We start from the raw sequence: 72,089 nt of genomic DNA, 5'->3' as shown, positions 1-72,089 counted from the left end.
AAGTTAAATAAGCAGGGTGACAATATACAGCCTTGACGTACTCCTTTCCTATTTGGAACCAGTCTGTTGTTCCATGTCCAGTTCTAACTGTTGCTTCCTGACCTGCACACAGGTTTCTCAAACCTGACCAATTTTCCAGTGGTCATGCATGGACTGTGAAGAAAGCTGAGGGCCAAAGAATTAATGCTTTTGAACTGTGGTGTTGGATAAGACTCTTGAGAACCCCTTGGACTGCAAGGAGATCCAACCAGTCCATTCTAAAGGAGATCAGTCCTGGGTGTTCATTGGAAGGACTGATGCTAAAGCTGAAACTCCAATACTTTGGCTGCCTCATGTGAAGAGTTGACTCATTGGAAAAGACTGATGCTGGGATGGATTGGGGGCGGGAGGAGAAGGGGACGACAGTGAGATGGCTGGATAGCATCACCAACTCGATGGAGGTGAGTTTGTGTGAACTCTGGGAGTTGGTGATGTGCAGGGAGGGCTGGCGTGCTGTGATTCATGGGGTCACAAAGAGTCGGACATGACTGAGCGACTGAACTGATTGCATTTTTCATTGTATATTGACTTTTTTATTTCTTCTAGATCCTTGTTAAGCCTTTCTTGCATCTTCTCAATCTTTGTTTCTAGGTTATTTATCTGTAAATCTAATTTGTTTTCAAGATTTTGGATTATTTTCACTGTCATTATTTGGAATTCTTTATCAGGTAAATTCCTTATCTCTTCCTCTTTTGTTTGGATTGGTGGACATTTATCATGTTTCTTTACTCGCTGGTTATTTCTCTGCCTCTTCATCTTGCTTATATTGCTGTATTTGGGATGGCCTTTCTGTCTTCTGGAAGTTTGTGGAGGTCTCTTTATTGTGGAGTTTCCTCGCTGTGGGTGGGGTTGGACGGGTGACTTGTCAAGGTTTCCTGGTTAGGGAAGCTTGTGTCCGTGTTCTGGTGGGTGGAGATGGAATTCTTCTCTCTGGAGTACAGTGAAATGTCCAGTAATGAGTTATGAGATGTCAATAGTTTTGGAGTGACTTTGGGTAGCCTTTATATTGAAGCTCAGGTCTATTTTCCTGTGTTACTAGAGAATTTGCATGGCATGTCTTGCTCTGGAACTTGTTGGCCCTTGGGTGGTGCTTCGTTTCAGTGTAGGTATGGAGACATTTGATGATCTCCTATCAATTAATGTTCCCTGGAGTCAGGAGTTCTCTAGTGTTCTCAGGATTTGCACTCAAGCCTCTGTCTCTGGTTTTCAGTTTTATTCTTGCAGTAGCCTCAAGACTTCTCCATCTATCAATTCCAAGGTGGTTCCCACTTTTTCAGCTTCTTCTGTTTGCTGGTCTCTTCAGTGTCCAATTTCTGCCCTGACACAAGGGAGCAGTGGTGGACACTTTTTTAGGCTCCCTTGTTCAGTTGTGCTGTGGGGAGGGAGGAACGCTGCAAACAAATATCACTCGCATTTGTGGGGAGTGATCGCAGTGTCTAGGCCACACTGGGTTTGCCCCCGCTCACCGGCTCACGGTGTGTGTGCTTTCCCAGTCTATACTGCTTAGGCTCTAGGTTGCTCTGTCGGGAACTGTCTGAGGCAGGCCCTGGGTTGCATGCACTTCCCAGGTCTAAGCCGCTCAGGTTCAGGTACTCGGGTACTCCACAAAGGTGAAGACTTGGTTGGGTCTGCATTTTGTGCCCTTCCCTGGCCCGAGCAGCTCAGGTGACCAGGTGTTTGGCGAGCACAGTCACTGCGATTTATCACCTCCCCATCCCTGCCGCTCGGTTTTCTGGGTGTACAAGCGGCACACCTTCTCAAGCGATGTCAACCGGCCAGAACGAAGCCTGCTTGCAGTTCGGTATCGGATGCCTCTTTGGAGCCGCGATTGCCCTCTTCTGGCTCTGGCTGCCCTCCCCTGCCTGTTTCAGCGGGGGATGGGGGATGGGCCGTCTGCAACCGGCTAGCCCTGCTCAGTCCCCCGCTCTGTGAACGGGTCCAGCGGTGTCCCAGGTCAGGGCTTTTCGCCTTTTCCTGTGCTATTTATTTTTAACAACTAAGGAAATTCTGACATGTGTTGCAAAGTGAGTAAAGTTTGAAGTCATATGCCAAATGAATCAAGCTAAACAGAAATGGACAAATAATCTATGATTCCACTGTGAGATGCGCAGATAAGTCCACAGCAAACACAAAGTAGAATAAGGCTGCCAGGGGATAAGGGGCGTTGGACCTGTTTTACTTGGACAAGGGCCAGTGACCCTGCATGATGATGGCGGTGATCAGTCTGTCAGTCAGTTCAGTCACTGTGTTTTGTCCGATTCTTTGTGACAAAGGCCTCCCTGTCCATCACCAACTCCCAGAGTTTACCCAAACTCATGTCCATTGAGTCGGTGATGTCATCTAACCATCTCATCCTCTGTCGTCCCCTTCTCCTCCTGCCTTCAATCTTTCCCAACATCAGGGTCTTTTCAAATGAGTCATCTCTTTGCATCAGGTGGCCAAAAGATTGGAGTTTCAGCTTCAACATCAGTCCTTCCAATGAACAACCAGGACTGACTTCCTTTAGGATGGACTGGTTAGATCTCCCTGCAGTCCAAGGGACTCTCAAGAGTCTTTTCCAACACCACAGTTCAAAAGCATCAGTTTTTCTGCGCTCAGCATGAGGCGCAGGACACAGCCAGCAGCAACACCTTCTCACACAGATTTCCAGTCAGTGCCTGTCAACTTTCTGCACCCTTGGTTTTTCTCCTTTGGGTCTGAGAGCTCAAGGCCTCATGAAATTGAGGTGTTCTCCTTCTCAGAAAATAGAACCCAGCACTCAACCTCATGCCTCATTCTGCCAGCCAAGGCTATCAGCTCCTCTTACTGAAGAGCCATGTGTCACACGTGTTCTATATAAGTCCTCAAATTAACAACAACAATGCCAACGAGAAGGCCTTGGGTGGGGGAGGGCTGAGCTTATATCACCAGATGCACCAGACTGCCGGCTGCTAAGGTGTGTGGCATCAAGTTCCCACTGGCCTGACATCTTGGAGGTCATGTCCTCAAACTGGTGACAAACACCTATCAGGGACACTCTGGCAACATGATCAGCAGGTAGTGAGACCTGGAGGGAAAAGTGGAAGTGGACAGAAGGTGGATCCTGCAGCAAGAGCAGATTCTCCGAGTCGCTGTGCTTGGCACGTGCTATGCTTAGTTGCTCAGTTATGTCCGACTCTTTGCGACCTCAGGAACTATAGCCATCCAGGCTCATTATCCATGGGGATTCTCCAGGCAAGAATACTGTACTGGGGGATCTTTCCAACCAAGGGATCGAACCCACATCTCCTGCATTGCAGGCAGATTCTTTTACTGTCTGAGCCTCCCCAGAAGAGAAATTGTAAATGGAACTGAGTAAAGGTCAGGTTATTTGACCAGAGACCAAGCCCTTGGCCTCTGAAAGCTCTTGAATTTTTATTTGCTTTGCTCTCACTACTGTTTCTTGACTTTTGAAGAACTTCAGAAGGTTAGGGGTTAGGGAGAGAAAGGAGTGAATGATCAAGGAGAATTGGAGTCCTACATCTAAACTATGATCCTAAGATATTGTAAGTTATAAAAAGACATCCACCTCCAAGAACCCAACTCAGGAGATATTCTGAGTTTGAATGTCGCCAAAGAAATTTTCATTTGTTTCTTCCATATTGCATAATGCACCCTCCTTAATTTTCAGTCTCTAAAATCTAAATTAATGTGGATATCTGCTTCCAGCAAATGCAGTCAGTGTTGTCTTGCCACCACCAGTATGCATAAAACCAAAGGAAGAAACAGAAGAGTAAAAAAGGACAACACAGTACAGCTTCCAGAAACCAGACCCTTTCCCAAATCACCACCTTTCCACAGCCATCCTGCTTCCTCCCACTTGTCTCAATCTGCTGTTATAATTCAACTGCAAATACACATGTGTGCTCAGTCACTTCAGTCATGTCCGACTCAGTGCGTCCCCATGGACTGTAGCCCTCCAGGCTTCTCTGTCTATGGGATTCTCTAGGCAAGAATACTGGAGTGGGTTGTCTTGCCCTCTTCCAGGAGATCTTCCTGACCTAGGGATCAAACTTTTATCCCTAGTCTTCTGTGTGTCCTAAATTGGCAGATGGGTTCTATACCACCAGAGTCACCCAGGAAGCACCCTGCTAAAGATACACTTAACAGGAAATGCGCTCCAGGCTTGTTTGGTCTGTCATCAATCAAAAACCACCAAGATTTGGTAAAAACTGAAAAATTCAAACAATAAAAACTTTGTAAAGACAAACCACACTCAAGGAATCTGTATGCCCATGACCAGTGCAGCCACAAACGACTCCACAATGGAAGGTCTAACTCTTTCTGGGGAGAGAGGTGCCCCACTCTCAGCCTGATGGTCGTTAGGTCCCCCAACATGGCTTTTGCTCTAGGCCAAAGCTGTCCAGTGAGGTGTACTCTGGACTACAAATTCAAGCTCCATATAAAAACTTAAATTTTCTAGTAACCACGTTTAAAAACAAAAAGAAGCAGATGAAATTAATTTTCAAATTATATTTTAATCCAGTAAACAAAAAATATTATCATTTCAACATATGATCAATATGTCACAAGTCATGGCTGGCATGCAGATAAGTCTGACCTTATTTTGATGACTAAATACATTTCTTTCTAAGACAAAGTGCCACTCTTAGGATGGGAAGCTAAAATGGGAACCCCTTTACCTTGGGAGTAAGCTTGTCAGGTAAAATACAAGACATCTACTTAAATTTGGTTTTCAGTGAATAATTTTTCAGTATAAGTACATCCCAAGTATTGCAGGAGATGGACTTCTACTAAAAAAAAAAAGCTTTCATAGTTTCCCTAAAATTCAAATTTAACTGGGATTCCTCTATTTCTGCTTGGTAAATCCAGCCACCTAAAAAGCATGATTAGAACGGATTCCTTCTTTAGCTAAAAGAGGGTACATCAGTGGTGAGTGAACACAGCTCTCTCCCATCAGGGCCAGAGTTATGATCACGGGAGGATGACGTGTCATCAGGTGGCCAGTAGAGCAGTAAAGTTCGGAAGTGTAAAGGTGTGTCTTCTTTGGCCTGGCACAGACCACAAGGTACTTGCAACCCCACAAAAGAGGAGGAGATAAAGGCAGGAGAGATGAAGGCAGAGGGAGAAAACGTGGCCAGCTCAGGAAGCAGCAGCAGGTGATGGTGCCCAGGAGGCCACAGGCCAGCCTGCTGGGGAGCCTCACAGTTCCAGGTGTGAAGCACTCTTCCCAGGGTCCAGTGGTGATCACACCTGCAGAAAAGGGCACAGCTAAGCAGTAGGGGGTCACTGAAGCCCAGTGGCTACTCTGCTCCACCCTTGTTTCTTTTTCATGAAGTTACAAAATATCCATACATCCTGTACTCCCGTGAACCTTGTGCAAGACCTTGATCTTATTGTGGCATCTTCACCTTTCCAACCTGCTGTAGGATTCTCTTCACGAATAAAATTGTCCTTTATTTTTACTTTATGTACTAAGAACTCTCACAATGGGTGACGAGAGAGAAGAATCGTGTCCAACTTAATAGATACTCCTTAGTGTCTTCCAAGTGAGAGCAGTGACACATGTCCCCCAAATTCCTAAAAGTCCTAAAAATTCCAAAACAGTAGTACCTGGTTAAAGCTAAGGGGCACAGTGGTCCCAGAACCTTGGGGAAGATGTGTTTCAGGTTGATTTAGTGTTGAGCAGGTGTAAGGCTTGGAGGAATGATTCAGAGTGTCTCATACAGTAGATTAGGGTGGACCTTGAGAATCTCCATTTTTAACCACTTCCCAGGTGATGCTAACACTGCTGGTCCAGTTATGACCCATTGAGAACCACTGACTTACACAAGGAGAGAGCTTCCACAGAAACTGAAACGGCACTTTTGGAGACACTTACTCTATTCTATTCTGAGAGCTTCCTCACACGGAAAATCCAGATGCCAACCTGAAAATTAGCAGAGTAGCTCTTCCACAACTAAGGATGTAAAGAAAAAAACCACATGGAGATGCATTGGAAGGGCAGAGATGCAGTCTAGTCAGGACCCATACTCCTGATGGGTGACCCAGAATTAGGAAGGGGCATTTCCAAATTGGTATCTTCCTGGGGAGGACATGCTGAGCACCTGAGCCCTGGTAACCTGAATGAGAAAGATGAGCTCCCATAATATCTTGATTTGAAACCAGCAGAACTAAGTTTGGGAGAGAGCTTGGGGCTGTGGTAAGCAAAGACCCCATGCTTAATAGGTTAGTGCCAAACTTACTGACACTGAATGTTGGCACAGGTCACATGGGAAGAATGATGTACTAATTTTAGGACACGTGCCAAAGGGGCAAGGATTTCTTGAAACTTTCTCCAGGGATGAAGTCACTGATTGATGACATTTTAAAAAATCCTCCCTGTACCCAGCTGGCCCAGTGCTAGCAGGAGACATTTCTGACATTCCCCACTTAGCTTGTTAGCACTGCTTGCCTTGCTAGTCTCTGTGTTCCCTGTGGAACAGACATATCCAACCTAGCAATGTCCGCAATGCTCCTCCAAAATGGCTTCGCCCCCAAGGGCCTGGATTCCCCCAAAATAGCTTCCTTTCCTACCACTCACAGTGGGTGGACTCAGCCGTGACTTGCATCCCCTCAAGGTGATTCCCACTCCTGGTCACCTCCAGCCAGAAGTACATCTGCAACTGTTGATGTGGGGCTCACATTCAGCTCCACTGGGGGCCAGCCAGACCCACCAGCATGCCCAAAGCAACGTGGGTACATCTAACAGGACACCACACTCAACCTACAGAGCAGACACCCTGGATTTCCTGTCTCTGGTGACCTGGTGGAACTCTTCCTTTGGGCCGCACAGGAGACACTCTACATAAATCCATTTATTCAACATGGAGACATAGTTCATCTCAGTTCAGTTCAGTTCAGTCGCTCAGTCGTGTCCGACTCTTTGCAACCCCAAGAGTCACAGCACGCCAGGCCTCCCTGTCCATCACCAGCTCCCGGAGTTCACTCAAACTCATGCCCATCGAGTCGGTGATGCCATTCAGCCATCTCATTTTCTGTCGTCCCCTTCTTCTGCCCCCAATCCTTCCCAGCATCAGTCTTTTCCAGTGAGTCAACTCATCACATGAGGTGGCCAAAGTATTGGAGCTTCAGCTCTAGAATCAGTCTTTCCAATCAACACCCTACCTAATATTAATGCGTAGAAACAAAAAGGCAAAATAAAGAGACAAAGAATCTATGCTAAGTGAACAGCTATGACATAAAGTCAGAAAAAGAACTAAACAAGATGGAGATAAATAACCTACGTCAGATGACTGCAAAGTAAGGATCATACCTGGGTCTTCCCCGCTGGTTCATTTGCTAAGGTTTTCCTGACAATGTAGGCGACAAGGGTTCAACCTTTGCTCTGGAAACTAAGATCCCAGGCTGCTGGGCAAGTAAAGCTGCATGTCACAGCTATTGAACTCATGCACCCTAGAGCCTGTGCTCCACAACAAGAGAAGACAGAACAATGGGAAGCCCACGCACCAAAGCTAGAGTGTAGCCCCCAACTCCATGCAAATAGAGAAAGCCAATGACACAGCGAGACCCAGTGGTCCCATTAAATCAATGAATAAAAGATGTTTATTTCTATCAGGGAAAGCATGAAAGAACGGAGTGAGAACCTCCACAGACAGGCAATAAGTATAAAAAAGAACTGATTATAATCGAAGAATACAATAACGGACATGAAAAATACAGCAGATGAGTCAGCAGATTAGATGATTCAGAGGACAGATCAGTAAGCTGAAACACACAATAGTGGAAATCACCCAGTTTGAGCATCAAAAAGAAAAAAATAAGTCAGAAAACTGAGGATAGTTTAAGGCATTTGGTGGATAATATCAAGCATACTAATATTCATATTATAGGGATTCAAGGAGAAGAGAGAGAGAAAGATAAAATCTCACTTGAAGAAACAATGGCCGAAAATTTCCCTCTATTGTTGAAAGAAACATGCCCAGGTCCAAGAAGCACAGAGAGTCCAACACAGAGTAAACCAAAGTAGAAACATGCCAAGGCATATATTAATCAAAGTAAAAAGCAGAGACATTACTTTGCCAACTAAGGTCCACCTAGTCAAGGCTATGGTTTTTCCAGTGGTCGTGTATGGATGTGAGAGTTGGCCTGTGAAGAAAGCTGATCGCCAAAGAATTGATGCTTTTGAACTGTGGTGTTGGAGAAGACTCTTGAGAACCCCTTGGGCTGCAAGGAGATCTAACCAGTCCATTCTAAAGGCGATCAGTCCTGGGTGTTCATTGGAAGGACTGATGCTGAAGCTGAAGCTCCAATACTTTGGCCACCTCATGCGACGAGTTGACTCAACGGAAAAGACTCTGATGCTGGGAGCGATTGAGGGCAGGAGGAGAAGGGGACGACAAAGAATGAGATGGCTGGATGGCATCACCAACTCGATGGATGTGAGTTTGAGTGAACTCCGGGAGTTGGGGATGGACAGGGAGGCCTGGCGTGCTGTGATTCATGGGATTGCAAAGAGTCGGACACGACTGAGCAACTGAACTGAACTGAACTCATCTACCTTCAGAGGAGTTATAACGGATGAGAAGTCAGAAATTCCTGATTCAACAATATCATCTCACTTTTTTTTCAGTGTTCTTGTGCCAATAGTACCCCTTTTTAAAAAATTTAGCAAGGTGATAAATGATAGGAAAGCTTGATGTGACATTTATTATATACATATAATATATATATCGTAATGTATAGATATCCTGCTTTTCACACATCCATATTTACATCATGCAAATGGTTTAAAAAGTTAAAATTATGATCATAAGATACATGAAGCATGTAGACAATTATCATCTTAAGACCAGTGTCAGAACTATTTGAAACCAAGGAGGAAGATTAGTTAAAAGTTACATCTTGTTTAATAAAGAGAGCTGTATTCCTCAAGACTTACGCTTAGACATATTATTATTTTAGCTATATTTTGCCTATCTCATTACATGAAAAAAAAATTTAATCTAGTTACTTTGTTTTCTTTATCCAGCTCTTCTTCCCCAGTTCTCCTTCAAAGCATTAAAAACAAAATATTTAAGCTGATTTTGTCCAGGACTTTTCACCAAGTGTGTAGAATATCCTGCTCGTGGCCTCGCTGTGTGGTGTTTATTCCCTGGCACTTTACTGACAGGTTTCTCTGAACCTTAATATCTAAAACCCATGACCCAAAGTGCTAAGAGATCTCTCCCTTCAATTCAGTTGCTCAACTGTGTCCAGCCCTTTGTGACCCCATGGACTCTAGCACTCCAGGCCTCCCTGTCCATCACCAACTCCCAGAGTTTACTCAAACTCATGTCCGTTGAGACGGTGATGCCATTCAACCATCTCATCCTCTGTCATCTCCTCCTCCTACCTTCAATCTTTCCCAGCATCAGGGTCTTTTCAAATGAGTCAGCTCTTCGCATCAGGTGGCAAAAGTATTGGAGTTTCAGCTTCAGCATCAGTGTCCTTCCAATGAATATTCAGGACTGATTTCCTTTGGGATGGACTGGTTGAATCTCCTCGCAGTCCAAGGGACTCTCAAGAGTTTTCTTCAACACCACAACTTGAAAGCATCAATTCCCTGGCGCTCAGCTTTCTTTATACTCCAACTCTTACATCCATACATGCCTACTGGAAAAACCATAGCTTTGACTATACAGACCTTTGTTGGCAAAGTAATGTCTCTGCTTTTTAATAGGCTGTTTATGTTGGTCATAACTTTTCTTCCAAGAAGCAGCGTCTTTTGATTTCATGGTTGCAGTCACTATCTGCAGAGATTTTGTAGCCCCACAAAATAAAGTCTGTCACTGTTTCCACTCTCCCCACATCTATTTGCCATGAAGTGATGGGACCAGATGTCATGATCTTAGTTTTCTGAATGTTGAGTTTTAAGCCAACGAAAATTTTTCACTCTCCTCTTTCACTTTCATCAAGAGACTCTTTAGTTCTTCTTCGCTTTCTGCCATAAGGATGTGTCATGACCATATGTGTCATATGCAGATGGTGTCATCTGCATATCTGAGGTTATTGATATTTCTTCCAGCAATCTTGATTCCAGCTTGGACTTCATCCAACCCAGCATTTCTCACGATGCACTCTGCATATAAGTTCAATAAGCAGGATGAAAACCTACAGCCTTTCCCTGTGCTCCTTTCCCTGTAGGGAAACCATTTGATTTCTGCTCCCCTTGTCTTCCCATAAAAGGAAGTTTGGGAGGATAATTTTCCAGGAAAGCTTCAGTGGTTTTAAGATCAAAGATTGCTTTTGACTCTTTATCTCATTCCTTCCAGCTGTTTTGAGTTCTGTTTTCCTCAGTTAGCAAAAGCTTTTAAAAATGCATTGGTTATTTTGCAGCTTCACAGGTGAGAGCAGAGGCTTCCTGAGGGCCAAGTCAGTTCCAGTTGAGTCTGGACCAGTCACCCATGTAGGGGTCTCTCGCTTTCATCAGCTGTCTTGTTCTGTGTAGAGTGAAGACGGTGTGCAGAGTGAAGGTACAGGCAGGCACACTTCACTGTTCATGTGTTCCAAGAACAGAGATGCTCCACCAGCTCACTTTCCAACCTTGTTTCCTGGACTCATTTGTTTGAGTTCTGGGCTGCTGTCAGAGTGGAGAGTCTGATTGGATGTCCATGTTAACCAAAACGTTCAGCACTGGTTCATAGAGTGTTGACTGATTTCTAGCTTTACGTCCTGGAGTCTTCCTGGAGGAAAGGCTAGCAGGGACTTGTTCTTGTGTATTGTCAGTGGTGGTGTCTTAGATCAAATGCCTGCGATGTTCCAAAATGTGACCCGAGTCAGGTGACCCAGCCCTCTTTCCTGTGTAGTGAACAGCTTCAGGGACGTCTCTCCCCAGCGGTGGTACTTGAACAGTGTATTCTCATCTTCATCATGATAGTGTAGCCAACTCTTCGTGCTTGGCAATGAAAAGATGATTATAATCCATATGGCTCTGGATGGAATAAAGACAGTTATATCATGAGACACAGTCTCTTTCTCATACGCATACACCACACTCATATATGTTTGATTTTAATTGTACTCTGCATCTATTATACTCCTCTCTTGACTTGGCCCACACCGTCATGGATCGTGGGGTCCAGAAAGACAGCTAGGGAGGCACCAAACTGACCCTCCACTGGTGGTTATTTGACAGCTGATCATAAGGCTTCAAGTTCATGGCTGCAGTGGGTGCTGCCCCTGCATCAGTAGCACAAAAACCTTCCTGTTGTACCAGAACGTCCATCTAAAAACAGGTAATATCATTAGGATGTTAGGAAGGCTGGGGCAGAGGGTAACACTGCCCTAGCAGGTTAGCAGTCCTTGAAAACCAACCAATCTCAGGTCCCCTGGAAACTAGAGAGGCCTGTAATTGTCATGAACAGGTCAGACCATGTATGAACCCACAAGAGACTCAGTCTGGAGCTATGGGGACCAGAGCAGGTGATTTAAAGTCTCTTTCTATATAACTGTGTGCTCTTTGGGAGAAAAGATTGGGGAGGGGGAGCAAAGTGATTTCAAAAATTCTATGCTAAAGAATGTCAAACAGCTTTCTTTAGCCTTTAATACTCTGGTTTAATTGCAAAACTCTAAGAGGGAAAAATAAAAGGGAGATTTTCCCAAATGTTTTTCAACTGGGATTTCTTCTTCACTGGGAATCACTCACATTTCAACGTGCACAAATGCTGCCCCCCCTACCCCCACCCCAACCCAGTTGGAGAATGGCAACTGGAGAGGTCAGGGAATCCCCAGCTGTTCAGGGTTGCCAGCTCTGCTGAGACTCAGCTCCCAGACAGTCCAAGTTGGGTAGCCTTCACAATCGGACCCCCACATGCTTGCTAAGGTACAGCAATACGTGGATTAAAAAAAAAAATGAAATCCACAGCCTCCCTGTGCACCCTTTCCAAATATTGCTCTGCTGAGGGCTGAGCAGCAGTAAGCAGTCCCTGGTGGGCAGAGGGTTTTGCTTTCTACAAAGACCTCTCCATAGAGGTGAGACCTGCCTCTCTCCCTATGCTTACTATGATGAGTTTCTCCAGGGCCCACAAATCTCTTGAGTGCCAGACAAAATAGTGTCTTTTGAGAAAGTGAAAGAGTCTATTGATTTTGTATTAAATCTTTTTGCAACTCAGATGATTTCTAATACTTTGCTTTCATGAAAATTGAGGGAAGACCTAATTGAGCTCTGTCAGAAGTTAGATCATTAAAAATCATTTTGGTGATAGATCACCCAATCAGAGGGAGCTCGGTAATGGACATTGCTATGATAAAATTCCTTTAATTTTCGTGAAAAATGTTTCATAGTGTGTACAATTACTGTAACAACAATAATTGTACAATGAGATTAATGTTGGTGAGAATTGTCATCTATTTTAGGAAACTTGGTTGGATGTCAAAACACCAGTCATTTAAAGACACTGACTTTTAGAAACCAAGAGAAATACTAAACCTATTTCAACTTACCTCCAAGTGCTCAAATTATATATATATATATATATATATACACATATATACATATATACATATATATATATATGACTGTATCAATTTGCTATACACCTGAAACAAACACAACACTGTAAATAAAATATAGTACAATATAAAATAAAAATAAGTAACAGATCTTTGGGGCTTTACACTGTTAGAGTTCCTATTAGAGGGATAACAGCACCACAGCCGCACTGAATCCTCATGAAGGAGGCACACGAATGACTGGGTTACAAGAGTTACAGGTATGAGAGCTGCTCATTTCCCAGAAAGTACAGCTCACAGAAAACCAACAAAGGCACGAGATACAGACCATTCACTTATGAATGTGTAAAACTCAAGAAAGTCCACATCACTCCTACAACATGTCAAAAGTGCCTCATAATTCACACAATACCAATTTTCTCATGGTTCTGGTTAAATTACATATACCAGTTTATGACAAATGGCAAAATCTGTAACTCTGTTCAAAGTTTTAAAAAATTACTCAATAATAGTTTCTTGTATTTCTATGCCACCTTTATAGTTCTGGTTTCTCAATTCTTAATTAGTAAATTCAGCATGCAGGTTCTATCCCAGGCTAATTTATACACTTCCAGAAGAAACGGCCTCTTAAATCCACAGAGTGTTGAGGTGGGGAGCCCCCAACCACGTCAGATTCATTTCACATATGATAATATACATGTTTCAATCCATTCTCCCAAATTATCCCACCCTCGCCCTCTCCCATAGAGTCCAAAAGACTGCTCCACACATCCATGTCTCTGCTGTTGTCTCGTATACAGGGTTATCATTATCCTCTTGCTATATTACATATATATGTGTTCAGTTCAGTCGCTCAGTCGTCTCTGACTCTCCGCGACCCCATGAATTACAGCACGCCAGGCCTCCCTGTCCATCACCAACTCCCGGAGTACACTCAAACTCATGTCCACACAGCCGGTGATGCCATCCAGCCATCTCATCCTCCGTCGTCCCCTTCTCCTCCCGCCCCCAACCTTTCGCAGCATCAGAGTCTTTTCCAGTGAGTCAACTCGTCGCATGAGGTGGCCAAAGTATTGCAGTTTCAGCTTCAGCATCAGTCCTTCCAATGAACACCCAGGATTGATCTCCTTTAGAATTGACTGGTTAGATCTCCTTGCAGTATAAGGGACTCTCAAGAGTCTTCTCCAACACCACAGGTCAAAAGCATCGATTCTTCGGCGATCAGCTTTCTTCACAGTCCAACTCTCACATCCATACATGACCACGGGAAAAACCATTGCCTTGACTAGACGGACCTTGGTTGGCAATGTAATGTCTCTGCTTTTTAAGATACTATCAAGGTTGGTCATAACTTTCCTTCCAAGGAGCAAGCGTCTTTTAATTTCATGGCTGCAATCAGCATCTGCAGTGATTTTGGAGCCCAAAAAAATAAAGTCTGACACTGTTTCCACTGTTTTTCCATCTCTTTCCCATGAAGTGATGGGACCAGATGCCATGATCGTTGTTTTCTAAATGTTGAGCTTCAAGCCAACCTTTTCACTCTCCTCTTTCACTTTCATCAAGAGGCTTTTAAGTTCCTCTTCACTTTCTGCCATAAGGGTACTGTCATCTGCATATCTGAGGTTATTGATATTTCTCCAAGCAATCTTGATTCCAGCTTGTGCTTCTTCCAGCCCAGCGTTCCTCATGATATACTCTGCATAGAAGTTAAATAAGCAAGGTGACAATATACAACCTTGACGTACATCTTTTCCTATTTGGAACCTGTCTGTTGTTCCATGTCCAGTTCTAACTGTTGCTTCCTGACATGCATACAGGTTTCTCAAGAGGCAGGTCAGGTGGTCTGGGATTCCTATCTCTTTCAGAATGTTCCAAAGTTTACTGTGATCGACACAGTCAAAGGCTTTTGCATAGTCAATGAAGCAAAAATAGATTTTTTTCTGAAACTCTCTTGCTTTCTCCATGATCCAGTGGATGTTGGCAATTTGATCTCTGGTTCCTCTGCCTTTTCTAAAACCTTCTTGAACATCTGGGGGTTCACGGTTTACATACTGCTGAAGCTTGGCTTGGAGAATTTTGAGCATGACTTTACTAGCGTGTGAGATGAGTGCAATTGTGCGGTAGTTTGAGCATTTTTTGGCATTGCCTTTCTTTGGGATTGGAATGAAGACTGACTTCTTCCAGTCCTGTGGCCAGCGCTGAGTTTTCCAAATCTGCTGGCATATTGAGTGCAGCACTTTCATAGCATCATCTTTCAAGACTTGAAATAGCTCAATTGGAATTCCATCACCTCCACTAGCTTTGTTCGTAGTGATGCTTTCTAAGGCCCACTTGACTTCACATTCCAAGATGTCTGGCTCTAGGTCAGTGATCACGTTATCGTGACTATCTTGGTCATGAAGATCTTTTTTGTGCAGTTCTTCTGTGTACTCCTGCCACCTCTTCTTAATATCTTCTGCTTCTGTTAGGTCCATACCATTTCTGTCCTTTATCGAGCCCATCTTTGCATGAAATATTCCCTTGGAATCTCTAATGTTCTTGAAGAGGTCTCTTGTTTTTCCTATTCTGTTGTTTTCCTCTATTTCTTTGCATTGATCACTGAGGAAGTCTTTCTTATCTCTCCTTGCTATTCTTTGGAACTCTGCATTCAGATGCTTATATCTTTCCTTTTCTCCTTTGCTTTTCGCCTCTCTTCTTTTCACAGCTATTTGGAAGGCCTCCTCAGACAGCCATTTCGCTCTTTTGCATTTCTTTTCCATGGGGATGGTCTTGGTCCCTGTCTCCTGTACAATGTCACGAACCTCCGTCCAGAGTTCATCAGGCACTCTATCAATCAGATCTAGTCCCTTAAATCTATTTCTCACTTCCACTGTATAATCATAAGGGATTTGATTGAGGTCATATCTGAATGGTCTAGTGGTTTTCCCTACTTTCTTCAATTTAAGTCTGAATTTCGCAATAAGGAGTTCATGATCTGAGACACAGCCAGCTCCTGGTCTTGTTTTCGCTAACTTTATACAGCTTCTCCATCTTTGGTTGCAAAGTGTATAATCAATCTGATTTCAGTGTTGACCATCTGGTGATGTCCACGTGTAGAGTCTTCTCTTGTGTTGTTGGAAGAGGGTGTTTGCTATGACCAGTGCATTCTCTTGACAAAACTCTATTAGCCTTTGCCCTGCTTCATTCCGTGCTCCAAGGCCAAATTTGCCAGTTACTCCAGGTGTTTCTTGACTTCCTACTTTTGCATTCCAGTCCCCTATAATGAAAAGGACATCTTTTTTGGGTGTTAGTTCTAAAAGGTCTTGTAGGTCTTCATAGAACCGATTAACTTCGGCTTCTTCAGCATATATGTGTTAATATACTGTATTTTTTTTTTCTGGCTTACTTCACTTTGTATAATAGGCTCCAGTTTCGTCCACCTCATTGGAACTAATTCAAATGTATTCTTTTTAATCGCTGAGTAGTACTCCATGGTATAAATGTACCACAGCTTTCTTATCCATTCATTTTCGGATGGACATCTAGGTTGCTTCCATATCCTGGCTATTATAAACAGTGCTGTGATGAACATTGGGGTACATGTGTCTCTTTCAATTCTGGCTTCCTCGGTGTGTATATCCATGAGTGGGATTGCTGGGTCATATGGCAGTTCTTTTACCAGTATTTTAAGGAATCTCCACACTGTTCACCATCGTGGCTGTACTAGTTTGCATTCCCACCAACAGTGTAAGAGGGTTCCCTTTTCTCCACACTCTCTCCAGCATTTATTGCCTGTAGACTTTTGGATAGCAGCCATTCTGACTGGCGAGAAATGATACCACATTGTGGTTTTAATTTGCATTTCTCTAATTATGAGTGATGTTGAGCATCTTTTCATGTGTTTGTTAGCCATCTTTATGTCTTCTTTGGAGAAATATCTGTTTAGTTCTTTAGCCCATTTTTTGATTGGTTCATTTATTTTTCTGGAATTGAGCTGCAGGAATTGCTTGTATATTTTGGAGATTAATCCTTTATCAGTTGATTCACTTGCTATTATTTTCTCCCATTCTGAAGGCTGTCTTTTCACCTTGCTTATAGTTTCCTTTGCTGTGCAGAAGCTTTTAGTTTTAATTAGGTCCCATTTGTTTATTTTTGCTTTTATTTCCAATATTCTGGGAGGTGGGTCATGGAGGATCCTGCTGTGATTTATGTCGGAGAGTGTTTTGCCTACATTCTCCTCTAGGAGTTTTATAGTTTCTGGTTTTACATTTAGATCTTTAATCCATTTTGAGTTAATTTTTGTGTATGGTGATCGGAAGTGTTCTAGTTTCATTCTTTTACAAGTGGTTGACCAGTTTTCCCAGTACCACTTGTTAAAGAGATTGTCTTTTCTCCATTGAATATTCTTGCCTCCCTTATCAAATATAAGGTGTCCATAGGTGCATGGATTTATCTCTGGGCTTTCTATTTGGTTCCATTGATCTACATTTCTGTCTTTATGCCACTACCATACTGTATGGTGACTGTGGCTTTGTAGTAGAGCCTGAAGTCTGGCAGCTTGATTCCCCCAGTTCCAATTTTCTTTCTCAGGATTGCTTTGGCTATGCAAGGTTTTTTGTATTTCCATACAAATTGTGAAATTATTTGTTCCAGCTCTGTGAAAAACACCGTTAGTAGCTTGATAGGGATTGCATTGAATTTTTAAATTACTTTGGGTAGTATACTCATTTTTACAGTATGTATTCTTCCAATCCATGAACATGGTATATTTCTCCATCTATTAGTGTCTTCTCTCATTTCTTTCACCAATGTTTTATAGTTTTCTATATATAGGTCTTTTGTTTCTTTATGTAGATATATTCCTAAGTATTTTATTCTTTTCGTTGCAATGGTGAATGGAATTGTTTCCTTAATTTCTCTTTCTATTTTCTCATTATTATTGTATAGGAATGCAAGGGATTTCTGTGTGTTGATTTTGTATCCTGCAACTTTACTATATTCATTGATTAGCTCTAGTAATTTTCTGGTAGAGTATTTAGGGTTTTCTGTGTAGAGGATCATGTCCTCTGCAAACAGTGAGAGTTTTACTTCTTTTCCAATTTGAACTCCTTTTATGTCTTTTTCTGCTCTGATTGCTGTGGCCAAAACTTCCAAAACTATGTTGAATAGTAGTGGTGAGAGTGGGCACCCTTGTCTTGTTTCTGACTTTAGGTGAAACGCTTTCAGTTTTTCACCGTTGATGATAATGTTTGCTGTGGGTTTGTCATATATAGCTTTTACTACATTGAGGAGTGTTCCTTCTATTCCCGCCTTCTGGAGGGTTTTGATCATAAATGGGTGTTGAATTTTGTTAAAGGCTTTCTCTGCATCTATTGAAATAATCATATGGTTTTTATTTTTCAATTTGTTAATGTTTTGTATCACATTAAAATGCACAAATTAATAGTTGTTTCTGGCTAAGTTGACTTCACCTATGCTTTTGTGTTATTTTGGGGATACCTTTTTATTTTGGTGTATTCAGACATACAGTTTAAAAAATAATAACTCCGACTTTGGAGCTTGATACTTCATTCTTCAATGTGTGAGGTATTTCATTTGAGACAGCCCTTAAGATCGTCATAAAGTTAGTTGGAATTTAGGGTCACAAAAATTCAGACACAACTTAGCGACTAAAGAATAACTGAACAAAAGAATGATTGATTCAATAGGACTTAAAGGAGTTGATCTGTAAGTCAGATACACAGTGAATACTTTTAGTTCGCTTAGCACACACACACACACACACATGATTTACTAAAAGACTATGGCATTATAACCAGCCGAAGGTTGCTCTCCAAGACCACCTGGAAGTTCAAGTGTGCAGATGGCCAGGAGTTCAGCAACCTGAACTTATTCTACCTGTCCTCGTGGATTGGTTCCAGCTGTTTCCTTCTGAGCACAACTCAACTTGCTGAGTAGTGAAGCTCACTGTCAGTGACCGACGTGCATAGATTGGCCAGCAGGGAAGGGTGAAAGAGACCGGTATAAATGACCTCTCCTGACAGTCGGGGCAGGAAAATCTATTTCTGTGAAACTTTGCTGTACAGGAGAAACAGCATCCAGACCCCTGGTGTCTACATATCAATAATGCTTCTGCTACTATTATGAGATGAATAAAAGTCACCTCTCCCAGAGTTTCAAACACTGAGGATCATTTTACTTTCAGCTGCCAGCGTTGCATGCAGGGAGGACACAGGGCTCCAGGGAGGTGGAGGGGCCTGCCTGAGATCATAATGCAAGTTATTAATGGTAAGTCAAAATTTTTTCCTGATATCTCTTGACTCTAAACACCCATCTACTACTCTCCATCTGTGAATTTTGAATCCATTTACAGATCAATTTACTACTCATGGCCAGTGTTTGTGAAGTGTTGTAATGTCCTCTGCAAAAGATACTTGTGTGCATGCTCAGTCGCTAAGTTTTGTCCAACTCTGAGACCCCATGGACTGTGGCCTGCCAGGTTCCTCTGCCCGTGGGATTTACCAGGCAAGAATACTGGAGTGGGTTGCCATTTCTTCCTCCAGCGCATCTTTCTGAGCTCTCCTGCATCCCCTGCATTGTCAGGCAGATTCCTTACCACTCCACCACCTGGAAAGCCTTCAAAGATGCTGCTGCTGCTGCTAAGTCGCTTCAGTCGTGTCTGACTCTGTGTGACCCCATAGACGGCAACCCACCAGGCTCCCTCATCCCTGGGATTCTCCAGGTAAGAATACTGGAGTGGGTTGCCATTACCTTCTCCAATGCATGAAAGTGAAAAGTGAAAGTGAAGTCGCTCAGTCGTGTCTGACTCTTTGCGACCGCATGGACTGGAGCCTACCAGGCTCCTCCGCCCATGGGATTTTTCCAGGCAAGAGTACTAGAGTTGGGTGCCATTGCCTTCTCCGTCAAAGATGTTAATAGTATTTTATTAGTATGATTTGATATTTACTTACAGTGGAAGGCAGTAGCAACAGAGTATAAGCTATAGAAGATAAGTTGAAATCCATTCTGAAAGTACTTGAAAAAAAAAAAAAAAAAGATCAGGGATGGATAGAACACAACTGTGCCCCGACCAGCAGCTTTGGGAGGAGTGGGATATTCCAGTCTGGAGTAGTCTGGAATATTATCCATATGCCCCAGTGCTGAGCAGCAAGCCTGGCTCAACGGTGACAGCCAGCCAGCGTGTGTTCATTCAGAGTGAAGCACGTGCGTGTTTGCGTTTGCGCTGCTCTCTCATTTCCTCAATAGGAGCATCTTAAGAGTTTTTCATTTCTGATTCCTCCAGGGGTTCCTATCAGGCTCCCCTGGGCTGTAGAAAGGAAATCGGACCCTGAAAGTAGCCCAGGTAAGTGGGAACTCAGAAGGCATGAGTTCTTGCCTTGAAGTTCAGAATCTTGAAGCAGCCATTCAAGATGTGGCCAGGACGAGCTGCCAGTGCTGCTGGGCTGGTGTGTAGAAGAGGCCCTCTGGCCAGCTCATAAATCCCCCTGCCCAGGAGCTCTAGCATCCAGAGCAAGGTGCTGGTTTCCAGATGCTCCGAGCTCTGGGAGCTTCATCTATATCACTGTTTCTATCCTGCTGATGCAGGCTGCGTGTGAGTACAAGGAAAGGAGCGACTTGGGCTCACATGCAAATCCACCTGAGCACTCCAGCCTGCTGCTTGCTGCCTGCCTTCCAAGAGAGATGCGGTAGCTCTGCTGCTGAGCCTCAACAAGTCCTCTACATGTGTTTGTGATAGGAGCTTCCTCTTCTGGAACACAGATACTGCTAGCTGTTTGTTTTTCTGAAACAATCTACTTTTGTTCTTTCCCAGCGGAGCGGCTACAACAGCCTTAGGCTTCTGTTTCTCTGGACTGTGGAAACACTACTCTCCTTTTCAGTGCTCCTTGGAAAAACGTTAGGGACCTCCTAGAGAGGAAAGCTATTGCTTGGGGTTCTAAGTGGATCAGAGGAGGAGTAGGGTGGTGTGGGCACAGATGATACACGCACCAGTTTCGCCAAATGAGACAATGCAGAGTGTCCGCAATATCAAATGATACACATCTGGAAATCACAGCTGGCCAGGAGGTTCACAGTTTAAGAAATGACTTTGCAACATATTCAGAGTGTGGCAAGTTTTGCAGGACTCTGAGCCCAGTATTTTCTAGCTACTCAATGACATGAGGAAGCAGGGGGAAATGTTCTAATGTGAAAGAAATGTAAAAGAGACCTAAGTCACATGATAATAACCTTACATAGTGTCTCAAAGAAGCCTACGGTAAGAAAGAGTTTTTGAGGAATTTTTGGATATTTGAGGACAAATAGAAATTTGTCCACATCTGCTAGGTTATCAGATTTTTTGGTATATAGTTGTTCATCAAAGTCTCTAATGATCCTTTGTTCTTGTATCTTATCATTTGTAATGTCTTCTCCTTCATTTAGAATTTTATTTCAGTCCTTTCTTTTTCTTGATGAGTGTAGCTAAAGATTTGTTTGTATTTTTAAAAAACAGAGTTTATTAGTTTCATTGATTTTATGTTATTTTTTTGCTTTCTATTTCATTTATTTCCATTCTGTTCTTTGCCTTCCTTATATTAACTTTGGGCTTGGTGTGTTCTTATTTTTCTTGTTCCTTATTAGGTTGCTTATCTGAGAGCATTCTTTAAATTCAATAAATGAATACACATTTATTGGTATAAACTTTCCTCTGAGAACTTCTTTTGCCCCATCCCTTAAATTTTGGTGGTATTTGTTTTCTTTCTCTCTCTCTTTTTAAAATTTAAATTTCTAAACAATATCTTGCTGAGCAATTGTAGAATGTTTCTAAATTTGTAGTTAAATTAAATATTTAAAAATTGTAAATGAAGCTGACTTTTGTCTCTGTCTTGACATCACCTGGATGAATGATGACTGAGATAGCAATGATAGGGAGTCTTTAAATTGCAACTAGTTTTCGTTGTGTAATCATTGTGATTAAAATATCCATTTCAGTCAGTGCACATGGGTTTATGGTTTGATAGTGTTTCCATGATGTTTATGGCACAGAGAAAAGTAGCCCTTGTTAAATGCAGTCTCAACCCATTTTCTCATTTGACCTCTCTCCATCATAGAAGAGCAATCTAATGTTTCTTCCACAGCACTGTGGCTATGTTGGGTCTTAGTATTGAGAGCCGTGAACCTGGAGGATGTGCTTTAGCTGTGCAGTCACAGTTGGCCTCTGAACACTTCATCCTAAGTCAGACACGTCATCCCAAGTCAGACACTTCCCCATGCAGGCCTAAGAGGTGGAAGCAAATGCTTGACCCCCATCCCAGACACAGGCTGCCTACTGCACACCCAAGTTCACGCTGCTGTGGGCACATACATCTTTTCAAAGAAGAGATTTGGAACCAAGCAAGCACTTCCTAGTTCCTTGTCCAAACTCACCCATTAGGTAAATCTCACTTCTCATGAGGAGGGTAGTAGTATAAGTCCTCCCCTTGAAACTTCAGGCTGAGGAAATGAAGTTCAACTGTAATTTCTGACCAGATTTAGATTATAGTTGAGATCACACTCATACTTTTTGTATATGTTGACACATGATGAGAGCTTTGGATAGAAGTATGCTAGACAGTAAAGAGAGATCTGTTGTGTGTTTTAATGCTTTTCCTAAATAAACCAAAATGTGGATGATTCATTTGTTGACTCATTTTAATAAAACACGTTTTTATCTGGAGGAAATCCTGGAAACATCCTTTTAAGGACCAAGGTCTTCACTTTTGGCCTGCTTGATTCAAATAAAGATTTTCTCCTTCAAGTTCCCTTTCCTGTGTTTAAAAAAAATTCATGTTTTATAAATTAAATAGATCAACTTCTCCAAATAGGAGTTTGATATTAATTTATTTTTGCACATGTCTTTATTTTTTTTTCTTTTTAAGTAAAGTTTTTTATTTCAGAACAGTTTTAAATTTACAGGATGATTGTGAAAATAGTGCAGAATTCCCATATAGCCCATGCCCCCGGTTTCCCGTTTTTAACATCTTATGTTAGTATGATACATTTGTCATAATTTGTGAACCAAAATTGAAGTTGATCCATGCTTTTTTTTTTTTACCTAAAATGGCATTAATTTTATTTTTTTTCCTTTTTTTTATCTTTATTTTTTTATTTTTTTCAAAAACAATTTTAGGAATATTTACTTAAAAACAACCTTATCTTAAAATGGAGTAACTTTGGTTTTACGAGCAGCAAGCAAAGTACAGAAGCAAAAATGCATTACAGGAGCATTAAGTTCTACATTAGGTCACAGCGTCTAATCTGAAATCACACACATAATATCATTTTTCAGGATATCTGGGAAATAGTTATTTCCCAGGATGTCTGAACCATAGCTACTCTATTTTTACTTTTAATTGTAAAAAAAAAAAAAAAAAATTTTTAATAGCCAAAGCAGATTGCACCATTAACGACATCAGTGTTTTTCTAGGTATGAGAAGATGCAAGAATTGGAACTCATAAAACCTTTTTCTGAAAAGATCTAACTATCTGAGGGCCTGTTCTGCCAGTTTTTTTTTTTTTTTTTTTTTAAGAGCACAGAGTGCCTCATTCCTGATTTTCACCCTGAACTTCTTTCAGGGGGTGTTGAAGGTCAGCAGCTTGCAATGGTCATGATGTAATCTTTGTAGAGGCAGCTGGCAAGTACCAACTTCCAGTCAGCAGGGTCCCTTCATAGCCACATATCTGACCACGTGACACCATTTCATGGCTATTGTGTCCCGCGGTGCTGGGAAGGCTCATTCCCAGGTCTAGGGAAGTGATGGGCCACTCAGTGTGCTAAAATTGGACCAGGCCTTGCAAGTAGCAAAAGTCTCTGGACCACTGTCTTACTAGCCTCCTGGTCCAGGAAAATATTTCCTCTTGTTGCTTTTTCCCATACCCAGAGTCACATTATTACAATTATTGATCTCATATGGAACTGTCAGTTCAGCATTATATCACAGGCTCAGTGAAACAAGTTACATAGAAAATAATATAGCCATAGCTAGCAGTTATTAGTAAAATAAGAATTATAAGTCAAGAACTTTCATTAGATAAAGCCTGGTATACCCCAAGTCACCTGATTTCATTCGTTAAATGTTTATAGTCTTAGTTAGAAAGCTACTACATCATGTTATGCCACAAGCATTATTGAACGATAAAGAAGGTTTCACATATTCATTTTCTCTATGTTATAGTTAAAATTTATGTGTTTTTTCTTAATCTGAGGAAGTAGCTGGCATAGGGCTCTGGACTCAGAAGGCCACTGACTTTGTTACTTCTTTTGTTGAATTAGGAAATTTGACTAAATCAATGAGTCTCATACCTTAAAAAAAAGTTTTTTTTTCCCCCAAAGAAAGCAACTTTTATTTCAAAGACAAAAAAAAAAAAAAAACAAACTTTTCCATGGAACCATATTATATAAAATGGAGACAAGTATAGAGCCCTTTAACTAAAGGAGAGGCCAGAGAAGCTGCAGCTGTGATTTCTCTGCTTTTCAATTCTGCAGTGACTTCTGTGGGACCTTCCACTTTTATGGAACATAGTTCAGAAACTAACAGTTATGAGAGAATTCTTCTCACTAAACATCTTTAGAATTAAAACTTGCTGGTATGTTGTTTTCTTGTGTATCATTTTCTCACCTTTCTGTGTTTTTGTTAAATGGAAAAGTTTAAAGAAAATCACAGATGTGTTCTTATTAACAGTTTGATTTCAAACTACTTCCTCCATTTGAACTTGATCCTCACCAAGAAATCAAACTATAGATCTCAGAAGTATGCATTTAGGCCAAGAGCTTTTGGGGGAGAAGATAGTCATCTTGTGGGTCATTCCTAGGACTATGCATGATTCCCTCCTTCTCTGAGGGAGAATGTGTGTTCTCGATAGACTGGTATTTATTGTATTTTTTATCAGCTTAATCTAAATAGCATTCCATATATATGTTCTCCGTTATCTAAAAGCAGAATAAGTGGGAATTCATTTTCTTTTATTTCTGTGATTATTTTTCTATTTAAGTAATCTTCAAGTTAAGTTTAGTCTCTAAAAGTATTATTTAAATGTCACATTTAGTCAGTTCTGTGTCATTCCTATGATAATATATCTTGCTTAACTTAAATAATATTTAATATTTGACTTATTTCAGATTCAGCGGGAGTTGGCCAGGAGTATAACTAGAGACCTAACAAAGGTATGTTGCCAAAACGTATGAATTAAATTTATACATTGATTTCTGAAATACACTGAGAATGGTAAATGGCATCTTTTCCTATTGTTTGGATAACAGATGCTATGTTAAATAATGTTTCTTATACATAGCTAATGAAAAATGTGAAAGCGTGAACAGTCATAGTAAAAAATATCCTTCTTCCTCATTTATTCATCGTATTCCATAGCTTTACAAAAAATCTCAACAGGTCTATGTAGTTCTTGTTTTTCTCAATTTTGGTTTTTTTTTTTTTAATTTATTTTAATTGGAGGCTAATTACAGTACTGAGGTGGTGGTTTTTGCCATACATCGACATGAATCAGCCATGGCTGTTCATGTGTCTGCCCGTCCTGTACCCACCCCGCCCCCCAACTTCCAAAGAACTCTCAAGAGTCTTCTCTAGCATCATAATTTGAAAACATCCTTCCAATTTGAGGAACCTCAGTCTTTGCTCTGACAGCCGTTAACTGATGATGCCCCTGGACATTATGGAGGGTAATCAGTTTTATTCAAAGTTACTGATTTAAGTACTAATCACATCTAAAATATACCTTCACAGAAACATCTAAACTGGTGTTTGACCATACCGCTGGGATCATATTCTAGCCAAGTCTACAGATTAATTAACCATCACACTGGGCAGATATTTAAACTATCAGTTTTAAGGAGAATATTGAAATTGTCTAGTATTTCTCCAAATCTAGGCTAGGTTTTATGGAGAACCTATAACACAAGCTATTTATTCCTTCCTGTCCTCCTGCAGAAGTTTGTTATTGATTTTGTTACCCAACCAGACTTGGGTCCACTTGCCCAATATAAAGTCAAACCAATCTACTGAAACCAGGTCGTCATGAAGGAAACCGTGGTGTTTCTTGCAAGGTGCCCAATGTGGGGCCAGGCAAGGAGAACAGAGGGTTCCTTCTCAAAAGACCCAAAGTCTCTGACAGCTTCCAGGGAAGGGTTTTATTGTCGGTGGTTTTTTTTCTTTAATGTCAGTGATTTATTGTTAAGCAAGGCAAGCTTCAAAATACTACACAGCATACTTCCAGTATGGAGAAATAGCTAGATATAGACACACATAAACACACACACAGGAGTAGATATAGAAATAGTGGTATAGAAATATATGTTCCCAAGTTTTGCATTAAACTGTTAATCTTTTCTTTCCAAGGAGGACAGGCTAGTTTATGAGAGAATTAACAAAATTTTAAACATTTCCCAATAGTTAGAATACTTGGAAAAAAATGAATGCACCTTTTGGTAAACTAGAATAAAGAAAAATATGTGGCTTAGGTTTCATAAAGATGAAAACAATTTTTAAAAAATACTTATTTTATATTGGAGTATAGCCAACGAACAATGTGGTGATAGTTTCAGGGGCACAGTAGAGTGACTCCGCCACACGTATACATGTATCCATTCTCCCCCAAATTCAGGGAAGGGTTGTTGATGGCAGAGTTCTGGGTGAAAGTGTGAGGTGCCCAATAGCTTGTGTACATCCTTCTGAACTGGTTGGTGGTGAGGTAACTGGGTGACTTTAGGAGTCAGTATCATCAACCATCAGATTTCAATTGTTCTGGGGTGTACATAGGTTTAGTCAACATGCAGTTAACTTCTTCCACCTGGCGGGCATTTCAGTATCTGCAGAAGAATTCAAGGATATGGTTCAGAACATTATCTACAGCCCTTGAGGAGGAATTAAAGGTTCTTGACTTTGTTTGAAGGTTTAACTATTGCTATTTTGTCTTGCTCAACTGTTTTTATTTGTTTCAGCATTTTCTTACTTCTCTGATTACATTTGCTCTTTGGGCAAAACCTCAGAGGCTAAAGCTTTTCTACAAACAGAAGGCAGGATCTGTGGGCAAGTCCTCACAGGCTCCTACTCCGTTTCTATTGGTCTTTCTTTTTAGTGTGTTCTCCTTTTTTTTAAATAGATTTAAGAGACGGAGAGAGGGTTCCGAGTTAGGAGTTTTCCATTCATAGCCCACCTAGGCTGGAACATTTAGAAAAATCTCTCTTCTTAAAATCATCTGTGTGTCATATTCCTCCACCTCATATATTAAATACTCATCATGTCCTTCAAAAGCCACACACCCTTCTTTCGCGTCTTCGCATCTGTTGCCGCCGCCTCTTCCTGCCTCCTCCCGGCTTCTGCCTCTGCTGCTCAAGCCGCATCCCAGCCCCGGGACCAAGTGTCTCCCTATTTATTTCCTTTTTTTGCCACTACAGCCTCCTGACACGGTGATCCGGGAGGGCCCCGCAGGAATTTTATCCCCACAGGGGCCTCACACTAGTATCGCATGTCCACTATCCAGAACCTCCAATCTTTCGACCCCTTTGCTGATGCAACTAAGGGTGACGACTTACTCCTGGCAGGGACTGAGGATTACATTCATATAAGAATTCAGCAACGGAACGGCAGGAAGACACTGACTACTGTGCAGGGCATTGCGGATGATTATGACAAAAGAAATTTGTGAAAGCTTTCAAAAAGAAATTTGCCTGTAATGGTACTGTGATTAAACATCCGTAATACGGAGAGGTTATTCAGCTTCAAGGTGACCAAAGAAAAAACATTTGCCAATTTCTCTTGGAGGTTGGCATTATCAAGGAGGAACAGCTTAGGGTTCATGGATTCTAAAATGAACCAAAATACGTGGAGGATGACTTGAATATTTTTGTTCTCTGACCCAGTTTGGCTGCCTTATGAAATGATTCTCTGCAGTAAATGGACTTTTCATTTATTTAATAGTTCAAACTTCCATTCACATCTGCATGATTACAGAAAACATGGGGTATGTAGGCTAGTAACACATAAGCCTTTGACTGTGTCGATCACAATAAACTGTGGAACATTCTGAAAGAGATGGGAATCCCAGACCACCTGACTTGCCTCTTGAGAAACCTGTATGCAGGTCAGGAAGCAACAGTTAGAACTGGACATGGAACAACAGACTGGTTCCAAATAGGAAAAGGTGTACGTCAAGGTTGTATATTGTCACCTTGCTTATTTAACTTCTATGCAGAGTATATCATGAGGAACGCTGGGCTGGAAGAAGCACAAGCTGGAATCAAGACTGCTGGGAGAAATATCAATAACCTCAGATATGCAGATGACACTACCCTTATGGCAGAAAGTGAAGAGGAACTCAAAAGCCTCTTGATGAAAGTGAAAGAGGAGAGTGAAAAGGTTGGCTTGAAGCTCAACATTCAGAAAACGAAGATCATGGCATCTGGTCCCATCACTTCATGGGAAAGAGATGGAAAAACAGTGGAAACAGTGTCAGACTTTATTTTTTTGGGCTCCAAAATCACTGCAGATGCTGATTGCAGCCATGAAATTAAAAGACGCTTGCTCCTTGGAAGGAAAGTTATGACCAATCTTGATAGTATCTTAAAAAGCAGAGACATTACTTTGCCAACCAAGGTCCGTCTAGTCAAGGCAATGGTTTTTCCCGTGGTCATGTATGGATGTGAGAGTTGGACTGTGAGGAAAGCTGATCGCCGAAGAATCGATGCTTTTGACCTGTGGTGTTGGAGAAGACTCTTGAGAGTCCCTTATACTGCAAGGAGATCCAACCAGTCCATTCTAAAGGAGATCAATCCTGGGTGTTCATTGGAAGGACTGATGCTGAAGCTGAAACTGCAATACTTTGGCCACCTCATGCGACGAGTTGACTCACTGGAAAAGACTCTGATGCTGGGAAAGGTTGGGGGCGGGAGGAGAAGGGGACGACGGAGGATGAGATGGCTGGATGGCATCACCGACTGTGTGGACATGAGTTTGAGTGTACTCCGGGAGTTGGTGATGGACAGGGAGGCCTGGCATGCTGTGATTCATGGGGTCGCGGAGAGTCAGGCACGACTGAGCAACTGAACTGAACTGAACTGATCACATAAGAAAATTGCGGTAAGATGGTAACAAAGCCCCGTATTCATCCTAACATGTTTCCAATGGAAAATGTTTTGTTTTGAGTGTTTATTTGTTTATTGTTCAGTTTATTACTTTTCACTCGATTAAATGTTTTTCTGTTGTATTAAACCATGTATGTTGCAGCTAATAATAATAAAAAAAAAAAGCCACACACCCAAAACCAACCAATTCCAGAGTTCAGTCTCTGCTGGATGCTAGAGATTCAAAAACAAACAAAATGTGGCTTCTTCTCTCACGTTGGTTGTTACTGGTTGCCACTGGGCCCCTCAATGTTCATGACACTTTGGACTGAATAAAGATCCTTTATGAAACTGCAAAGACAATGGAAGGAAGACATAGGAAAGAACCCTTAGCTCCTGAGATATTTATTGGGAGTTGGAGAGATTTGTTCTGAAGGGATGTAAAGCCTTGTCCCAGCAGGAAATAATTGTTAAAAGATTTTTATTGGAGTATATATGACTTACAGTGTTGTGCTAGTTTCAGGTGTATAGCAAAGGGAATCAGTTTAATATACATATATATATATGTGTGTGTGTGTGTATATATATATATATATATATATATATATATATATATATAACTGATATATCTATATGTGTGATTCACACATATATATCCCTTCTTTTCAACTTCTTTCCCCATATAGGTTATTGAGTAAATTCCCTGTAATATATTGTTGCTCCTTATTAGTTTTCTCTTTGTATCCCTTCTGGAGAAGAAAATGGCAACCCACTCCAATATTCTTGCCTGGAAAACCCCATGGACAGAGGAGTCTGGCAGGTTCCAGTTCATAGGGTCACAAAGAGTCGGACACGACTGAAGTGACTTAGCAGCAGCAGTGTATATATATCAAGTCCAGTCTCCTAATTTATCCCTCCCCCCATGTTTCCCGTTTGGTAACTATAAGTTTGATTTTGAGATCTATGAGTTGGTTCCTATTTTGTAAATAAGCTTATTTTTATTAGATTCCACCTTTAAGTGTTATCATGTGGTATTTTTCTCTCTCTCTCTGAGTTACTTCGTTTGGTATGGAAATCTCTAGATCTGTCCATGTTGCTGCAAAAGGCATTTTTTCATTCTTTCTGTGGCTGAGTAATACTCCATCGTGTGTGTGTGTGTGTGTGTGTGTGTGTGTGTGTGTACTGCATCTTCTTTATCCATTCCTCTGTTGATGGACACTTAGGCTGCTTCCATGTATTGGCTATTGTAAATATTGCTGCAATGAACATTGGGGTGCATGTATCTTTTTAAATTATATTTTTCTCTGGATAATTGACCAGGAGTGGGATTGCTGAATCATACGGAAACTCTATATTTAGTTTTTCAAGAAACTTTCATACTGTTCTCCACAGTGGGTGTACCTAGATACATTCCATAAGCAGTGTAGGAGGGTTCCCTTTTCTCCACACCCTCCCCAGCATTTATTGTTTGTAGATTTTTTATGGTGGCCATTCTGACTGGTGTGGAATGATACCCCATTGTAGTATTTCTGCACTTCTCTAATAATTAGGGATGTTGAGCATCCTTTCATGTGCCTTTTGGTCTATGATGCATACGTCCTGAGTTGCTTTACAGATGCTAAAACCGCTACCAAACAGAAGAAGTTAACTACCTGGTGATAATGAACACATCGCCCCAGAGCTACTGGGGCCTAAAAATTTATGTCAACTGTCTGCTCCTTTACCATCATCCGAGAATTGTGCACCAGCTGATCATGTACCCTGTGTCAACTATAGACAGACACTTGCCATGGGCACTTTCCATCTACCTTTACCAGGATTAAATTATGTGCTGCTGTAGTTGTTGACCTTCAACACCCCCTAAAAGGAGCGCAGGGTGGAGAGCAGAAATAAGGCACTCTGTGCTCTGGGGAAGCAGGGAACTGGCCATATTCTCAGGAGGTGATTTTATAAACTCACTTCCTGTATCTCGTCATATAGAAAAGCACTCAAATCCTTCATGGTGACGATGGTTTCTCATGGCTAGCAGAAGCTTCATGAGACTGGCAGAAACTTTCTATGGAAAAAAAAAAGTGCTTGATTGCACATATTCCTCCTTTATCAAAATCAAATCTATACTGTCCTTCCCCGGTGACTCTTTGGAGCAATTTCACTGTCTCCCAGGCCACAGTCTTCATTTTGTCCAAATATAACTTAACTAGCAACTCTCACACTGTGCATTTTTTTAGTTGACACCTGTGACCCCCTCACCCCCCACTTGTCCTTTGCAATTGCTTTGCTGAAACCCTTCAGAGATTTGGGATTTTAAAGCACAAAGCATCTGTCCTCTACATGTTGCTGCTTTTACAATGAACATTTCACTTACCTTCACCACAGCCTGGTGTCAGAAGACTGGCTTTATTGCACTTGGGCGTGTGGACACAAGTTGGGTCTGGTAACACTGGGCCTCCCAGGCTCCCACTTCCATGTTCCCGAGTGACTGTCAGTCCCTCCTCCAGAATCTATGACAAGTCTCCATACTAATTCCCCGTGACACCCACAGCCCTGGCCCAAGCCCAATACCCACATCAGGCCCTGACAATGCAACATGTCCCCATGGTGCATCTCACATGCCACCCCAACACGGTATTTTGGAAACACAAACAAGACCCATGATGCTCTCCTCCCTGTGATTTCCCCCTCCCCTGATGAAGCCAAGCCTTGATCCATTCCAAGTGATTCCAGCGGCCTCATTATTCTGAGAACCCACCCACAAGGCTGTTTGTGCCAGTCTATATGTGACCTTAGTAATCTCCTAAAATGAGGGCTACATTATACACAGAAAATGGATTGAATGGTGGCCCTAAACGATGTGTCCCCCCAGAACATGTGACCAGGACTACATCTGGGAAAGTGTCTCCATAGATGTGTTTATGGATCTCGAGGTGAGAAGATCTTGGGTGAGAGTGGCCCTCAATCCAGCTAACAGCATCCTCACAAGAGACAAAAGAGGGGAGACACAACACGGAAGAGAAGCCACATGAAGATGAAGGCAGAGACAGGGATGCAGCTGTAAGCCTGGGGACGCCTGGAACCCCAGAAGCTGGCAAAGAGAGAACTCTATGCTGGAATCTCTGGAGGTACTCCAGCCCTGCAATACGTTGATCTCAGATGTTTGGTCTCTACCTATCAGTTGATGGGCACTTGAAATATTTTTACTTGTCAATTCAGTTCAGTCGCTCAGTCGTTTCTGAGTCTTTGCGACCCCATGAACCACAGCACGCCAGGACTCCCAGTCCATCACCAACTCCTGGAGTTTACCCAAACTCATGTCAGTGATGCAATCCAACCATCTCATCCTCTGTCATCACCTTCTCTTCCTGCCCTCAATTTTTCCCAGCATCAGGGTCTTTTCCAATGAGTCAGCTCTTTACATTAGGTGGCCAAAGTATTGGAGTTTCAGCTTCAATATCAGTCCTTCCAATGCACACCCAGGACTGAACTCCTTCAGGATGGACTGGTTGGATATCCTTGAAGTCCAAGGGACTCTTTAGAGTCTTCTCCAACATCACAGTTCAAAAGCATCAATTCTTCTACACTCAGCTTTCTTTATAGTCCAACTCTAACATCCATACATGACTACTGGAAAAACAATAGCCTTGACGAGACAGACGTTTGTTGACAAAGTAACATCTCTGCTTTTTAATATGCTGTCTAGGTTGGTCATAACCTTCCTTCCAAGGGGTAAGCGTCTTTTAATTCTATGGCTGCAATCCCCATCTTCAGTGATTTTGGAGCCCCCAAAAATAAAGTCAGCCCCTGTTTCCACTGTTTTCCCATCTATTTGCCATGAACTGGTGGGATCGGATGCCATAATCTTAGTTTTCTGAATGTTGAGTTTTAAGCCAACTTTTTCACTCTCCTCTTTCACTTTCATCAAGAGGCTTTTTAGTTCCTCTTCACTTTCTGCCATAAAGGTGGTGTCATCTGCATATCTGAGGTTATTGATATTTCTCCCAGCTATCTTGATTCCATCCTGTGCTTCTTCCAGCCCAGAATGCCTCGTGATGCACTCTGCATATAAGTTCAATAAGCAGTGTGACAATATACAGCCTTGACGTACTCCTTTTCCTATTTGGAACCAGTCTGTTCTTTAATGTCCAGTTCTAACTGTTGCTTCCTGACCTGCATACAGGTTTCTCAAGAGGCAGGTCAGTTGGTCTGGTATTCCCATCTCTTTCAGAATGTTCCACAGTTTGTTGTGATCCACACAGTAAAGGCTTTTGCATAGTCAATAAAGCAGAAATAGATATTTTTCTGGAATTTTCTTGCTTTTTTGATGATCCAGCTGATGTTGGCAATTCGATCTCTGGTTCCTCTGCCTTTTCTAAAACCTACTTGAACATCTGGAAGTTCACGGTTCACGTATTGCTGAAGCCTGGCTTGGAGGATTTTGAGCATGACTTTACTAGAGTGTGAGATGAGTGCAATTGTGTGGTAGTTTGAGCATTCTTTGGCATTGCCTTTCTTTGGGATTGGAATGAAAACTGACATTTTCCAGTCCCGTGGCCACTGCTGAGTTTTCCAAATCTGCTGGCATATTGAGTGCAGCACTTTCACAGCATCATCTTTCAGGATTTGAAATAGCTCAACTGGAATTCCATCACCTCCACTAGCTTTGTTTGTAGTGATGTTTTGGAGGGCCCACTTGACTTCATATTCCAGGATGTCTGGCTCTAGAGGAGTGACCACACCATCGTGATTATCTGGGTCATAAAGATCTTTTTTGTACAGTTCTTCTGTGTATCCTTGCCACCTCTTCTTAATATCTTCTGCTTCTGTTAGGTCCATACCATTTCTGTCCTTTATCGAGCCCATCTTTGCATGAAATGTTCCCTTGGTATCTCTAATTTTCTTGAAAAGATCTCTAGTCTTTCCCCTTCTGTTGTTTCCTCTATTTCTTTGCATTGATTGCTGAGGAAGGCTTTCTTATTCTACGACTTAGCTACATGAATAATGCTTCAGTGAAGCGTAGTGTCCAAATCTCTGTTTAGGCCCTTATTTTCAGTTCTTTGCAGTTTATACCTAGGAGTGGAATTAGTCAATTGTATGATAATTCACTGGTTAGCTTTTTGAAGAAGCACCAAACTATTTTTCACAGAGGCTACACCATATTATATCCCATCAGCAATGTGTAAGTGTTCCAATTTCTCCACATTCTAACCATGATTATCTTTTTAATATATCTGTTGGTTATTTGTGTATCTATTTTCTTTGGGGCTCCCCAGGTGGCACAGAGGTAGAGAATCTGCTTGCCAGTGCAGGAGATGCAAGTGACTTGGTTTTGATCCTTGCTTTGGAAAGATGCGCTGGAGAAGGAAATGATCAGTATTCTTGCCTGAAAAATTTCATGAACAGAAGAGCTTGGTGGCTAGGGTTCACAAGGAATCAGACAGCTGAGTGACTGAGGTTACACGCATATCCTCTATAGAGAACTGTCATTCAAGTCCTTTGCCCTTATCTTGGCTGTGCCCCAAGATTTGCAGAATCTTATTTCCCTGACCAAGAGTTGAACTTGGGCCTAGGCCCTTCGAAGTGAATGTTCACGGTTCTTGGTAGTGAAAGTCTACTGGACTACCAGGGAGTTCCCACCTTTGTTCATTTTTAGTGAAGTTGTTTGTCCCTTTGTTGTTGAATTCTGTTGTTGATGAGTAGATGTCTTAGATAGTAAATCCTTATCAAGTTATAGAACTTGCAAATATTTTCTCTCACTCTGTAGATTATCTCTTTACTTTCTTGATAATGCCTTTTAATGTACAAAGACTTTAATTAAGATGAAATTCAACTTATTTATTTTTATTTTTTTACTTGTGTTTTTGGTGTTATATCTAAGCTTCCATCAACAAGTAAGTTCGTGTGCATTTACTTTGTTTCCTTCAAGAGTTTTATCGTTTTAGCTGCAATGTTTAGGTGGTTGAAATTTTTTAATCATAGATGTATATGATGTGAAGTAGGGGTTCAATTTCATTCTTGTACATGTGGAAATCCAGTCATCAAGTGCCATTTGTTGAAGAGACTGCTCTTTCCCAGTTGATTTGATTCGGCATCCTTGTCAAAAAGCAATGGGCTGTAGATATATGGATTTATTTCTAGAGGCTCAGCTCTACTCCATTGGTCTATATGTCTGTCCATACACTAGTACCCTTCTGTTTTAAACACTTTAGCTTTGTTACATGTTTTGAAATCTGGAGCTTCTGAGAGGGTGCGTGAACGGCTCCCTGCAGACTGGTCATGGCGCTCCACGTCCCCAAGACCCCGGGCTTTGCCCAGATGCTCAAGGAGGGAGCAAAGCATTTTTCAGGATTAGAAGAGGCTGTGTACAGGAGAATACAGGCTTGCAAGGGCTGGCCCAAACAATTCGTACAGCATATGGACCAAATGGAATGAACAAAATGGTTATCAACCACCTGTAGAAGTTGTTTGTGACAAATGATGCAGTGACTATTTTAAGAGAGCTAGAAGTACAGCATCCTGTTGCAAAAATGATTGTGATGGCCTCTCACATGCAAGAGCAAGAGGTTGGAAATGGCACAAACTGTGTTCTGGTTTTTGCTGGAGCTCTTCTGGAATTACCTGAAGAGCTTCTCAGACTTGGCCTGTCCATTTCAGAGGTCATAGAACGTTATGAAATAGCTTGCAAAAAAGCTCATGAGATTCTTCCTGACTTGGTATGTTGTTCTGCAAAAAATTCTATGAGATGTTGATGAAGTGTCGTCTCTACTTCATACCTCTGTAATGAGTAAACAGTATGGTAATGAAGTGTTTCTGACCAAGCTTATAGCTCAGGCATGTGTACCCATTTTTCCTGACTCTGGCCATTTCAATGTTGATAACATTAGAGTTTGTAAGATTCTGGGCTCTGGTGTGCATTCCTCTTCAGTACTGCATGGCATGGTTTTTAAGACGGAAACTGAAAGCGATGTAACATCTGTCAAAGATGCAAAAATATCAGTGTACTCTTGTCCTTTTGATGGCATGATAACAGAAACTAAGGGAACAGTGTTGATAAAGAGTGCTGAAGAATTGATGAATTTTAGTAAGTGAGAAGAAAATCTCATGGATGCGCAAGTAAAAGCTATTGCTGATACTGGTGCAAATGTCGTAGTAACAGGTGGCAGAGTAACAGATATGCCTAGTCACTACGCAAACAAATACAATATCATGTTGGTGAGGCTGAATTCAAAATGGAATCTCAGAAGATTATGCAAAACAGTTGGTGCTACAGCTCTTCCTAGATTGAATTCTCCTGTCCTTGAAGAAATGGGGCATTGTGACAGTGTTTACCTGTCAGAGGTTGGAGATACACAAGTGGTTGTGTTTAAGTATGAAAAGGAAGACGGTGCCATTTCTACCATAGTGCTTCGAGGATCTACAGACAACCTGATGGATGATATAGAGAGGGCAGTAGATGATGGTGTTAATACTTTCAAAGTTCTCACGAGGGAAAAACGTCTTGTACCTGGAGGTGGAGCAACAGAAATTCAATTAGCCAAACAGATCACATCATATGGAGAGACATGTCCTGGACTTGAACAGTATGCCATTAAGAAGTTTGCAGAGGAATTTGAAGCTATTCCCCGGGCACTGGCAGAAAACTCTGGAGTTAAGGCCAATGAAGTAATCTCTAAACTCTATGCAGTATATCAAGAAGGAAATAAAAACGTTGGATTAGAGATTGAGGCTGAAGTTCCTGCTGTAAAGGACATGATGGAAGCTGGTGTTCTAGATACTTACCTGGGAAAATACTGGGCTATAAAATGGCTACTAATGCTGCCGTCACTGTTCTCAGAGTGGATCAGATCATCCTGGCAAAACCAGCGGGTGGGCCCAAGCCTCCAACTGGGAAGAAAGACTGGGATGATGACCAAAATGACTGAATGGCTTCATTTTTACTGTAGGTGAAGGTTGTATTTGTAGTAGTACTATGGAAATTGCCTGATATTTTCATATTCTCCTTAAATTAAGAAGTGTTTTGTGTTTGTATCTTGTATCCTTGAATGGATGATACAATAAGCATGTTACTATTGAAGCCTCTTTGTCTGAGGACCACTGTTCTTGGATCTGGATGACCTGTTTTGTCTCAGCCTTGTTAATGTAAAATTGTGGCACTTAAGGGAAGTCACCCAAGTTATCAGGGAGTCTGTTTGCAGTATAAATCTGGCCTGCTGTTTAAAAAAAAAAAAAGAAAAGAAAGAAATCTGGAAATCTCAGTTGTCCATTTCTCTTTTCTTTTCAAGCTTACTATGGAATATCCAGGGCTCCTTTAATTCTATATGAATTTGAATGTTGACATATACATTTCTGGAAAAAAGCTGTTGAAATTTTGATAGAGATTGTGATTAATGTGTAGATCACCTTAGGCGAGATTGTCATTTTTTACAATATTAAGTGTTCCTCCCCATGAACTGTGAAAGTCTTTCCATTAATTTAGGTCTTCTTTAGTTTCTTTCACCAATGTTTTGTAGTTTTCCATGTACCAGTCTTTCATTTCTTTGGTTAAATGTATTCCTAAGTATTTCATTATTTTAAACACTAAATGAAATCACTTTCTTCATTTCTTTTTGTGATTGTTCATTGTACATGGATAGAAACAACTGAATCCTGTGTTGATCTTGTATCTTGAAGCATTACTGAATTTGTTTACTAATGTTAGTAGCTTTCTCTGGATTCATTGGAGTTTTCATACAGATCATATAATCTGTAAAAGGATATAAATTTCTTCCTTCCTAGTTTGAATTTCTTTAAAGTCAACATCCTATCTAATTATGCTGATTAGCACTTCTAGTACATCTTTGAATGCCACTGATGAAAGTGGGCATCCTTATCTTGTTCCTGATCTTAGAGGGAAAGATTTCTTTTTCTCACCGTTGAGTACAGTGTCAGCTGTGCAGTTTTCATAATTGCCCTTATAATTTTGAGGAATTTCTTTCCATTCCTTGTTTTTGAACTTTTTGTCAAGTGCATTTTCTGTACCTTTTGAGAGATTCATATGGTTTTTTATCCTTTGTTCTGAAAGTGTGCTGTACTACATTGATTGACACTCTCATGTTGAACCACTCTTCCATTCCTGGGTAAACCCCACATGGTCATAATGTATACTCCTTTTAACATGCTTATTGAATTGTGTTTGCTCGAATTTTGTTGAGGATATTTGTATCTATAAGTATTATCTGTAGCTTCCTTGTGCTATCTTAGTCTGCATTGATATCAGTGTAACATGGCATCATCAGAAGAGTTAGGAAGTGTTCCCTTCCTTTCAGTTCTTTTGAAATAGTCTATGTTGTCTATTGGAGAAGGCAATGGCAACCCACTCCAGTACTCTTGCCTGGAGAATTGCATGGACAGAGGAGCCTGGTGGGCTGCAGTCCATGGGGTCGCTACTAGTTGGACACGACTGAGTGACTTCACTTTCACTTTTCACTTTCACACATTGGAGAAGGAAATGGCAACCCACTCCAGTGCTTTTGCCTGGAGAATCCCAGGGACGGCGGAGCCTGGTCGTCTCCTGTCTATGGGATCACACAGAGTCGGACACGACTGAAGCGTCTTAGCAGCAGCAGCAGCATGTTTTCTATTAACTGTATAGGCACTCCTAGCCTCTTTTGGTTAGTATTCATAGGGAGTATATATTTCATTCCTCTTATCTTTCAATCTATTTAAGTCTTTGTATCTAAACGGTATCTCTTGTAAATAGCATATATTTGAATCATGCTGTTTTATCCATTCTGACCATATCTGCTTTTTGACTGGAAAGTTTAATCTGTTTAGATTTAAAATAACTCCTGACAAGGAAGGACTTACTTCTATTGTTTGGGTGTTTATATTATGTATATATTATAGCGTATTATAATATTTCATCCATTGGTGCCTCTTTTGGGGGCAAACCCAGGCCCCAGCAGTGAAAGCACCAAGGAGTCCTAACCACTGGACCACCAGGAAACTCCTGATTTATGCTTTCTTCAATGTGTAGTTTCTGTTTTTCTAGTAGCTGTTTTGATTGGTCATTTTGCTGCCAGTGATGCCCAAGTCCGCCTGAGCAGTAGAATCACATGTAGAAATTTTTACACACATGGATTCTGCAACTTCTCTACAAACTGTAGATCAGAGTCTGCAGAGCTATGTTCTAGGATTGCAGGAATCTAAAGTTCTAAGACTCCCTAAGTCATAAAACTGCCTAACCAAAGTCCTCCTTGGGGACTAGAAAATCTGCAAGTGTATTCACTAGTGTTCTACATACACATCTTCCCTTCCATTGCCTATTGAAAATTAAAATAAAGATCACTTAGAGAGAGTCAACACAGCAACTAATCAAAGTCAAATAATCACTCTAGCCAATAATATACTTCACTCCCCCATCCTCTGAAAAATTTGTACCGACAATCCAGAAACCTGAAAGAGGGAATAGAGTTAAACATGTCATATGTAACTTTTATCCTGTTAATCTTTCTGATTTCAAGGTTCATCTGTGGTACTTTTATCTTAGACTCCTGTAAGCCAATGTTGTTGCTTTAAGAAAGTATTGGTTGTAATCAATTTTTTTTTCTGTAATCAAAACAAAATACGTTGTGTGTGTGTGTGAGTATGTGTGTGTGTATGTTGATTTGGGGCCCTGAGTTTAACTGATAACAACATCAGTTTGATAAAAAGTGAAATACAGACCCACATAGCTGTTTTAATAAGAGGAAAATTTAGTTATTTTAATGTGGCCTTGCATGAACAAGGTCTTAGTTATATTCTTGCTCTTTGGGAATCAGTAGCTCCACTTCCATAGTTGACTGTGCTAGTCTTCAAACGAAACTTAGTTTTTCTCTTCTACTAAAAGTTTCTAGAGGCAGTTGTCAGTCATTTGTTTGGAATAATTTAGCAATGAAGTAAAACAGGAACCTAGAGATTGTCGTCAATATTTTAAGATGGAAAGTTGTGCTTGTTGGGGAGTTAAAGTATTAAATCTAGTCTTTTTTAAATGTTGTGTATATATCCCCATTTTTGTTGCTCCAACCAAGAAACAGGCCTAAGATTTTATTCAAAATGGAGTACATGTTACTTTTTTTTTTTTTTTGTAATTAGTAGCCACCTTTCTTGGAGAAGGCAATGGCAAGCCACTACAGTACTCTTGCCTAGAAAATCCCATGGATGGAGGGTATGGCAACCTACTCCATTAATTGTGCCTGGAGACTCCCATGGATAGAGGAGCCTAGTGGGCTAGAGTCCATAGGGTCACAAACAGTCGGACCTGACTGAATCGACTGAGCACACATGCACACACACACAGAGCTTGTTTTCTAGAACACACATCTCTAGCAGAGGAGAACCACAAAAATCTTTTAGAAGGCTTTCATTCTTTTTGTTAGCCACAATATATATTAAACCAGCTTTGACATACAGGAGATATTTAGGATTGTGTTTCTAGCTAATTTGACTCATAAGTGGGTGAGAAGATACCTGGACATGGGCCCTTTCATACTGCTTACTTCCATTCATGCTCCTGTGAAGATCAGAGTGGAATTAGCTCTTTGCAATGCTTTAGTATGTCTTTGTGATTTTGAAAGTCCAGTCAGTGGATTCATGCTTGGCTCGCTGCTTAAGAATCAACTGGTATAGTTTGGTAACAGCACAGATTCCCAACTATTCTGTCCATGCCTCCCCTCTCCCCATCTTCTGTTCAGTTGGTCTGGGCTAGTGCCTGGAAATTAAAGTTCTCCAGCAGACAGATATGGGAAATATTGCGCAAGAGGGCTCTGAAGATGTGTCCGAGTCAAGAATGTTATGAATTGTTGGAATTTCAGTGTGGAAGCTACCACCACAAGTTCATGAATTTTCCCCTCCATATTTGCAGGTGTGACTGTGTACGAAACAAAATGTGGGTCGCAGCCTTTGAAGTCATTTCTGCTGCCTTGGTAGTGGTGAGCAATTTTGGCCTGATGTTGTACATTGTGGTGCCATTTGTGATCATAGCTGCAAATTCACCATTTCTTATTCTAGGTGAGTAAAACAAAGCATAAGGCTGCACACTGTGTATGTGGGGGTGTAGGGTGGGTAAAGGAAGGGTATTGTGTTAGATTAGGCAAAATAGTTATATGCAGGTGACTCTACAGATCCAAAATGAGGAATTGGGAGAAAAAGAAAATCAAATGGAATTATGTGCCTTTCAGTTCAGTTCAGTTCAGTCACTCAGTACTGTCCAACTCTTTGCAACCCCACGGACTGCAGCATGCCAGGCCTCCCTGTCCATCACCCACTCCCGGAATTTACCCAAACTCATGTCCATTGAGTCGGTGATGGCATCCAACCATGTCATCTTCTGTCTTATGTGCCTTTAAGAGTTGGAAAAATCTACTACCCCAGGTGGAAAAACACAGACCAGGGACATGAACAGGCAGTTCACACACACACACACACACACATATACAGAATCCAAAACACTTATCATTGAAAATATAAGAAAGAAATATTTGACCTTTCCATTAATCAAGGGATGCAATTAAACCAAAAGTGAGACACTTTTTCTTTTTATTAGATTAATGAATATTATAGCAAGACTGAAGGTTTGGGGAAGGTTGTATGCAAATAAACACACATTCTGCTGAGGGAAATGTGTAAATTGGTGCACATTTAAAATATAACTTTGCAATTTTAAAAGGAATCTGAGCTGCCAACTTCATTTCTGGGAATTTGTCCTAATTATTGGACAGGTGCTCACAAAATAGAATAAGGATATTTATTTCAGTGTGATTTAGAATAGGAAAAAACAAAAACAGGCTAACTGTATGATAGCTTACTGTGAATGATGTTGGATTCGTGATCTCCAAAGAAGAAGATTTAGCTTCTTCTCCACCAGGGACCAGGCTTGATCACTCAAAAGCTTCTGTGTAGCAGAGGTTTATTAAAGTATAAAAAGGGACAGCGAAAGCTTCTGACATAGACATCAGAAGGGGAAGGCAGAGTGCCCCCCTAGCTAGTCTTATCAAGGCCTTACATACTTTTTTCAGACCCACTTCCACAACATACATCTTAAATGAACAAGATTAGAATGAACAATAGAAAGATCTTACCAGACCCACTCCTATAATATCCATTTTAAGATGACAGGATTAGTCAGAATGTTCTTGTTAAGCAGAAACATGTCCTTGAGCAAGATGCATTGTTATATTCACTAAGACAAAACAATGTAGCAAAGACCGTTTGTCCTTTTCTCCTTGGAAGCCTCAGATCCCTTTCTTCTTCTCAATGGCTCTGGACCCCTTTCTCCTCCTTGGGGACCCTGGTCTTCTTATCAACCTACCTAGGAACTCTCTCATTCCCCCCTTTTCTTTGAGGAGGATCATGCTGACAAGGAAAAGGGCCATTGTTTTCATTCCATAGCTACTTCCTGTTGTTGAGGGACATTGTCCCTATGTTGTAGAGGTAATATATTCTCTTAACCATCATATTGAGGGTCTCTGATCCAGGGGCCCCGAGTAATAGTTGGAGGAGGCTGTGGCACTCGTAGGAGCCTGGACGACCATTTGTAACGTAGAAGCTTTCAGATGGTTAGAAACAAACCCCATTTTACAGTTACAGATGTAAGGCAAAATACCCATTAAACCAAGTTAAAACATAATCAAAATTAAAAGTCACATTATGTCCATAGTTACATCATCTATTTTAGGGTTGTTAGATGTCATCAGATCAAGACGAGACATCATATATGATTGCTGTCAGTGAAGGTATACGCAGAGCTGAAGAAAGTCCTTTCCTTGAAGTGGAGAATCCCACCATGCGAAGTCTTTCCCAGATGAGGAGGTTGAAAATCTGAAAGCTGAGTCACATAGTTAATTCTAAGCTTTCAGGATCTAGGACAAAATCCGTGCATGAAAACAGTCTCATAGAGACAGTCCCTTCTTCTTAGGGGCAGTTCAAGCCCTCGTTAAAGTCATGGGGAAAACTTTAAACCAACTGTCTTGTGTTTCCTGAGTTAGCTTACATGGATGTCCTTTAATAACGGTATTAGCCTTTTCAACATTTCCTGAAGATTGGGGTCTCCAGGAACAGTGTAAGTAATATTCTATTCCGAGAACTTTTGACACCCCTTGAGTTACAGTATCTTTAAGATGGAACATTATTGCTCTGAACTTTAGAGTTTAAGATCCCACTTACATCATGAGAAGTCAGTACATTAAGGTTTTGCCCATTCCTTAACCTCAGGTTTTCGTGTATACTGCTTTTGATATGAAAATAGGTGAGAGGTTTTGAGCTTGATAACAACAGGAACAGCATTTTGTGCTCAACCCACAGTTTTTCCATCAGCCCACACTCTAGGATTTACATTTTGTTCACTTAAAAGAGCAGGCTCCATATTCATGAAAGCAGAGGCCTGGACCATGTTCAGCATATGCCTCCCTAGAAGGGGTGAGGGAGACTCCAGCTCTATCAGAACCTCGTGAGAAAACAGCGTGGAGACCCAGTTGCAACTTAAAAGATGACTGAAATAATAGCATTTGGCTCATCCTGACAGCTCATCCCATTACAGTAGTAAGGAGGAAAGCAGACCAGGGGCTTCAGTGAGCACAGTGAAAGTTGTCCCAATGTCCAAAAGAAAATTGATCAATTGGCTTCCCATAGTTATTAATTCCCAGGTTTCCACAGGTGTAATTAGAAGGGGAGCTTGTGTGGGGACCCCCAGGTATTTTCAGTCCAGATTGCCTTGAGAGTCCAACCCCTGGGACCTGTGTCTCAGAGAACAGTCTCTCCTCAGGTGTGGTCATTTTATAGACCGGACATGGAGCCGGGTGCAGGTTAGATGCCTGAGGGCAACCCAGCTTGAGATGCCTCGCCTTTCCACCGTAATAACAAGTCCACCCCTTTTCACCTGGGTTACTCTGGACACTTCCTCAGTCTGTTTCAGGGTGGATCTAACAGGTATTGCTGGGACTTTGTTCTTTTGCCAGGTTTTTTTTTTTTTTCTCCTACTTTCCTCCTGGTATTCTTTACCATGATATACCATCTGAGCCAGCTGTAACAGTTTTTTAAAGACTGGTTTGGTCCAAACGCCTGTTTTCATAACTTATGGCAGATATCTGGAGCTGACTGAGTGAGAAATCAACTTTCCGATTATTCCTTCCTCTGTACTTTTGGGATCAAAGTCAGTAAACTTCCGGCGAGCCTCTTGTAGTCTATCTAGGAATTTATCAGGAGTTTTCTTCTATCCCTGTTCTGTGTCAGCCAACTTAGTATAGTTTAAAGTCTTCGTGTGCACTCGCCTGAGTCCTTCAAGGATACACCTGCCAAAGTGATTCCGATCCCACCTTCGTTTAGGCATGCTATAGTCACAGTCTGGCTCGTCATGGGAACTGCTTGGCTCCCAGGAGGGAGGAGGGCTATTTTGTGTTCCCTCTTTCCCCTTGTCTCGTGCTTAAGCCATTCATCTTCAAAAGTAGTAGTTTCTCCCAAAACTCGAGTTCTCGTGTTAGGAGTGAGCATCTGTCCCAAGATTGTTATATCTCTCCAAGTAAGGTCATAAAGTTACTCCTATAAAAGTGTCTATGAATTGGGACTGTTTGAATTTCTACTGAGACTGAGGCAACCCCTTCTGGAAGGGTGCCCTGACTCAGCCTGTTTAGTTGGGATCCCCAGATACAGGGGCAAAGTAAGAGAAGAGGAGGCAGCTGAAGTTTTCACACCCAAATCTGCACCCTTAGGACATAAGTCTGGCATGTCTCGCAGAGAGATAAAGAGCAACACATATGGCACTCCTACCCATTTCTCTTGTTTTCTACAGAACTGATCTAATTGTAAAACAGTATTATAATTGAGACCCTTCAGCCAACCAGTGTTCCCCTTCTTCCAAAGGATACCATGGCCATTCGGTATCAAAGAAAAAGATCAGGCATGTCTTTTTTAAACTCTGGGAACCAAACTTGCCCCTGCTTATAAAAATACATTTTAAAGAGGTGGTTCTGGACCTGCTAGCTCCCCCTTGCAAGAGAGAAAAAAGCAGCATCCACAGCCGTGGCTTCTTTCCACCGGAGGTGTCCCTCCCTGCTCTAGATGGGGGTTTAGACAGATGTTCCACCAAAGCTTTCTTTCCCTGGTTGGACTTATTCTGTCCCTTACCAACACAGGTGACTTATCCATCCCTCTTGGTTCCACTACCGAGGTGGGGTGGAGATGCACCAGGGGTATACCTGATGGCATCCCAGATTGGTGTCCAGTTCCTCACCATTAAGACCTTTGTCTGATTTTCGCTTCTCTGATGCCACCTGGGGTGGAGCAGAGTAGCTTTCCTGGAATATTTCCCAAGCTAGTCTTCTAGGGGAAGCATCCATGTTCCATGTGCCTGTGCACATTCCCAAGTACAGTCCTGATCACAGTAGAAGCTTTGAGTTATAAAGAGATGAACAAAGAATCCAAGATGTCTCTTCTGAGTGTCGCCACACCAGTATATGTGACAGCAAAAGAGGGAGTGAAGGGTCAGTCAGCGAGGAAAAAGTGATTTAGGTCCTCAAGCTACTAGGGCCAATCCTTTCAGTTCATTCCCACACATTCCACAGAAGGAATATCTAGGGAGTTGAGACACAAGCCGTTGGAGAGCTTTCTCTGGACTGCTAAGAGCTAGCACTACCAAAGTTACTTGCACTTCCAAGCTGACCAGATCCTGCAATTCCCGATCTGTGTCTTCAAAAACCTCATGGTCACCATCAAGTCTTCTACCCACATAGATCAGAGGAACAGCCATGACAAAGACTTATTTTTAGGACTCTGGACCCTGAGGCAGCCATCCATGAGAATGACCTCTAGCCTGACAGCTCTGCCTTGATCCCAAACGTGCTCTTGTAACTTTCAGCTCCTAGCAAGGCTAGGCGCTTCCATCCATATAGTTTCACGTCTAAGTAAAAGTACAGAGTAACGACATGGATCACAAGTCCCTCGAAAATCGAGCTGAGCATGGGAAGATGGCGGAGGAATAGGATGGGGCGGTCACTTTCTCCCCCACAAAATCAACAAAAGAACATTTGAACGCTGAGTAAATCCCACAAAAAAAACTTCTGAATACCGGCAGAGGACATCAGGCACTCAGAAAAGCAGCCCATAGTCGGCGAAAGGAGGTAGGAAATAGATAAAAAGATAAAAAGAGAGACCAAATACGGAGGGACAGAGCTCCATCCCGGGAAGGGAGGCTTAAAAAAAGAGAGAGAGAGAAGTTTCCAAACACCTGGAAACACTGGCGAGTGGAACCTCAGAGGGCCACATAACTGGGAGACAAAAGACATAATTAAAACTCACAGACTAAGTGCCCAGAGGAAACTCAGCGGAGAAGCGGCGCAGACACCCACGCCTCTCACTAGCAGGCGGGGGCTGGGCAGGGAGGAGCCAGCAGCAGCGCTTAGAGGGAGAACTGGCGGCTGTGCTTAGAGGGAGAACGGCTGTGCACTTAGAGGGAGAACCGGCGGCTGGGCTTAGAGGGAGAACCGGGCTTGAATGCCCCAGGGCAAACTGAGGGCTCGAACTTAAGATACCAGAGCAGAGGTTGCAGCTGAAGGGCGAGAGGGCTGGAAAAAGCCTGCGAAAAGCCCCAAGCCAGCCCTGCCCACAGAACCGGGCGCTGAGCAGAGCAAGCCGGCAGCGGGTGGCCCATCCCCCAACCCCCACCGACATGGGCTGGGAGGGGAGCCAGCGCTGGGGCGGGGGGAGCCGCGGCCCCAGAGAGGCTTCCTGTGCCAAGCTGCAGGCAGGCTTCCTTGCTGGCCAGGACTTCTTGGGTTCAGGCCGGTCGATATCCTCCTGAGAAAGTGCGCCGGTTGTACTCCTGGAAAACCGAGCTGGCAGGGACCGGGAAGGCCATAAGTTGCAGCGACCGTGCTCGCCAAACGCCTGGTCACCTGAGATTCTAGGACTGGGGAAGGCACAAAATGCAGGCCCAGACAAGTCTGCGCCTTTGTTGAGTACTCGAGGACCTGAACCTGAGCCGCTCATACCTGGGAAGTGGATGCAACCCGCGCCAGCTGCGGACAGCTCGCAGCAGAGCAAACTAAAGCCTAAGCAGCATAAACAGGGAAAGCAGACACGCCTCGAGCGGGAGCATTCCCAGTGTAGCCAAGACACCGCGAGCACTCCCCACAGACGCCAGGGATATTTGTTAGCTGTTCCTCCCTCCCTATATCAGGACTGAATAGGAGAGCCGGGAAAAAAAAAAAAAGTGTCCACCACTGCATCCTGGTGTCAGGACGGGAATTAGACGCTGAAGAGACCAGAAAACAGGAGAGGGAGAAGCCTTGAGCCTCCTGCAAGAATAAGACTGAAAACCAGAGGCAGAGGCTTAAGGCCAAATCCTGAGAACACCAGAGATCTCCGGTTCCACAGAACATTAATTGATAGGTACTCATCAAAGGCCTCCATACATGCAACTGAAACCAGGCACCACCCAAGAGTCAACAAGTTTCAGTGAAAGACATACTACGTAAGCTGTCCAGCAACACAAGAGAATAGCACTGAGCTTCAATATACAGGCTGTCCAAAGCCACCCCAAACCCACTGACATCTCAAACTCATTACTGGACACTTCATCCCACTCCAGAGAGAAGAAATCCAGCTCCACCCACCAGAACATCTACTCAAGCTTCCCTAACCAGGGAACCTTGACAAGTCACCCATCCAACCCCACACACAACAAGGTAACTACATAATAAAGAGAACTACACAAACTGTCAGAAGACGGAAAGGCCACCCCGAACACAGCAATATAAGCAAGATGAAGAGGCAGAGAAATACCCAACAAGTAAAGGTACAGGATAAATGCCCACCAACACAAACAAAAGAGGAAGATATAGGGAACCTACCCGGTAAAGAATTTCGAATTTTAATTGTGAAAATGATTCAAAATCTGGAAAGCAAAATGGAGTTACAGATAAATAAACTGGAGAAAAGGAATGAGAAGATGGAAGAAATGTTCAATAAGGAATTAGAGGAAATAAAAAAGAGTCAATATACAATGAATAATACAATAGATGAGATCAGAAACACTTTCGAGGGCACAAACAGTAGAATAATGGAGGCAGAAGACAGGATAAGCGAGCTAGAAGACAGAATTGTAGAAATAAATGAAACAGAGTCGGAAAAAGAAAAAAGAATTTTAAAAAATGAGGAAAATATTAGAGACATATGGGACAATATTAAACGTCCCAACATTCGAATCATAGGAGTCCCAGAAGAAGAAGACAAAAAGAAAGACCATGAGAGAATACTTGAGGAGATAATAGTTGAAAATTTCCCTAAAATGGGGAAGGAAATAATCACCCAAGTCCAAGAAACACAGAGAGTCCCTAACAGGATAAACCCAAGGCAAAATACCCCAAGGCACATATTAGTCAAATTAACAAAGATCAAACACAAAGAAAAAATATTAAAAGCAGCAAGGGAAAAACAATAAATAACACACAAGGGGATCCCCATAAGGATAACAGCTAATCATTCAGCAGAAACTCTACAGGCGAGGAGGGAATGGCAAGACACACTTAAAGTGATGAAAGAAAACCTACAGCCCAGATTACTGTACCCAGCAAGGATCTCATTCAAATATGAAGGAGAAATCAAAAGCTTTACAGACAGGCAAAAGCTGAGAGAATTCAGCATCACCAAACCAGCTCTCCAACAAATACTAAAGGATCTTCTCTAGACTGGAAACAGAGAAAGGGTATATAAACTCGAACCCAAAACAATAAAGAAAATGGCAACGGGATCATACTTATCAATAATCACCTTAAACATAAATGGGTTGAATGCCCCAACCAAAAGACAAAGCCTGGCTGAATGGATACAAAAACAAGACCCCTATATATGTTGTCTACAAGAGACCCACCTCAAGTCGAGGGACACATACAGACTGAAAGTGAAGGGCTGGAAAAAGATATTCCACGGAAATAGAGAAAAAAGAAAGCAGGAGTAGCAATACTCATATCAGATAAAATAGACTTTAAAACAAAGGCTGTGAAAAGAGACAAAGAAGGAAACTACATAATGATCAAAGGATCAATCCAAGAAGAAGATATAACAGTTATAAATATTTATGCACCCAACATAGGAGCACCACAATATGTAAGACAATTACTAACAATTATGAAAGGGGAAATCAACAATAACACAATAATAGTGGGAGACTTTAATACCCCACTTACATCTATGGATAGATCAACTAAACAGAAAATTAACAAGGAAACACAAACTTTGAATGATACAATAGACCAGTTAGACCTAATAGATATCTATAGGACATTTCACCCCAAAACAATTAATTTCACCTTTTTCTTAAGCGCACACGGAAACTTTTCCAGGATAGATCACATCCTGGGCCATAAATCTAGCCTTGGTAAATTCAAAAAAAAAAGAAATCATTCCAAGCATCTTTTCTGACCACAATGCAATAAGATTAGATCTCAATTACGGGAGAAAAACTATTAAAAATGCCAACATATGGAGGCTGAACAACACACTACTGAATAATGAACAAATCATAGAAGAAATCAAAAGAGAAATTAAAATATGCATAGAAATGAATGAAAATGAAAACACAACAACCCAAAACCTCTGGGACACTGTAAAAGCAGTGCTAAGGGGGAAGTTCATAGCAATACAGGCACACCTCAAGAAACAAGAAAAAAGTCAACTAAATAACATAACTCTACATCTAAAGAAACTAGAAAAGGAAGAAATGAAGAACCCCAGGGTTACCAGAAGGAAAGAAATCATAAAAATTAGGGCAGAGATAAATGGAAAAGAAACAAAAGAGACCATAGCAAAAATCAACAAAGCCAAAAGCTGGTTCTTTGAGAAGGTAAATAAAATTGACAAACCACTATCCAGACTCATCAAGAAAGAAAGGGAGAAGAACCAAATCAATAAAATTAGAAATGAAAATGGAGAGATCACAACTGACAACACAGAAATACAAAGGATTATTAAAGAATACTCTCAGCAATTATATGGCAATAAAAGGAATAACTTGGAAGAAATAGACAAATTCCTAGAAAAGTACACCTTGCCAAAACTGAACCAGGAAGAAATAGAAAATCTGAACAGACCCATCACAAGCACGGAAATAGAGGAAGTAATCGGAAAGCTTCCAGCAAAAAAAAAAAAAAAAAAAGCCCATGTCCAGACGGCTTCACAGCTGAATTCTACCAAAAATTTAGTGAAGAGCTAACACCTATTCTACTCAAACTCTTTCAGAAAATTGCTGAGGAAGGAAAACTTCCAAACTCATTCTATGAGGCCACTATCACCCTAATCCCAAACCTGGTAAAGATCCCATAAAAAAGGAAAACTACAGGCCAATATCACTGATGAACATAGATGCAAAAATCCTTAACAAAATTCTAGCAATCAGAATCCAACCACACATTAAGAAGATCATACATCATGACCAAGTGGGCTTTATCCCAGAAATGCAAGGATTCTTCAATATCCGCAAATCAATCAACGTAATACACCACATTAACAAACTGAAAAATAAAAATCATATGATTATCTCAATAGATGCAGAGAAAGCCTTAGACAAAATACAACATCCATTTATGATAAAAACTCTCCAGAAAGTGGGAATAGAAGGGACATATCTCAACATAATAAAAGCTATATATGACAAACCCACAGCAAATATTATCCTCAATGGTGAAAAACTGAAAGTGTTTCCCCTAAAGTCAGGAACAAGACAAGGGTGCCCACTCTCACCACTACTATTCAACATAGTTCTGGAAGTTTTGGCCACAGCAATCAGAGCAGAAAAAGACATAAAAGGAATACAAATTGGAAAAGAAGAAATAAAACTTTCACTGTTCGCTGATGACATGATCCTCTACACAGAAAACCCTAAAGACTCTACCAGAAAACTACTAGAGCTAATCAATGAATACAATAAAGTTGCAGGATATAAAATCAACACACAGAAATCCCTTGCATTCCTATACATTAATAATGAGAAAATAGAAAGAGAAATTAAGGAAACTATTCCATTCACTGTTGCAACGAAAAGAATTAAATACTTAGGAATATATCTACCTAAGGAAACAAAAGACTTGTACATAGAAAACTATAAAACACTAGTGAAAGTAATCAAAGAGGACATTAATAGATGGAGAAATATACCGTGTTTGTGGATTGGAAGAATAAATATTGTGAAAATGAGTATACTACCCAAAGTAATTTATAAGTTCAATGCAATCCCTATCAAGCTACCAACGATATTTTTCACAGAACTAGAACAAATAATCTCACAGTTTGTATGGAAATACAAAAAACCTCGAATAGCCAAAGCAATCTTGAAGAAGAAAAATGGAACTGGAGTAATTAACCTGCCAGACTTCAGGCTCTACTACAAAGCCACAGTCATCAAGACAGTATGGTACTGGCATAAAGACAGAAATATAGATCAATGGAACAAAATAGAAAGCCCAGAGATAAACCCACGCACCTATGGACACCTTATCTTCGACAAAGGAGGCAAGAATATAAAATGGACAAAAGACAGTCTCTTTAACAAGTGGTGCTGGGAAAACTCGTCAGCCACTTGTAAAAGAATGAAACTAGAACACTTTCTAACACCATACACCAAAATAAACTAAAAATGGATTAGAGAGCTAAATGTAAGACCAGATACTATAAAACTCCTAGAGGAGAATGTAGGCAAAACACTCTCTGACATAAATCACAGCAGGATCCTCCAAGACCCACCTCCCAGAATATTGGAAATAAAAGCAAAAATAAACAAATGGGACCTAATTAAAATTAAAAGCTTCTGCACAGTAAAGGAAACTCTAAGCAAGGTGAAAAGATAGCCTGCAGAATGGGAGAAAATAATAGCAAATGAAGCAACGGATAAAGGATTAATCTACAAAATATACAAGCAGCTCCTGCAGCTCAATTCCAGAAAACTAAGTGACCCAATCAAAAAATGGGCCAAAGAACTAAGCAGACATTTCTCCAAAGAAGACATAAAGATGGCTAACAAACACATGAAAAAATGCTCAACATCCCTCATAATCAGAGAAATGCAAATCAAAACAACAATGAGATACCATTTCACACCAGTCAGAATGGCTGCTATCCAAAAGTCTACATGCAATAAATGCTGGAGAGGGTGTGGAGAAAAGGGAATCCTCTTACACTGTTGGTGGGAATGCAAACTAATACAGCCACTATGGAGAACAGTGTGGAGATTCCTCAAAAAACTGGAAATAGAACTGCCATATGATCCAGCAATCGCACTCCTGGGCATACACACCGAGGAAACCAGAATTGAAAGAGACACATGTACTCCAATGTTCATTGCAGCACTGTTTATAATAGCCAGGACATGGAAGCAACCTAGATGTCCATCTGCAGATGAATGGATAAGAAAGCTTTGGTACATATACACAATGGAGTATTTTTCAGCCATCAAAAAGAATGCATTTGAATCAGTTTTAATGAGGTGGATGAAATTGGAGCCAATTATACAGAGTGAAGTAAGCCAGAAAGAAAAACATCAATACAGTATACTAACGCATATATGTGGAATTTAGAAAGATGGTAACCTGAACCCTGTATACGAGACTGCAAAAGAGACATAGGCATATAGAATAGTCTTTGGGACTCTGTGGGAGAGGGTGAAGGTGGGATGATTGGGGAGAATGGCAATGTAGCATGTATATTATCATAAGTGACCAGTCCAGGTTCGACGCATGATACAGGATGCTTGGGTGTGTGCACGGGGATGACATGGAGGGAGGATATGGGGAAGAGGGAGGTGGGGTCAAGAAAGAGAACACATGTACACCCGGGGCGGATTCATGTCAATGTATGGCAAAACCAAACAATATATTAATGAAAGGTAATTTGCCTCCAATAAAATAAATTTTAAAAAATAAATAAATTAATTATTTAGCCATAAAAAAAAAAAGAAAATCTATGATCCGACAGGTTAGGTTAGTAGTTCTAATTTCCCATGTAACTATGGAAAGGCCAAAGAGCCCAGGAAAAGGTGACCTAGAAAGGAAACTTCAGTCCACACACTTTGCCCATTTCTGTCCCTTTTCCTCACAAGAATGCTGGGTGTCTCTTGGCACTGAGAGGTTGAATAAAGCCCGACAAGTCTTCCTAAATCACATTTTAGGGTCTGCCTTCAGTCATTATAAGGCACCACAAAATCCCAGTGCAGGGCTCATCACTTGCTTTGCACAGGATATATCATTCAATCACACAAGCACACCGCCAGATCAGTGAGGCATTGAGAGACAGGCAAAGAAAACCATTTGAGTTGATCTTGTTAATTTTAAATGGATGGTTAAGAAATGTGGAGACTCTGTTTCTTTCTCTAACAGGTGTTGGGGTCGATGACATGTTTATTTTGATTTCTGCCTGGCAGAAGACCAGCCTCATGGATAGCATAAGTGAGCAGATGTCCAATGTCTATTCCAAAGTGGCAGTATCCATTACAATCACCACCATCACCAGTGTCCTGGCCTTCTATACAGGAATTATGCCCTCTTTCGGGTCCGTACAACACTTTTGCATATATATAGGAACAACCCTGCTCTTTTGTTATTTTCATAACATCGTCTGTTTTGGAGCATTTATGGCCATTGATGGTAAAAGAGAAGTAGTCTGTCTACACTGGCTGAAGAAGCAGGAAACGCCTGACCAAAAATTTTCTCCATTAAAAAAGTCTTTTCTCCTCCCAGGTAATTTTCTCCAAGATGAACATAAAGCTGATATCCATCCAATGAATCTGTTCTTTTTTCAATTTGTTTTTTAATTGAAGGATAATTGCTTTACAGAATTTGGTTGTTTTCTGTAAAACCTCAACATGAATCAGCCATAGGGATACAAATATCACCTCCCTTTTGAAACTCCCTCCCCATCCCACCCCTCTAGGTTGATTCAGAGCCCCTGTTTGAGTTTCCTGAGCCATGCAGCAGATTCCCATTGGCTATCTATTTTACATATGGAATCCAGTGAACCTATTCTTTAGAGAATATTTTAGTCCTTTTATCACAAACACCGAGTCCATGTGTTTTGTAGTGCTCCTGTACTTTGTACATCATAAGCACTATATATGGGTGTTTCTGAGCGCAGGAAGGTTTCAGTTCAGTTCAGTTCAGTCACTCAGTCGTGTTGACTCTGTGCGACCCCATGAATCACAGCACTCCAGGCCTCCCTGTCCATCACAAACTCCCAGAGTTCACTCAAACTCATGTCCATCGAGTCGGTGATGCCATCCAGCCATCTCATTCTCTGTTGTCCCCTTATCTTCCTGCCCCCAATCCTTCCCAGCATCAGAGTCTTTTCCAGTGAGTCAACTCATCGCATGAGGTGGCCAAAGTATTGGAGTTTCAGCTTTAGCATCAGTCCTTCCAATGAACACCCAGGATTGATCTCCTTTAGAATGGACTGGTCCGAAATTTGGCAAGTGATGACTCCTACACCACACAATGTTGTAATGTAGAAGAAGAACATTTTTCAAGTTATTGTCCCAGGGTAATGGTTATCATCACTGAGACTCTTGACTACTGGCTTAAAGATACTAGGCAAAAATTGGAAAAATGTCTGGCAGATTTTGAAAACAATGAGTATGTAGATAAAAATCATACAGAGTTTTGGTTATGAGAATATATATAAAATATGTAGAAAACCTTCGTCAAGATATAAATGATAAGACAGCTTTTCTACGCAATAAACACTTTTTAAATGGAATTTCCACTTTTTGTGTATAACATTAATATTACATTATCATGTGAAATCATTTGTTCCCAGGCCTTCATTTAAACCATGAGTATGTCTTCTTCAACCAATAGAAAACTGATGCTACACCAGTTCTGAGACATGGCCAAAAAGTGTGAAGTTCCCCTAATGGTATGCAACCAGGTTTCCATATATTTTGATCTGTATTCTGCAATATTAGAAAACACTGTTCAAAATGTGACTGTTGTATCAACAGCTATGTTCATTGTTTCCTTATTGTTAATTCCTCATACCCTGTGTTCTTTGTGGGTAACTTTTGCTATTGCCTCTGTGATTATGGGCCTCATGGGTTTTATGGCCTTCTGGAATGTCAATCTTGATTCCATAGCCGTGATTAATATTCTCATTTGTACAGGGTTTTCTTTTGACTTTTCTGCTCACATTTCCTGTGAATTTGTTTCCAGTTCAGAGCCCTCAGTAAACTGAAAACCCACTGAGGCATTGTATCTCCTAGGCTACCCTGTCTTACAAAGTGCATTTTCAACAATAATAGGGATGTGTGTCCTGTCTGCAGCTAAAGCATACATCTTCAGGACATTATTTTAAGATTGTTTCTTGTGATGGTATTTGGAGCGGCTCGTGGTCCAATTTTTAACCAGTTTTTGAAAGTTAGTTTGAAAAAACCAGTAACAAATCAAAGGCCAAATGAAGAATTCATGATTAGTCTGACCCAATCTGATGAAAAGGCACTATTAAGAAGAGTCAATAAGCTAAAAGCAAACGCATGTTTCCTTGGCTTCACAATACCATTTAAAATGTTATTTAAAATATCCTGAGAGAGGACAGAACAAGATGGAGGAGAGAGGTGGATGTGGAGTACATCTTTCTCCACATATACATCAGCAATACATCTTCAGACACAGAAGTGCATGCAGAACACCAGCTGAGAGTGGACAGGAGTACCAGACCTGTGGAAAAGAATATATAGAACAATGAAAAACTCAGTAGGATGAAGGAACTAGGGGGCAAAACAGGAGTGGGAGATCTCATATGTCTATTCAGGGCTACAAATGAGTGCCAACTAATGATAACCCCCAAAATTAAGATTCTGGGGATAAGATTTCTCAGGATAGATCTAAAGAGCCAACACTGCTTGGCAGGGGTTGTACTCCAAAATAGACAGAAGATAGACCCCTGAACAAGAAGAGACTTGAATCTCATCTTGAATGAGATGTGTTGTTTCTGGCAAATATCTCCAGATAAGATAAAGAACGGAATGCTGGGCTGGAAGAAGCACAAGCTGGAATCAAGATTGCTGGGGAAAATATCAATAACCTCAGATATGCATATGACACCACCCTTATGGCAGAAAGTGAAGAGGAAATAAAAAGCCTCTTGATGAAAGTGAAAGAGGAGAGTGAAAATGTTGGCTTGAAGCTCAACATTCAGAAAACGAAGATCATGGCATCTGGTCCCATCACTTCATGGGAAATAGATGGGGAAACAGTGGAAGCAGTATCAGACTTACTTTTGGGGGGCTCCAAAATCACTGCGAATGCTGATTGCAGCCATGAAATTAAAAGACGCTTACTCCTTGGAAAGAAAGTTATGACCAACCGAGATAGCATATTAAAAAGCAGAGACATGACTTTGCCAACAAAGGTCCGTCTAGTCAAGGCTATGGTTTTTCCCGTGGTCATGTATGGATGTGAGAGTTGGATTGTGAAGAAAGCTGATCGCCGAAGAATTGATACTTTTGAACTGTGGTGCTGGAGAAGACTCTTGAGAGTCCCTTGGACTGAAAGGAGATCCAACCAGTCCATTATAGAGGAGATCAATCCTGTGTGTTCATTGGAAGGACTGATGCTGAAACTGAAACTCCATTACTTTGGCCACCTCATATGATGAGTTGACTCACTGGAAAATACTTTGATGCTGGGAGGGATTGGGGGCTGGAGGAGACAGGGATGACAGAGAATGAGATGGATGGATGGCATCACCAACTAGATGGACATGAGTTTGAGTGAACTCCAGGAGTTAGTGATGGACAGGGAGGCCTGGTGTGCTATGATTCATGGGGTCGCAAAGAGTCGGACACGACTGAGGGACTGAACTGACTGACTGACTGAAGTTAAAGAAAGTCTCACAGTCCTCCAGAAAAAACATTCAGATCCTACAGGATCTCAACGAACGAGCTGCAGAAATCTTGGGGTGGCTGCAATCTCTCTTTGGGGGCTCTACTCCTGGCAATGGGGAATTTGGAGTTGGCTAATGATCTGATAGATAGAGTGCCTGATGAACTATGGATGGAGGTTCGTGACATTGTACAGGAGACAGGGACCAAGACCACCCCCATGGAAAGAAGCACAAAAAAGCAAAATGACTGTCTGAGGAGTCCTTACAAATAGCTGTAAAAGAAGAGAAGCGAAAAGCAAACGAGAAAAGGAAAGATATAAGCATCTGAATGCAGAATTCCAAAGAATAGCAAGAGGAAAACAACAGAATACGAAAGGCAAGAGATCTCTTTAGAGCTACCAAGGGAATCTTTCATGCAAAGATGGGCTCCATAAAGGACAGAAATGGTATGGACCTAACAGAAGGAGAAGATATTAAGAAGAGGTGGCAAGAATACACAGAAGAACTGTACAAAAAAGATCTTCACGACCAAGATAATCACAATGGTGTGATCACTCACCTAGAGCCAGACATCTTGGAATGTGAAGTCAAGTGGGCCTTAGAAAGCATCACTATGACAAAACTAGTGGAGGTGATGGAATTCCAGTTGAGCTATTTCAAATCCTGAAAAATGATGCTGTGAAAGTGCTGCACTCAATATGCCAGCAAATTTGGAAAACTCAGCAATGGCCACAGGACTGGAAAACGTCAGTTTTCATTCCAACCCCAAAGAAAGGCAATGCCAAAGAATGCTCAAACTACCGCACAATTGCACTCATCTCACACGCCAGTAAAGTCATGCTCCAAATTCTCCAAGCCAGGCTTCAGCAGTATGTAAACCGTGAACTCCCAGATGTTCAAGCAGGTTTTAGAAAAGGCAGAGGCACCAGAGATCAAATTGCCAACATCCGCTGGATCATGGAGAAAGCAAGAGACTTCCAGAAAAACATCTATTTCTGCTTCATTGACTATGCCAAAGCCTTTGACTATGTGGATCACAACAAACTGTGGAAAATTCTGAAAGAGATGAGAATACCAGACCACCTGACCTGCCTCTTGAGAAACCTGTATGCAGGTCAAGAATCAACAGTTAGAACTGGACATGGAACAATGGACTTGTTCCAAATAGGAAAAGGAGTACATCAACGTTGTATATTGTCACCCTGCTTATTTAACTCATATGCAGAGTACATCATGAGGAATGCTGGGCTGGAAGAAGCACAGGCTGGTCAAGATTGCTGGGAGAAATATCAATAACCTCAGATATGCAGATGACAACACCCTTATGGCAGAAAGTGAAGAGGAACTAAAAAGCGTCTTGATGAAAGTGAAAGAGGAGAGTGGAGAGGTTGGCTTGAAGCTCAACATTCAGAAAACAAAGATCATGGCATCTGGTCCCATCACTTCATGGGAAAGAGATGGAAAAACAGTGGAAACAGTGTCAGACTTTATTTGTTTGGGCTCCAAAATCACTGCAGATGCTGATTGCAGCCATGAAATTAAAAGATGCTTACTCCTTGGAAGGAAAGTTATGACCAACCTAGATAGCATATTAAAAAGCAGAGACATTACTTTGCCAACAAAGGTCCGTCTAGTCAAGGCAATGGTTTTTCCCGTGGTCATGTATGGATGTGCGAGTTGGACTGTGAAGAGAGCTGATTGCCGAAGAATTGATGCTTTTGAACTGTGGTGTTGGAGAAGACTCTTGAGGGTCCCTTGTACCACAAGGAGATCCAACCAGTCCATTCTAAAGGAGGTTGGTCCTGGGTGTTCATTGGAAGGACTGATGCTAAAGCTGAAACTCCAATGCTTTGGCCACCTCATGCGACGAGTTGACTCACTGGAAAAGACTCTGATGCTGGGAGGGTTAGGGCCAGGGAAAGGGGATGACAGAGAATGAGATGGCTGGATGGCATCACCGACTTGATGGACATGAGTTTGAGTGAAGTCCGGGAGTTGGAGATGGACAGGGAGGCCTTGCGTGCTGCGATTCATGGGGTCGCAAAGAGTCGGACACGACTGAGCGACTGAACTGAACTGAACTGAATGCCCCTACTAATCCCTGTTATCACCATATTGACACTGCCTATAATTGCTCCATGTATTATTGATTATTTAACCCTTTTTGTCTCTACCCAGGTCAACAAACTGTAACATGCAGTGCCAGTTCTACAAGGATATATAAAACTACACCCAACCATGGAAAACATCACTCACTCTTAGATGGACACCACTATTAGGACTCTGAGGCTTCAGACTAGCAAGAGAGGAAGGCCCATTGCCCCTCACCATCGCAACTCATCAGGAAGTAGCAAGAGAGAGCTTGATTCCTTTATTCCCAAAGAAATGGGCCTCCCATCTCTTGAGGTGGGAATGTTAGTTAGAATAGGAAAAAGGAGTCCAAAATGGTGGTGGCTAAAAGACAAAATAAGGAAAAAGCACACAAAAATGGAACAAAAATAATCTGAGGACCAGAGTAAGAACCTCAGGTGAAACAAACAGCCCCCCTGGCTAACCCAATTTCCTAGGGCAGGCTTAGGGGCAAGAGACAAATGACTAACAAGAGGAAACCAAGATGGATCAAGGCCTCCCCTTTGGGGTGGGCCCACTCTCACACCTCGAGGGTATATATTCCTTTGTTTGCTGAATAAAACTCTGAGCTGTAAGCGTGCTGTAACACTCGTCCACTGTGTTTCAAATCTTTGCTGTGGAAAGACAGAACTGAGGAAATTACATACTCCCCAGACATATCTATACATTATATCTATTACCACAATAAAAAAATTTTTAGAGTTTTCTAATAAAACTGTTTTACCTGTAGCATGATACAATTGCAAATAATATGATTAGAAGTTATGCCAAGTGAAATAAGGGGACCATTGTCATAGAATTTGCCTCAAATTCCAGTTGTCTAGAAAGTGATATAGAGGACCTTCCACAAAAATATATTCAGGTAAAGACCTTTCAATTTTGATATTGTGTGTCTTACATGTGATATTGAAACACTACAGCTTATTGATTTAAATTTTAAAATTCAGTAAAAAAAAAAAAGTCAATAATATGGATTATGATTTTAGAATAAGAGGGTAATGAAGATTTGCTTCTTCCCACAAATCTCTGGAATGTTTTTCAAACTTTCTTTCAAAAATCTAAAGTTTAAAACTCCTGAATATACAAACTCTGAATCTTACACAAAACTGTGAAAGCATTAATAACTGTGACGTTATGACTTTTTCTAAACTTCTATCAGGTTTGTTATGTGTTACTGTTCTCATTGCCCAAACAACATTTCAGAAAGGCCTGAGTATTAAAAGGCTTTTTTTCCAGAATGTGTCTTCTCACTTTCACCAGGTTTATTCAGAGTATTAGGTTTGCCAGCCAAAAAATTACTGAAGAGATAATATGTGCCTGGCACTATGCTATAATTTACTTTTAAAATGTTCATCTTTCTTTCTCAAAAACATCATGAAAATTTTGTTTAAAGTTTTGTTTTTTTAATTCCAATGAACTCCAAACAAAGTTTAGAGGGCTCCCAGAAACAGCAAAGGCTTACTGGAAGCAAGAATTTCAGGCTAATTTGACCAGAAAACTAAACCTGAAGATCAACGTCTGTACTGAACAGACCTCCAGTGAGAATGTATGACTTGTTTTTAACCATCATATTCCGTCCGTCCGTCCGTTCCATCGCTCAGTCGTGTCCGACTCTATGCAACCCCGTGGACTGTAGCCTACCAGGCTTCTCTGTCCATGGGATTCTCCAGGCAAGAATACTGGAGTGGGTTACCATTTCCTTCTCCAGGGGATCTTCCCAACCCAGGGATCGAACCCGGGTCTCCCACATTGGAGGTAGACGCTTTAACCTCTGAGCCACCAGGGAAGCCCGCATATTACCAAGGATTTAAGATTTGTGGCATTCTTTTTTTTTTTTCACCTCCTATCTCTTTTTACTTAAAAAAAAATTATTGTAGTATAGCTGCTTCACAATGTTGTGTTAGTTTCACATGTGCAGCAAAGTGAATCGGTGATACACATATCCATTCTTTTTTAGAATCTATTGTGGCTTTCTTCAGTGTGCTATTTTAAGAAAGCTTGATTAAGGGTCAAATAAAGCAGAGCACACCTAGCTTCCAGTTGAGGACTCTATCTGATAATCTGGGAGTGCTGCTGCTCTGGTCCTTGGAACAAGTCTTCTTATCCTTCCCACCTTCTCCTGGCCTCCTTATTAACCCCAGCCGCTAGGTACCTTGATCTTCTTCAAGGCCAGACTCTTTTCAAGGCTGCCAACCTTCATCAGGAAATGGATCATCCACACCTTGCTATGTTCATTTTCATCTCCTTCACCTGTCTTCAGGTAGTACTGCAGCCACAGGGCTTCGGCCTGGAAGAGTAACTAGCTCAACCCCATACTCTCGCCTAAGACAGTTCCACCTAGGACGTTGGCCAGGTAGACGATCTGGCCGGCTAGGCTGTAGATGGGAAAGGTGATGGTTTTCAGGTTGAGGGCCCTGTTCCTTTTCCAGGCGAACAATAATGGGCTGGGGAAACACCAGAGCTGGTTCTTAGCGCACACCTTGCTGTAGGGGATCTGGGTTCTGCTGTCCTGTGTCACAGTCAAAGCCTGCACCGCGCCTTCCACCTTGCTAATTTCTTCTAAGATTTCCAGCTCCAGTGGTGCCTCGGTGTTGGAGACCACTAGGATGGAGGCATAATTGACCTCTGTGCTCTTCCTGGAGATGGAGAAGATGAGAGAGTCGTTGGCAGTGAAATATTCCTGCACAAAGCATTGCTCAGCCTTGGCAGGGCTCCCTACTGGGGGTGTACTGCTCTTCGAGGTTTTCCTCATCCTGGTAAATCAGGCCAGAGCCAAGAATGGCCATTAACACCATGGACAGCAGCAGGAAGATCCATGGGTGTGAACCCACCTTCCAGCCCAACTGCCTGAAGGCCCAAGACAGCGGTGCCTCCAGGCAGTCTGTATGGCAGCGGGGCTGCTGGACCAGTTGGTTCTCAGACTGAGATACTGGTGGAGGTAGTGGAGCCTCGGCCGCAACTCAGGAGGGGCTCTGTGCTCTGCCCCACCACCCAGACAAGCTCGGTTCCCAGTTTTGACCCAAAGCTGAGCACGGCTCAGGCTCTAGGCCAGGCCCTGTGCGAGAACAAATCTCTCTCTCCAGGTCAGGTCCCGACTCTGATCTGGGTCCCTGGGACTCGGGCATAGGCTCTTTCCCTGCCTCCCGCTCTGCCTCTGGTGCAACCTTGAGGGATTAAAGCTCATTTCCAAGAATAAAGACCACATTCTCAAACAGCACAGAAGATCAGAAAGGAACTGTTGGACAGAGCGCCCCTCTCCACCACCCAACAGTTTCCTGGAGAAGTTCCAAGAGAGTGTGTTTGAACTCAGGCTGCTTGAGCCCGAACGCCAGAGCGTCCTTGGTGATCACGTGGTAGCTTCAGTTCAGTTCAGTTGCTCAGTCATGTCTGACTCTTTGCGACCCCATGGATTGCAGCACGACAGGCCTCCCTGTCCTTCACCAACTCCCTGAGCTTGCTAAAACTCATGTCCATTGAGACAGTGATGCCTTCCAACCATCTCATCCTCTGTCATCCCCTTCTCCTCCCACCTTCAATCTTTCCCAGCATCAGGGTCTTTTCCAATGAATGAGTTCTTCACATCAGGTGGCCAAAGTATTGGAGTTTCAGCTTCAGCATCAGTCCTTCCAATGAATATTTAGGACTGATTTCCTTTAGGATGGACTGGTTGGATCTCCTGGCAGTCCAAGGGACTCTCAAGAGTCTTCTCCAACACCACAGTTCAAAACCATCAATTTTTCAACACTCAGCTTTCTTTATAGTCCAACTCTCACATCCATACATGACTACTGGAAAAACCATAGCTTTGACTGGACAGACCTTTGTTGGCAAAGTAATGTCTCTGCTTTTAATATGCTTTCTAGGTTGGTCACAGCTTTTCTTCCAAGGAGCAAGTGTCTTTTAGTTTCATGGCTGCAATCAACATCTGCAGTACTCTCACTGTTTTCATCGTTTTCCCATCTATTTGCCATAAAGTGATGGGACCAGATACCATGCTCTAACTAGCCCCAAATTTGTCCCTGGCACCCATCCTCTCAGGATTTAGTTAATACAAGAAGCACTTCTTAAAGGCAAATGAAATGAGTGCTTACATGACTCACAATTGACTGGGAGAATCAGACTTGTTCACAGACACACACACACACTCACACACACACACACCCGCACACAAAAGGCACAGATTTTTCCTGTGTTTTAAGTGGCAGATTTTACCTTTGAGGGGATCATCCAGAAGCATGGTTCTCATGTAAGGGTTTGGTGAACTGGTACACCTCATTTAGTTAATTTTATTCTTTACAGACATAATGTTCTCCTTGTAAAAATTTCGAAGTAAGTGCATAAAATAAAAAGTGGGAATAGAAGAACCCAAAATGCAGTCATAAAACTTCCTTCTATAACATTCCTCTTCTTAATGGAAGTGTTAAAAAATGGGAGTTCATCCTTAAAAGCTGTTTTCTTTGCATTTGCAAGCATGTCCAGATATACGCAAGGGTATCTTTTACATAAATATTATTGCATTATCTGTGTATGTGAGATCTGGGTTCAATCCCTGGGTTGGGAAAATCCCCTGGAAAAGGGAACGGCTACCCACTCCAGTATTCTGACCTGCAGAATTCCCTGGGCTGTATAGTCCATCCAGTGTCAAAGAGTCAGACGGGACTGAGGGAAGAAGAAAAAAAAAAAATCTCTGTATACAAATAACATTTTTCACCAAATACATCAAAGGATCATAACATGTGACTCTATATAGATCTATCTTATTCTTTTTAATAGCTTTGTTTAGCCATAATACTATTCAGAGATCTGTAGTTTTTTTATTACCTAAGTAATTTGCCTAGGATCACACTCCCATTGTTTTCTGTTTTTTTTTTAGCTATGTGGCACACTGCATTTTGCACACTGATTAATTTCCATTGTCTCCAAAAGACAAACTTTTGCCTCCCTTTTTAGAATCCATGTTTCATGATGGAATAAGATAAAATATCACAGTGCATAGATTATGGCCTCACATAATGTTCTCATCCTATGGAGTCCTGTTTCTATGGTATCAATACTTCCAAATCCTCATTCCTATAAACTGAGCTAAGAACTCTAAAGTCAAATGCTCCTCCATTCATCCAAGAACTAGTTCTTGATCTTCACCTATGTGCATCTTTGTACTTTAGGGCCCTTCACACAGACAGGGAGAAAATTTTGATTTTCCCCTGCTGCTGCTGCTGCTGCTAAGTCACTTCAGTAGTGTCCGATTCTGTGCGACCCCTTAGATGGAAGTCCACCCGGCTTCCCCGTCCCTGGGATTCTCCAGGCAAGAACACTGGAGTGAGTTGCCACTTCCTTCCCCAATGCATGAAAGTGAAAAGTGAAAGTGAAGTCGCTCAGTCGTGTCCGACTCCCAGCGACCCTATGGATGGCAGCCTACCAGGCTCCTCCATCCATGGGATTTTCCAGGCAAGAATACTGGAGTGGGGTGCCATTGCCTTCTCCGTGGTTTTCCCTATAAAATATATATCTCCTTAGAGATCAGATAAGTATCACCCTTTCTAATCAGATCTACAACTGCTTACTGGGTATGGTGTTTCTTTGGTAAGATGAAGAGTTCTGGAGAAGGTGGTGGTGGTGATGGCTCTATGACACGATGAGTGTTTTGAATACACTCAATGGTATGTGTACTCAGTCACTCAGTTGTGTCTGACTCTTCTTGATTCTGTAGACTGTAGCCTGCCAGTCTCATCTGTCCATGGTGTTTTACAGGCAAGAAAAATGGGGTGAGTTGCCATTTCCTTCTCCAGGGAATCTTTCTGACCCAGGGATTGAACCTGCATCTTAATTAACCATCATGAGGAACGCTGGGCTGGAAGAAGCACAAGCTGGAATCAAGATTGCTGGGAGAAATATCAATAACCTCAGCTATGAAGATGACACCACCCTTATGGCAGAAAGTGAAGAGGAACTAAAAGGCCTCTTGATGAAAGTGAAAGAGCAGAGTGAAAAGGTTGGCTTGAAGCTCAACATTCAGAAAACAAAGATCATGGCATCTGGTCCCATCACTTCATGGGAAATAGATGGGGAAACAGTGGAAACAGTGTCAGACTTTATTTTTCGGGCTCCAAAATCACTGCAGATGCTGATTGCAGCCATGAAATTAAAAGACGCTTACTCTTTGAAAGGAAAGTTATGACCAACATAGATAGAATGTTAAAAAGCAGAGACGTTACTTTGCCAAAAAAGGTCCATATAGTCAAGGCTATGGTTTTTCCAGTGGTCATGTATGGATGTGAGAGTTGGACTGTGAAGAAAGCTGATAACTGAAGAATTAATGCTTTTGAACTGTGATGTTGGAGAAGACTCTTGAGAGTCCCTTGGACTCCAAGGAGATCCAACCAGTCCATTCTAGGGGAGATCAATCCTGGGTGTTCATTGGAAGGACTGATGCTAAAGCTGAAACTCCAATATTTTGGCCACCTCATGCGAAGAGAAAAGACTCTGATGTTGGGAGGTATTGGGGGCAGGAGGAGACGGGGACAACAGAGAATGAGATGGCTGGATGGCATCACCGACTCGATGGACATGAGTTTGAGTGAACTTCGAGAGATGGTGATAGACAGGGAGGCCTGGCGTGCTATGATTCATGGGGTCACAAAGAGTCGGACACGAATGAGCGACAGAACTGAACTGAACTGAACCACAATTGGAAAAAAAAAAAGGAAAAAAAAATCAGGTGTAAAGAATTAATAAGTATCTATTGTGGAGTTTTAAAAGGAAACAGTTGAATACAAAATTTATGTCCCTGCTCGAGGCCCTGAAAATAGAGGCAAAATATATGTCCCGTGTCTTCTAGATCTGTACCATGTAGAGATATACATGGACTATATACATAGATGTACCAAGTCTCCTAGATCTATTCTGGATACTTCTGCCACTCTACAAACGTTACATTTATTCTCCACACTGCTTATAATGTGCTGTTGATTATCATGAAATAGCACAAATAAAATACACCCAACTTAACATCAAAGTTCTTCATTAAGTACACAAGAACTTCCTTAAAAAAGTCACATTTCCATGTGAGCAATTAAATAGGAATAGATTTCTTCTGACAAAGGATTTTAACCAGAAACTGGTAATAGTGACTGTCCTGCCCTGAAGCCAACTAGGAGGACAGGGCACAGAATTTTGGATCCTGAATTTCCCCATGGTGCGAATACAGAAAAATCATTCCCTTACTGGACCAAGGCCTGTTCAGTCACCTCCTAAACAGTTGTGTAAACTGCTCTCCTTTCCCCTAGCCTGGCTCATCCCTCTTGTCACCTGCATGACCACCAGCCTCCCACTCGATCCCACCATCTACTATCCACAAGGGGTCAGGGTGGTCAGAACACAAACATGCCACCACCGGCCCCACATGCTCAGAAATATCCCTTGGTGTCGCCCTCGGCCTGCTCACTAACTTCCAGACACGCTGGCCTTCGGGAATGACCAGGTCCCTGGGCATCCCACCATCTTTCAAGACTCAGGGCCTCTGCACATGCTGTTTCCTCCAACAAGAATGCTCTCTGCCCACAGTTACTTCCTCGCTAAAACCCACTTCCTCAGGCTCCAGCTGAAGAATCTCTTCCTCGGAGAGAATTTCCAGTATTTCTCAATCTACCAATATTTTCACTGCATGACTCTCTCTCCCAGTGTGGTGTTTTTCTTCACAGCAGGTACTCTGACCCACTTTACCTGCATTTAACATCTGCCTTCTGCATGACACTGCTGAGGGCCACGGGGGCAAACCTCTTGATTCTGCTGTTCACAATTGGAACAATAGTGCCCTTTATCAGATCATCACTGCTGAGTGCGTATCTGTTGCATGAAGAAATGAAGGACTTGGGAACCTGAGTGCAGGACTTTCCATTTCCCTTACATTCACTGCAGACCTCTTGCAGATAAGTTACTCGTTCATCAGTATCTATCTTTAAACACAGTAGCTGCAAAGTGTTCCTACTGTTCTGTGTACTCCACCAACCCTAACAACACACTACTGATTTCTATATCCAACTAACTGATGAAAACACTGCCTAACAAGGCCAGGCACGAAACCTCAAGTTGCAGATATATTTCTCTCCAGGATGAGCTCTCAATAACTCAATTTTCCTCCAGCAGTCAGGAGTCTTATGTCTTGTTCTTCACCCAATCACAGCTTCCTCTGAAGTCTGTCGTTCAGCTCAAATTCTCCTCTGTGCCAACTACCATGCTAGGCTCTAAACAGTCTGCAAATCCAGAACCCTCTAGCCTACCAAGCTGTAGTGTTCCACAGCACGAGTTCCCAGCCAACTTCACTCGAGCTTTCAGAAGTCACTGCTACTCCTGCTAAATTTGCAAACTGCCTGTTCTCTCTTTAAACCCACTAAGGACTCACCTGATGAAAACAAGCAGCGGAAACAACATACTTCACTCGTTAGGTATGTTACTTGCTCCTGTTTCATCTCTTTTGCGTCCACCCTAATTCCTTTCAAGTCATACCTGACACAGTCAAACAAGAAGTATTTATCGAACACCTACCATGTGCCAAGAACAATTTCATCCCTAGAGACCTAACAGTCATTAACACAAATCCTTCTAGTTTTGTATAGGTAGGGTATGATCAGGCTCACAGAGAGTTAAAAAAAAATCATATCTAAAAACTAATGTTAAGATGATCTGACATCAGTATCTTATTTCTTAAACTGTTTTAAAATATCAACTTACCAACTTACACATGAGGTAGGTTTTGCTTGTATAAACCTTTCATCTCCTCCAGAACTTGCCTCAGTCCATCCTCCTGGAACATATAAAATTATACTCGTAATGCCCCCACCAAGTTTGCAGCAATACTCTATGCTTATGTAACTCGTAAAAACCAGTAGTCATTCCACACCTACTAAGATGGCTATAATGACAAGTGTTGGAGGGGGTGGGGAGAAACTGGAACCCTTGTCCAATGTAGGGAGGAACGTAAAATGGTACAGCCCTATAGAAAACAGCCTTGTGGGTCCACAAAAAGTCAGATTTCGAAGTCCCGTATTATCCAGCAATTCCTCTTCTAGGGATACACTCAAGAGAACAGAAAACATATGTTCATACAAAGTATGTATATTCAATGCAATATTACTCAGTCAAAAAAAGTGCTGATACATACAACAACATGAACTTTGAAAACACTGCTTAATGAAACAAGCCAGACACAAAAGGGCAAATATCGTATGATGCCACTCATCTGAAATGTCTAGAATAGGCAAACTCACAGAAACAAAGCAGATTAGAGGCTACCAGCCTGAGAGGGGAGAAGGGTGGGTAGTTACTGCTTAAAAGCCATACAGTTTATCTGGGGCTATAAAAAAGCTTTGGAAACAGGGGTGATGGTTGCACAACAATGGGAATATAATTAATGCCACTGAAGTGAACACAGAAGAATGGTTAGAAATGTCAACGTTTAAGTTTTGTATCATTTACCACAATTTAAAAAAATAAAAAATGAATTACTAACAAAACACACAGTCAACATAATCATTAAGCATAATCCTAAAGAAACTCCATTACTTTGGCCACCTCATGCGACGAGTTGACTCACTGGAAAAGAGTCTGATGCTAGGAAGGATTGGTGGTGGGAGGAGACAGGGACGACAGAGAATGAGATGGCTGGATGGCATCACCGACTCGATGGTCATGAGTTTGAGTGAACTCCAGGAGTTGGTGATGGACAGGGAGGCCTGGTGTGCTGTGATTCATGGGGTCGCAAAGAGTCGGACACGACTGAGCGACTGAACTGAACTGAACTGAAAGACGCTGTATTGAGAAGTCAGACAGAAAGGAGTACACACTCTATACTTCTAATTGGCCCTGTACAGAAAAGTTTGCAATTGCTGGTATGCTGACTCCAGAAATACAACAAAAAAGACAAATATAATCCTTAGGGGAAAGAAAATCCTTGGCTGCCTAAGGCTGCATTCCACGGTCCAGCCTCGGCAGAGTCCAGGGGTACCCTCTGAATGAGCGGCGTTGGCAAGAAGAGAAAGAAAAGAACAGCGAGTCAAGTCTTGGTTGAGTGCAGAGTCAAGACTGCTTTATTTTTCTACATCAGTGCTTATATACCCTAAAACCAACAATTCTAAAAAGGGAGGAGGGATTGTCTTGATAAAATTGTGCCAGAAATGCAGTCATAAACCATCTTCCAGAACAGTCAGTACCTTCCTGCATAACTCTTAAACAACGGACTCTTAAGACAGCAAGGCCACAAGGCATGAAAAAATGGCTTTATTTGTGTATCAGTCAGTCAACTCTAAAAACTATTAGAAAGCCTTATCTTGGGAGCCTCAATTCTGGGCAGACTTTGTGACTCCCTAAGTAGTATGGTATCTGTTTTGGGGCTCTACCCCCACACATCTGCAGACACAATTTTTTACACTAATACTATATGGTTATTCATTTTGTTATCAACCTCTATCTCTGTGTTTTCTTCTAGTGTACTCCCAGGTACACCATAGACAAGGGACAGTGAGACATACCAGCAAGCACTGCTATGTGACCTTGAGGGCCAAGAGTCTCACGAGCTCCCTACAGATCTCACCCTAAGGGGCCCTTCTAAACTCATGAAAGGTTCCAAATCTATTTTGCTTGTGGAGTGTTTAGGCCTACTGTTAGCAGACTTAGTTTTATGCCAGTGGCGCTTTGTGCAGTCCTGAGCATTCCAAATTCTAAATTGACATTTATAACCCTAACAGGGCCAGAAGGGGTAGGATGTTCTGTTTAAAAATATTTTCTTCATTCCTGGCCTGTTTATAGGGCCTAGGGGCTTCCCTGGTGGCTCAGAGGTTAACACGTCTGCCTCCAATGTGGGAGACCCGGGTTCGATCCCCGGGTCGGGAAGATCCCTTGGAGAAGGAAATGGTAACCCACTCCAGTATTCTTGCCTGGAGAATCCCATGGATGGAGAAGCCTGATAGGCTACAGTCCACGGGGTCGCAAAGAGTCGGACATGACTGAGCGACTGAACAGAACAAAACAGAACAGAACACTCTCAGGGACTGTATTCCTGCCATGCAAAGGCTTCAAGGGGGATATTTGAGCAGGAGTCAGAAGAATTCTTAGAAAGCACAGAGGACTACCAAGCCTCAGAAGAAGGAAAGACAGAGGCCCGGGAGTGGACGATGGGGCGGCCCCGAGAAATCCCCGGAGGTCTGGATGGCCTTGCGTGCCAGCTCTTCGAACCAAGACCTTGTCATGGGCGGGATCTCTCTTGCCGGCTCCCGACAGCTGCAGATGGGAGGTAGCCAGTGTCACAGAAGAGAAAAGGGAATCCTTGGGATAGCAGAAATCTTGGTTGGGTCTCTGGTTACAAGGACTGTATCAGTTCAATTCAGTTCAGTTCAGTCTTTCAGTCGTGTCCGACTCTTTGTGACCCCAGCACGCCAGGCCTCCCTGTCCATCACCAACTCCCGGAGTTCACTCAAACTCATGTCCATCGAGTCGTTGATGTAAGGTCAGACCTCAGTGGCCGTTGTTGGACTTCTCCTCCCCCTCTTCCCTTTCCCACCGGTGGGAAAATGTCCCGCCGGACTCTGACTATTGTGCTCTATTCTCTCATTCCCTCCCCCACTACTGGAGTGTCCTAGTAGAAATCAACCCTCTCCTAACCTCCCCCTCCTAACCTCCTGTCCAGAAACAGCATTCTGCCCAGAAACAGCAAGAACTATTCCTCTGTGTCAGCACAACCTTGAGCAGACCAGGCAACCAACCCGATCTTGCTCCCTGGCTAACTGACCTATGAGAGACAACCACTCCAAATCTTGCCTAAAGTTATATAAGTTGCCTCTTGCCTTTGTTTGCTGCGGACTTCCCCGACCTCACTCTGTTAGGTCCAGGAATCCCGCCCAGGGGCACCTAGACATTAAAGCCTGTTACATTATCTATTTGGTGTCTGGGTTCTTTTATTTAACATCATTGGGCCATTTTGACCTTACATTTGGGGTCCAACGTGGGGCTCGAGTTGAGAGCCCATCCCGCTGGCTGCGGGGTCTGTGGCTCCCTCGGGTCCGACCTGTGCCCCGGGCTGATTCATCACCTCGATAGGACTGCTCAACCATCTGGCAGCATACGGAGTAAGTCCCTCATTTTGGGTCTTGGGGCGGGCCTCCCCTTTGGCGATAAGTCCTAGGGGTTCTGGTATTCCTTGCGGGCCAGACCCTCTCCAAAATCGCGGCCGCGTCCAGGTCCCTCCTCCCGCAGGCCAGGACTGCTCCTTGGCTCCAGTCAATTCGGAGACGTCCGTCTTGACTGTGGCAGCCCTTCTGTTCCTCGCTGGGGTGTTGATTCATCTGGGGACGCCTGATTGACTCAACTCCTTAGTCTTTTCCCATTCGCCATGGGGACCACCACCTCCAAAGCTGACCAATCCTGGTCAACCCCATTAGAGTGTCTCCTTGCCAACCTCAAAACCCTACGCCTTTCTCGAGAAATCCACTTTAAGCGGTTGACCTCTCTGTGCTTTGAGGCTTGACCTCAATATCCTCTTGACAATGGCTCACAGTGGCCACCAATGGGGACATTCGATTTTAATATCCTCCATGATTAAAAGACGGAAAAGTGGTCTGAGGTACAGGCTTTTTGACTGCTGTGCTTCTGCCCCTCCCCCTATATTTTCTTCCCCCACCTCACCCCTCCTTATCGACTCCCCCTTCCCCCGCTTCCCTAACCCCTCCTTCATTAACCCCTTCGATGCCTTCTCCACAGCCATCCTGCTGGAGAGATAGATCCCCAGAAATTCACTTGGAGGCTTCCTCAGTCTGGTCGCTATATTCGCCCCTCCCTAAACTTCTTTGCCCTTCCCCTTCTGGCCCCTCGCTGTCAGCCAAAACATCGTCCACACAGACCGAAGAAAACTCCGCCCCCAGCTCCATGCAAGCAGCTGCAGGAGCCCTCCGCTCGCACAGCTTGGCGCAGTGCCAGCAGCTGACCAAGGAAAATTCCGCTGTCACGGTTCCTCCAGAAGACTCATCGGCTCCTGTTATTCCCTCAACTCCCTCTTCCCCAGCTTCCCTAACCCCTCCTTCATTAACACTTTCAGTGCCTTCTCTGCAGCCTTCTCACTCAAGAGATGGCTCCCCGGAGGCGCCACCGGGGGGGCTCCCTCTGTTCTGTCACTCTACCCACCCCAGAAGAGAGACAGGCCATCTGGGCGGCAGCCAAAATGGTAGCTGACCAGCGACATCTGGAAAATCCGGCAGATCCTGCCCAACCCCCTGGGGCAGCTGCCATCCCAGATGTTGATCCAGGCAGAGACTAACAGGAGGGGCAACGGGGGAGGGCCAATATCCAATACATGCTGGAATGTTTGCTGGAGGGTACAGAAAATACTTCTCTCAAGATTGTTAACATGCTAAAACTAGATAAAGTAACCCAGAGCCCTGATGAAAACCCTGCAGCCTTCCTCAATAGGCTGACCGAGGCTCTCACCCGCATCACCCCTGACTGTCCA

At 42.2% G+C, this 72,089-nt stretch overlaps 3 pseudogenes; all 3 read left to right on the top strand.

Annotated features, from left to right (window-relative positions):
• Positions 1-26,924: 26,924 nt before the first annotated feature.
• LOC148778678 (eukaryotic translation initiation factor 1b pseudogene) lies at positions 26,925-27,347 on the top strand (annotated as a pseudogene).
• A 7,523-nt stretch (positions 27,348-34,870) lies between these two features.
• LOC148778677 (T-complex protein 1 subunit theta pseudogene) lies at positions 34,871-36,547 on the top strand (annotated as a pseudogene).
• A 2,958-nt stretch (positions 36,548-39,505) lies between these two features.
• LOC148778676 (patched domain-containing protein 3-like) lies at positions 39,506-60,893 on the top strand (annotated as a pseudogene).
• The last annotated feature ends 11,196 nt before the right edge of the window (positions 60,894-72,089 follow it).

This window comes from Moschus berezovskii, chromosome 1 (assembly GCF_049115385.1).
Source record: "Moschus berezovskii isolate FMDL1 chromosome 1, NW_MosBer_1.0, whole genome shotgun sequence".
Lineage (NCBI taxonomy): Eukaryota > Metazoa > Chordata > Mammalia > Artiodactyla > Moschidae > Moschus > Moschus berezovskii.
The sequence above is the reverse complement of the archived record's forward strand: the minus strand, read 5'-3'. Positions and strand labels throughout refer to the sequence as shown.